This window comes from Nannobrachium achirus, assembly GCF_963921795.1.
Source record: "Nannobrachium achirus genome assembly, chromosome: 4".
Taxonomy (NCBI): domain Eukaryota; kingdom Metazoa; phylum Chordata; class Actinopteri; order Myctophiformes; family Myctophidae; genus Nannobrachium; species Nannobrachium achirus.
In genome coordinates this window covers 27,259,716-27,331,804 of record NC_137813.1, presented here as the reverse complement: position 1 = coordinate 27,331,804, position 72,089 = coordinate 27,259,716, and the positions used below count along the sequence as shown (strand labels likewise).

Genomic DNA, 72,089 nt, shown 5'->3' with positions numbered 1-72,089 from the left:
GGCGGCTGCCTGCCATGCAGAGTGTGCTGTACAGTAGGTCTGTTGATGAGAGATCCTGGTCATCCTCCACAAACTGGGTTACTGCCTGTCCCGCTGGGCCTCATTACAACCTGGCTCTCCTGTGTGTGTGTGTGTGTGTGTGTGTGTGTGTGTGTGTGTGTGTGTGTGTGTGTGTGTGTGTGCGTGTGCGTGTGCGTGTGTGTGTGTATGTGTGCGTGCGTGCGTGTGTGTGTGTGTGATCGGTGTCAGTGTGTCCTGTGTCGAGGGGACACGACACACTCTGCCAACGGTGACAACAAGACAAGATGCACAGTCATGCTCTCCTTGTGCAAGAAAGCATGCAAACTCGGACACACAAACGCACGCAAATACACGTACACGTGTGTGTATGTGTTTGTGTGACACGCACACACACACACACACACACACACACACACACACACACACACACACACACACACACACACACACACACACACACACACACACACACACACGTCACAAGGCTGTTATTGGCTGACAGTGAGCTGACTCATTATGAGCTCATTAGCAAGTAACTAAGACAGCAGAACACTTCCAATTGAATCAGTAATCTCTCTCTCTCTCTCTCTCTCTCTCTCTCTCTCTCTCTCTCTCTCTCTCTCTCTCTCTCGCTGTGTGTGTGTGTGTCTATCTGGCTCCCTCTATCACTCTGTCTTTATTGGCATGAACAATAACATGTTGTTGCCAAAGCAGTTTATTATATTGTTGCTGTCAGGTTTGTCCCCAACTGTTACTTTTCAGAAAAAAAGAAGAAAAAAAAGACCAATATAGTTATCATTTATTTTAGTCACAAGCTCTTGTTACAGTAATACTAGGTTAAATGTTTTCATTTTACAGTGGAACATTAATAAGAATAGTTTTTGTTTGGTAATTGCACCAAATTAGCACCTTTTGATAGTTGTTTGTGATCAATAATGAGACACAGTTTATTCCAATACAGTATATAGCTGTACAGAGTTAACAGTGACATCCCTGTATGATTTCAAGGCAATACAAAATTATACCTCTACTTTTTGTATCAAGTAAACTAATAATCACATTCTGATATCCCAGTTCAGTGTAAAAGGTCTGTTAACCCCTGTCCATACTTCCGAAACCGAAGATTTCGGTCAAAAGCTCCTTTTCGACCATAAAATTGTGTCTGAAAAGCATTAGACCGAATGAGAGTTCGGAAATTTGCACGTCGGAAAACACAACTCACCAAACATTTCGGTCGAAGTATAGACAGGCCTTTAGTTGGTATTTACCGAGATGTTTTCTAAATAAAGGCCTGTCTATACTTCGACCGAAATGTTCGGTGAGTTGTGTTTTCCAATGTGCAAATTTCCGAACTCTCATTCGGTCTAAAGCTTTTCAGAAGTCGCGAGGGACATAATTTTATGGTCGAAAAGGAGCTTTTGACCGAAATCTTCGGTTTCGGTCGAAGTATGGAAAGCAACACACAATAATAAACACTAAAGTGTCCATGGCAGGGACAATACTATAGGATCTGTACAGTGACGGCTCTTGGTGATTTTGGGTGGTAGGGCTAATGTAACGCCCGGGATTCGAACTCGGGTATTCCCATGTGGAAGTCCAATATCTTAACCATTGATCCAAAGGGATATCTCTATGTACTGAGGGAAATACTAGACTTTTGAGGCCATCAGGCTGAGGCAGTGAGCCACTCTGCTACATCAAGAAATCCATCATACTATATACTATTACTAGCCATAGTTCACTCTGCAGCAGCAGCATCATATTATACTATATGCTAGCCATATTTCACCCTGCAGCAACATCACATTCCAGATACCAAGTTACAGCAATGACACTACTGTAGGCCTACTGTATCTATACTTTGTTATAGCAAGAGATGCACATGAACAGAAATGCCCACAACAAACAGGGGTTCCACTGCTCCAGTGAACATTATGTTTGTATGTGCAGATAACTATCATCATTATTGGTGGAGTTGACAATACTCATCATTTTAAGCATGGGATTAATACAATCCTAAATTAAAGTTGTACTATGTAACTTTTTTTATAAAACAAATCTTAAAATTCTCCTAACTATTAAATCACAAAAGTTTTAGAAGATCCGCGCCGTGAATTTCAGCCTGTAAAGCCTTCTCTATATGTAAACTGAGATCCTTGCCGTGGACCGGATCTCGCGCCAAAATTGCGTCATCACACTACCGGCCAATCACAGCGAGGGTTATACAACTGCCGGCCAATCACAGCGCATCTTGAAGTGGGGCCGCTATGGCAGCCATATTTGTTGTCGCCCGTTTGTACCATCCCTTCTCTAGGTAATTTCGCCTACCAGGCAGGGTGAAGGAGTCCGTATCTCTGGAATTACTGAACGCACAGGAACAAGGGACCCCTTAAAAGATAGATCTCAGCGAGGTGGAGGCAGACGCGGGGGTCTGAAGGTACGAAAAACGGACGAAAGACGCGGACGCGACCGCGGTTTGCTATAGGGCTAATGACCACTAGTTGGGCAACTTACACAGTATGGCTTTAAGGGTCACACAAGAATATCATGTACTTTTTAAACAAAATATAAGACCAGAACCAGACAACTAATGAAAAGGTTTGATTATTACAGCTTGAGGTGGACCTTATATTGCCAAAGCATTACATCATGATACAAAATAATCTCTGTCTCCCTTTCCATATAACTGCTTTTAAAGTGCCACACACACACACACACACACACACACACACACACACGCTGTCTCCCTCTTCACCGTGCCACGCCACTGACACAAACCGAAGCACCAAAACACAAATACAGAGGCGTCAATTGGGTATAGCAAGCTATGGCAGCTCCCATACCTTGGCTACAGGGGGAAATAATAAAATGTACTTTTCATCATGCCTGTTGCTAAGGTATGGCAACATGACTGATGTCTTGCACGCGCGCCCCAAGACACCAGTCATGTTGCCATACCTTAGCTTTTGCTGAACTGACGCCACTGGCGCAATACCAACGCGAACCCACGCGGTACAGACACAAATCAAAACAAACAGACACACACACACGCGTGCGAGCAGTACCGACGCAAACGCGGTACAGACACGAATCAAAACAAAAAGACACATGCGCGCGCACACACACACACACACACACACGCACACAGGCACACAGGCACGCAGTCACGTTGACAACTTGACAACAACATCAGAGACAGGCAGCTTAGTCCACAGCACATTTCCAATGTTATTAAAGCAACTTTGTCAGCTAAATGAAATTCACGATACCTTTAGAATGACTGGGCCCACTGTCTCCTCCAAAAAGCAAGCATTTCACACCAAATGTACGATTTTGTGGTCTTTCCTTTTGTATTTGCACCACCAGTCTCTTACCAGTCTCTTGACTGGTGGAACATGACAGAAAATCTAATAAAAAGTAGATAATATGTCCATTTGAATTGTCCCGCGACCCTCTTCCTCAAACACAGACATCAAACAAGACAAACTTGTCATTGGTTAAAAGACAGTCACATGGTGGAACTGCAGTGGGCATGTCCTGCGGGCTAAATGAAATTAGCCCATATGGAGACTAAATGAAGCAGGCGTGGCATGCCAGCTGTCAATCACCCAGCTCAACGATAATCACACAGTGATGTCACAGAACTGGGCGTGTTCTTTGGGCTGACAAAAATCAGCCCCACAATGTTAAGAATATGAAGCAGGCGTGGCATGTAAGCTCACTAAGCTGTCAATCATTCCTCAGTGATAGTCAATGGAAGCTGGCTTGGGCTAAAGGAACTCAGCCCATTTGGACATATATGGTGTTCTTTTTGTAACGTTTTGATGCTGTTACTGCTTTAGGTTCCACCAGCATATAAAAATATCTCTTCTCAAAAAAAAAAGAAAAAAGAAAAAACATTTTTTTTTTTAAATATTTTTTTCCCCCATAATATAGGAGGGGCTAAGCCCCACTAGCCCATATAAAGGAGCCGCCCCTGGATCTGTATGATACAGATGCAGTTCCATTTAACCAAAACCTTAGCTGTCTGTGAAAATAGCAGATATATATTTTTTAATATTTTCGAAACATTTTACCCACACGAATCTCGTATGGGGGTCCCTGGCACAAAAATATTTTCAAATGGGGTTCCGGGTCTGGCATGAGAAACGTTGAATCACTGCTATGGTGACTGCATGTGACTCCCTGAGGCAGCTGTTGCAGGCAGACACACACACAGGGGTGTCCCACCAAATTCTGGGCCCTGGGTACAAGGATTCACTGTGGGCCCCCCGTGAATGTTCCTCAGGGGGAGGGTTTTAATCCATTTAGACTGGGAACGCATTATTACGCGTTATTTTGTGCTTTAACTATTGAAAAATAGCAGATATACAAGCTCACAGCACGCCACCGAGTACCGTGCTTCGATCTTGTAGATCTGCTATTTTTTTTAAATCGTGAAAAAGTCTTGGGGGAGAATATTTCAAATCCTTCTAAGGTTTTTTGAAAAACCTATGTTTCTATGTCAGTGGTGCTCAAACTCTTCCATGTCAAGGAGCCCCAAAATGATATGTATTTGGCCACGGACCCCCATCTCAAAATATTTAGTTCCATGGCCACCCCAGAAGCAAAATTTGAGTTACAGATGCTTGCTTAAAAAATACATATACCGTAAATCACCAATTAGTAGCCCGGGCGTTTATTTCGCAAAATGGGGTCAGACCCCGGGCGGATATATGGGACCCGGCAGCAGTTTGCCACCGGGCGATTAATTGGTGATTTACGGTATTCAAAGATTTGCACATTTTCACGACTTTAAAAAAATAGCAGATCTACAAGCTCGCAGTGTATATCTGCTAATAGAGGGTATGCACGTGACATCATCATCATACCAGGAGGTTATGCGGGAACGCCTACTGAGTGGTAAAAAAATGACTTTCTGGACTTGACAGCCCATACACCAAACAGAAAAGTCCTATCTGATTGCATTAAACACCGTTAAACGACATTAAACTCACTTTGCCACTCACTTTGCCACTCGATGTGCCACTCGATGTGCCACTCGATTTGCCATTCACTTTATGCATGCGCATACCCTCTATAGCTAAAGTATCAAATAATGAAGGCCCGGCCTCCACCTTGGGCCCTATAGTAACTCAGTCCCACTTTTTTCTCCCCCTTGTGACGCCCCTGGATCCACATTCATCTGCCATGAGGAGCTGTGTTGTCCCTTCACCCAGGAGGAGAACTGTCACTCTCTGCTCTCATTAGGAAGTTCACTGTTTTGTGTTTTCTCTACTAGTTCCTCATAGTGGAAGTCTCTATCAGGGACGTGCTGGCCATTGGGAAAAGCGGGACAACTCCCGAACGGCCGGTTCATTCCCAGCCGGTCCAGGCCGGCCATTAGGAAAGAATTAAACTGTTTGCACAAAAGTAAAAATTAAACTGTTTGCACAAAAGTAGTGAAAACAGCAGATCTACAAGCACACAACGCCTCGCGGTGCGAGGCGTTGTGTGCTTGTAGATCGGCTGTTTTCACAAGTTTAAATCATTTTTAAAATGATAAATACAAAACAAACGGTTTTGGACATAAGGTTTCCACCCGACAACGACGAAATATAACTCATGTAATGGGCCCACTGGCTTGTCACTTGTCATGATCTGAAATGGCAAATCTTTGAGTAGCAGCAGCGCTATAGAGAGAGATCTCTCTCTATAGCGCGCAATGAGGGCCTCTACAACTCTTTTTCCCGGGCTGAATCAGGGGCCCAGCATGTCCCTGGTCTCTATAATGGCAATCTGGCTTACCAGCGTCAAAGAAAAGTTTGTCTTCTCGCGTAGCATGGAGTCTGTTCTTGAGAGACTACTATGATGGCATTTTTCCACTGCAAGAACCGAGTGCACCGTGCCGTGCCGTCTGACACACTGCAAGTCGACTCGACTCGGTAAAAAGTTGAATTGATGTCGACTTTATTGTTTGATGATGTCATCACATTGACGGGGGGGGGGGGGGGGGGGGGGGAGTGTGTGAACGGGGGACAAGAAACGGAAATTACTTTACCTCTGGACTTCATAGAATTGAGGGCAAGTAATAAAAAAGTAAAAATAAAAAATGTCACGCTTGTGTCCCCCCACAGGGTAGAATCGGATTTGCGCCTCTGCTCTCTGTCATTTGCTCTTTAGCTCTCCCTCCCTTTATTTCTCTCTCTCTCTCTCTCTCTCTCTCTCTCTCTCTCTCTCTTTCTTTCTCTCTCTCTCTCCAGTCCCAGAGCTCTATGTCCGATCTGGCTCTGTGGCTGCTCTGCTTGGAGACACAGCATGATAGACATCTCTCTCTCTCTCTCTCTCTCTCTCTCTCTCTCTCTCTCTCTCTCTCTCTCTCTGTCTCTCTCCCTCCCATCTATACTATAATTTTGCGAATGTCTGACTGAGTGAGTGAGTGAGTGAGTGTCTGTCTGTCCCAGCGTTTCTCCTCGGTGGCTGGAGCAATTGACCTGAAATCGCATCACTATCAGCATATGAACACACCTGACAGAACTGTGAAGGCTGTTTGTCACTTACACAAATCGTATGCTGTATATTTGCATTTTAATGGTGTATCTACTATCTATTCTGCATCTAGCATGAGGCGCATCTATTCTGCATCTAGCTTGAGGCAAAATGTTTAACCAGCTCTGTGTGTGTGTGTGTGTGTGTGTGTGTGTGTGTGCAGGCAGGCGGGTGTGTGTGCAGGCGGGTGGGCGGGCGGGCGGGCTGGGGGGGGGGGGGGGGGTAGCCATTAAACGAAACGGGTATTTCTTACATTGATGCTCCTACATATTATCATGCAAGCACCAGTTAAAGTTACTTTCCATCCCTCATATACTGTATGCACAGTGCACATCCCATAACCCACACACTGCACCTCATTTTGGAGCTCATATCTTTGAACGGGTAAGGGCTAGTAAGACAAACAATGTGAAATCCCCATAGAAAAGCTCTGTGGCAGGCTGTTCTCAGATTAGGACATTTTGTCCTAACACACCCCTTTCTCTCTCTCTCTCTCTCTCTCTCTCTCTCTCTCTCTCTCTCTCTCTCTCTCTCTCTCTTGTTGTGATATTGAAGTTTTCTTGAGTGCAATACAAATTAAATCCGATGCTCTCATGCCTTTTTTTCCCCCCATTTGTTGTTGTCCATGAGTGTTTATTTATGGTCCGGGTCATGGTGTGCACTGTGCACACGCACACACACACACACACACACACACACACACACACACACACACACACACACACACACACACACACACACACACACACCTCCCTGTCTCCCAGTGTGCTGCCTGCTTGGCCTGAACAGAAGGTAGGAATGCCATCCAAATCACATGAGGACACAATTCTGGAGTGTGCGTGCGTGCGTGCGTGCGTGCGTGCGTGTGTTGTGTGTGTGTGTGTGTGTGTGTGTGTGTGTGTGTGTGTGTGTGTGCGTGCGTGCGTGCGTGCGTGCGTGCGTTTGTTTGTGTGTGTGTGTGTGTGTGTGTGTGTGTGTGTGTGTGTGCGCGCGCAGTACATCAATGTCGGATGGTTTTGGTGACATCTCATTAAATAATAAATTCTCCCTGTGCATCCATTGGCACCACGTCTCTGCACACACTGACAGCCTGGTCTGCATGGAGAAAATAAGTCATTTCAATGCATTGCTGTGTGTGTGTGTGTGTGTGTGTGTGTGTGTGTGTGTGTGTGTGTGTGTGTGTGTGTGTGTGTGTGTGTGTGCGCGCGCGTGCGTGCGTGCGTGCGTGCGTGCGTGCGTGCGTGCGTGCGTGCGTGCGTGCGTGCGCAGTGTACAATGTGTGTGTGTGTGTGTGTGTGTGTGTGTGTGTGTGTGTGTGTGTGTGTGTGTGTGTGTGTGTGTGTATGGGGTGGTGGGGGGGTGTATTGACTCAATATTGTCATACTGTACTTTCCCTATACCCGGCCGTTAGAGTGCTATTTGAGAAAATATGGGGAAGTTTTATTCAGTATGTTAAGCGAAACGACCTTTCCTATCTGATGGAGGAACCAGGAGTGGGGTAGTTGTTTCTTTGTTTTGTTTTTTCTCTCTACGGTCATTTGTCTGGCCTTGTGGCTTATGAATCGGGATGTTGATGTGATGTGCGTGCTCTTTGTGTCTTGATTATTTTGTATTATTTGGGTTGTTTTTTTTGTGGGGTTTTCTGTTTGGTTATTTTGTCTGCGCTTTGCTTTTGTTGTGTTGTGTGTGTTGTTCTGTATGTATGTAAAAAAAAAAAAAGAATTGTTTAAAAAAAAATTATATTGATGCAATCAAGTATGTATTTTCTCTACATGTCTGTCTGTCTGTCTGTCTGTCTGTCTGTCTGTCTGTCTGTCTGTCTGTCTGTGAGAGAGACAGAGAGGTATGATGGAAAGGAGAACGCAGTAAGGATGTCCTAGTTGCTTCTTCTCTGTTCTATTTTTAGACGACAGGAAGAAGGGGAAAAAATGGGGGAGAAGAGAAGGAAAGAGAGAACCCCATGAGTCGACAGCAGCACTTTGATATTCACCCTCTCCTTCTGATAGACTGACCTCTGCAGGGACGTGCAGAGAATGTTAGAGGGGCAGGGGCTGACATTTCTAAAAGGGCCTTTTGGTGAAAATACTGAATATAGCAGGTTGGCTATTTTCGGTACTCGATACCACACTAAGCTAAGCATAACCAAGTGAGTACTGGAGATGTGACGCACAGCATATATTTCTACACAGAGAGGGCAATTATCTCAACATAAGATGCTGCATTCAAGTTCAGGAGAGTTTGGACAACACAATTATCTTGAATGCTTTCTTTCTTTCGTGTATCTTCGTCATATGTCCAGCTCAGTGTTCGAAAGCCACGCCCTCGTCTCTGGTCCCACTTGGAAGAGGCCGGCCTCTGAAGGAGGTCTGTACAGAGGACAGGTGGTGATTATGTGCTCTGCAGTCTGCTCGGGCATCTTGAATGCTGCCTTCAGGTATGGCATGGAAAGAGGGCATTTGCATTTCTTTCACCATAGTAAAAACTGCATTCATGGTCGGGAAAGTGCACTTTTTACAGGTGGGCAGGGGCTCAAGCCCCCTTTGATGTCTATGTGTGCACGTGCCTGTACCTCTGTCTCCATATCCCTCCTCCTATGTCTCCTCTGTCTCCTCTGCTCACATTGAGAGCTTGTAGATCGACTACTTTTTGAAAAAAAATTGAAACCTGTCGCCTATAATGACATGCCCAAACTAAGGTTCGATTGCTAATCAATACATTGTTATTTTATCATTGATTATTTTATATGAACGATGGAGTTGATTACTTTTTCTCCCATGCATCTGCAGCGTCGAACATCACCCTCCCCGCCCGGTATTCCCTCCCCTGAACACGGGCCAATTGTGTTGGCAAAGCCGGGCGTACCCCGGGGGATTCGAACCCACAGCCTCGACATGCAGTGACGGACGGGCACCCGAGAGCCCCGGGTCCATCCATCCTGGTTGTGTTCTCCTCTTTTCCTCCTGTCTTTCCTCCATCGTTCCATAGCTTCTCCCCTGCTGCTGTCTATCCTCCATACCTCCACGCACAGAACACATTGTTATGCTGTCAGCCTGTCACACTCAAGCAAACATGGACACGCGGTGAAAGATAAAGGCAAGGCACGTGTGAAAGGCACGCACGCACGCACGCACTCACACACACACACACACACACACACACACACACACACACACACACACACACACACACACACACACACACACACACACACACACACACATACACGCACACACTTTCTGTTCTTCATAAACCTCTCTGTTTTACTGCCTCTTAAATCACAAAACTGCCAGCAGGCTGCATTACTGGAATTGCATTATGTAAGAGAGAGGGGGGGAAGAATTAGGCTTCCAGTGAGTGTGTGTGCGTGTGCGTGTGTGTGTGTGTGTGTGTGTGTGTGTGTGTGTGTGTGTGTGTGTGTGTGTGCGTGCGTGCGTGCGTGCGTGCGTGCGTGCGTGCGTGCGTGTGTGTATGTGTGTGTATGTGTGTGTGTACATGCATATAGTATGTGTGTGTTTCTATAGTACATTAACCTTGTATGTGGTGCATGTGTGGCGCAGTGGTAAAGTGCCTGCCCACCAGAGGGCATGGCTGTTGGCATGTCGAGCATCAATACGAATATTGTCACTGCAGGTACGACCAGGTAGGGATGGAGCTCATTATGATTTAATTTAATAGTGCCACGCTGAGAGCTTGTAGATCTGCTAGTCGTGAAAATGTGTGCAAATCTTTGAATATATATTATGTATTCTTTCAGCGAACATTTGTAACTCAAATGTTGCTTCTTGGGGGTCCCTGGAACAAAATATTTTGAGATGGGGGTCCTTGGCAAAATACATATCATTTTGGGGGTCCTTCACAGGTATGTCATCACCACTGACATAGAAACAGAAGGATTTGAAATATTCAAAGACTTGCACACATTTTCAAAACTTTTCAAAAATAGCAGATCTACACTACAAGCTCGTATTGTATATCGCTTGTATATCTGCTATTTTTCAATAGTTAAAACCCCTCCCCCTATGAAGAACATTGGGGGGGGGGGGGGGCCCACAGTGAATCCTTGTACCCAGGGCCCAGAATTTGGTGCGACACCCCTGCGAGTGGAGGTGTGTCTTCATGGGCAGATTAGTATAGTAATACAACGTGCGTACGTGTGTGTCTATGGGATTTCTTCTTTTTCCCCCCGCTCATCTGTTATTAGTAATCTGCTGGATAAGAGCTCTCTCTCTCTTCTCTCTCTCTCTTTCTCTCACAGGGACGTGCTGGCCATTGGGAAAAGCGGGACAACTCCCGAACGGCCGCTTCATTCCCGGCCATTAGGAAAAAAATAACTGTTTGCACAAAAGTAAAAATTCAACTGTTTGCACAAAAGTAGTGAAAACAGCAGATCTACAAGCACACAACGCCTCGCACTGCGAGGCGTTGTGTGCTTGTAGATCGGCTGTTTTCACTAGTTTAAATCATTTTTAAAATGATAAATACAAAACAAACGGTTTTGGACATACAAGTTTTCCACCCGACAACGACAAAATATAACTCATGTAATTGGCCCACTGGCTTGTCACTTGTCACAAATCTTTGAGTAGCAGCAGCACTATAGAGAGAGATCTCTCTCTATAGCGCGCAATGAGGGCCTCTACAACTCTTTTTCCCGGGCTGAATCAGGGGCCCAGCACGTCCCTGCTCTCTCACTCTCTCTCTCTCTCTCACTCGATCGTTCTGTCCATCTGGCTATCATCACATTCTAACCCAACACATGGACCAGCTGTGCCCTGGAGAGCTACTATTGACAGTTTGACTCTCAAACTGAGCATGTGTGTCTGTGTGTGTCTGTGTGTGTGTGTGTCAGTGGCTCAGTGCAAGTCCGTGCGTGTTTCCATGTGTGCGTGTACACACTGTGTGTACTTCTTGAGCATTGGCACATTGAGAATGATTTACCAGACCATCTGGTTCACTGCTTGCTACTCATACACTTCCATACAGGATGGAGTTTGGATGAAATTAGGATGCAGCCCCTCACCACACACACACACACACACACGCACACGCGCGCGCACACACACACACACACACACACACACACACACACACACACACACACACTAGGGGCCAGCCTACCTGGCACAGCAATAGGAAAATTCTTCAAAGCGGGGGGAAAACAAATGTCCAGGGTCTCCTGCTATAATTGTCATTATAGCAGTTTCCAGAAAAATCCATCAATGCCTCACATTAAAATCCAGAGTGTTCATTTAGCTCTGAGTGTAGGATAGAGATGGACTCAAGGGTAAATAAATGGCCTTCAATGAATTCAATGATTGAGGGTTTTAGTGTGTAGTAGTGAAATACCTCAACTGCCTGTGGTTCCCAGATGCAGGCAGAGTCATAAATATGTATTTATCACACTGATATTATAGATATATTTCATTTGTATGTGCTTGTACATATTAGGTATTCAGTCTTTCTCTTGTGAGTCAGCATTGTTGACGTTTCTGTGCCTCTCAGGCAGCCTCCAACGTTGTTTGTTTGATTGATTGATTTGATTGAAGAATTTATTAGAAGTTTGCAATAGAAAAAAGTACAGTTTCATGACAGTACAAATCACTGGTACAAGGTCAACTAAAAGGAGATCTTAGAAAGCCGAGGCTTATTTCCACAGGAACCACACTTTAAGTATCTCATATAACATTGAAAGACAGACGGATAGAACATAGTACTTTATCTAGGATAATATCAGTTTCAAAAGCATAACATCAAAATACAAAGGCAGAAAAAAGAATAATAAAAAAGCCCATTCATATTTACAAGTCACGGGTAGCAGCTGTCTGAAGGTGACTTTTCATACCAATTTTGAAGGAGGCTAGGGATTTGCTCTCCTTTAGGGCTTGAGGAAGGGCGTTCCACATGTTGATGGTGTAGCAGGAGAACGAGTTAGAGCCTTGTTTAGTGTTAAATCTACGTTGATGATGATTAGTGGAGCTGCCTCTGGTGTTGTGGTCGTGAACATCCTTGACCTTTAAGAAGTAGTTTGTCAGGTACATGGGAATCTTGGAGGTGTAGTGTATCTTGTACACCAGGCCCATTGCAAGATGCTGTACTCTGTCAGCTACTTTGAGCCATCCCACGCTTTCGTGGTGATGATCGGTAAGGTGGGTCAGAGGAGGGAGACCAAGCACAACCCTAATTAGTTTGTTTTGGGCTGTTTGAAGCTTTAACTTTAAGGCGGCTGGGGCGTCGCGATACCAGACAAGGACTCCGTAATCAATGAGGGGCCCAATAAGAGCTCCTCCTTGTGTTTTGGTTTAATGGCTCCTGTATTGTAAGTCAAGAGCATCGCAGTTGAAGCCCCACCCCGTCCCGTCCTCTCTCTGGTGTCGGAAGCGTTTTCCCCATTCATTTCTTCCATAGACATTTCATAATGTATTTATTTAAACGTTTTTAATCCTCGGACAAAGCCACCTCGGCTGGTGAGGAATCATGACAATATTCACATTTGTTTTTAATGCAATGATGAATTGGAAAGCTGAAAAAAGGGCAGGGTACAAGACTGTGTACATCATTATTTTAAAAATTGCGGAAACTACACTCCCAGAATGCATTGCGAATGACACTTGTTTCCTGAATATCCCTTAAATCACGCTCAGTTTAGTTATCCAGGCCAGCATATGGCCTGACATGTAGTGATTTTCACCTCTGTGGACGCTCTTATCATCATCTTTAACATAGTGCATCATATTTGTAAAAGAAAGACACTCGCTCACGGATTTCTGCTGAAGTGCAATAATCCGCCGGGAAGACAGGGGGCAGTAAGCTACTTCCGCGGTAACCGCAAGATATGTGAAAGAAGAAGAAGCTAGACCAATCACAGACGTCGATTTCACGGGATGTACATGTTTAGCAGTATGGGTAATGCAGTTCTTCTCCGTGCGGTCTTGATTAAAACGTGTTTTTACTAAAACTAGAGTGATTGCATACATACTCAGGGGTTCTACAGGAGCATATAGAACCATTTTACAACCACCAGCCTAGTGGTAAGTGTACATTGAATTGCTACGACTTTGTGGCTGATAATGAAAAACCCCTAATGAATGGGCTTTTTTACTTCCGACCAGGGCTGGATTAACCATTGGGCCAGTGGGGCTGTTGCCAGGGGCCCTTGGCTCTCAGGGGCCCTTGGGGGAACTTAGCCGCGCGGTCATTGACAATTTCAAAATCAAAAGTGTGGGCCCCTCTTCTGTTGCCTATAGTGTTTTCTTGGCTCACAAATGATCATCATGGTAAAATCCGAGCTGGGTAGTGCGCGTTGGGAGGGAGGGGGGGGGGGGGGGGGTTATGGTGGAGGGTGGGGGGCCCTAAAAAAATATAGGCCAGGGGCCCTCACAGGGGTTAATCCGTCCATGCTTCCGACACCTCACTGCGATGCTCTATATGAAGATAGTAGGTTAACCTCGGAATTGTTTACAGTTTTGATGTCACAACACGTCACTGGCGGCTTGACATGATGACGCCAGTCGCAACCCCATAATATAAAAACTTTGTATCTCTGTGTTAACATCAGAAAATGTATCTGGAACCATGCTTTTCCGACACTTGTTAGATATCTTCTCAGGATGTAAGTTATTCATTCACTGTCAGATACTGTAGATATGGGCCGGGGTATACATGGGGTATACCCCATATCTATATACCTACTGTAAGTATAGTACTTTAATTTTGTAAATTTTTCAATACCTCTTTTTTATACTTTGTACTTCTACTTCATACATCTCTTAGGCATACTTTTTACTCTGAGACAATTATTTGAAAGCTTACATTACTTTGCAGATGTGATTGATTGATTAATTAATTTATTGATTGATTGATTGATTGATTGGTTGTTTGTTTGTTTGTTTGATTGATTGATTGATTGATTGATTGACATGGCACGCACGCACGCACGCACGCACACACACACACACACACACACACACACACACACACACACACACACACACACACACACACACACACACACACACACACACACACACACACACACACACACAGGAATAGGGATGGCAAATCTCCAAGCAAAGTGCCATGTGCTGTTGTTGTTACCATATTACATTACTACACTGCCACCCAGTGGAAAGGATGAGCTAATGCTTGAGGACACCAGTGAACTTGTCTTATTTGGAATCAGTTATCTACCGGTATGTTCCCTATACCATTGCATGCAAATTATAGTTAAATACATTACAAAACATAACATTTAACCTGTTATCAGTTTATCAAGATATGTTTACAAATTAGATATGTTATCAGCACACAGTAGGTTTGACCTATATCTTTAGGTGAGTGAATCACCAAAAACAAAAAGTATGCCTACATGGGGATAGCGCAAGTGGCAAACCAGACTCACCATGAGTCTGGTTTGTTATTTTTGTTGTGGTACCTTTGTATTTTATTTATCTAATGTAATGAATAAATCCTGTATTTTTCAACGTTGGCCCTATATATTCATAAGCGTGTTATCTTTCAAAGTGTAATGCCTGAATCACTGTACAGCTGTCACTACAATCCAATGGGGCCCAAAAACAAAATCAGTATGGGTCATGAGGTTCAAAACCTTTATTCCCTGAGGTCTGAATGGAGAATGGATTAGATTTGGATATGGTTTTGGTTGCTACATATATTGTTTGATTAATAAAACTTATCTTATCTTATTGACATGATTGATATTTGCAGAGATAATTGATCACAGATAGATTGGATATCAAAGTGATCCCAATCCTGTTATTTGCTTTTGATTAAAAATCCAAATCTGACCCATGCAATCAGATAGGAATTAAAAGTTGCAAGCTCTTGGACCTGGGGATAATGAAGGTGCACAACAATCCAGCAAGTCTACAAATAGTCTTACTGTAAAGATATCTCATTTGAGACCAAAGTGGTGGACAGAGAAAATTGAAGCGCGTTTGGCTTTGGGCTGGAGGGGGACCCTGCCTGCTGTGAGGGTTAATGTGCACACCATGATTGACCCTAAGGACCCTCAGGTTCCTAGTCAGGACCCCATCGGTTCTGAGACTCTTGACTGGGCTTAGCTAAAATGTTGAATTTGAGCCAGATGAGCGCCCATGTGTTTATACTACCCCCTGCTGTTTGCATGCAGCAACAGCCAAGATGAACCACCTGCATGTAAAGTAGGTCATGATCTCTCCCTCTTTCCTTTTAGGATGTGCCCTAGCTCTCTCTCTCTCTCTCTCTCTCTCTCTCTCTCTCTCTCTCTCTCTCTCTCTCTCTCTCGCACGCACGCACACACACACACACACACACACACACACACACACACACACACACACACACACACACACACACACACACACAGAAAATGGAAATAATAATAATAAGCCCTGGGCTTTTTGGGTTATCCTTTTAGCATTCTTTTATATATATCCGTACCAGTACCACAGTAACTTTTTGAGTGTTGCTAACCGCTCCTACACCTGGCTTAGTCTGTGTGTACGTATGTGCTGCCCCATACCACATTAGCCAAGCTTTGCGGGAAGCTTAATGAAATGAACTCATAAATAGAACCGCTCGCTTCACACTGTGTGTGATTTTTTTTTTAACTTTTAATAAAGCTTTCAATCAATCAATCAATCAATCAATCAATCAATCAATCAATCAATCAATCAACCAAAACATTCTCTAAAGGGAATCATGCATTGGATGTGTCTGTCTGTTCCCCTAAAAGCTTGACGTACAGGTACACCCTCTGGAAAAGGGTTGGATACCCCCAACCCAACACTTGATGCTGTATGCCAAGCAGGGAGCCATTGAAAACCATTTCCATAGTCTTTTGGGGCTTGAACCCAGACCCAGCCCCGACCCCGGCCCCGCCCCCGGCCTCCCAGTATCAGGGTGAGTAGCCTATAACCACAAAGACTAGGCTACTGAACAGGACAATGAGCTGCTTCTACACAGCATCATGTCTTTGGATGTAGTGTTGATTTTTGACTTTAATTCTTACACTTGGTTGCATGCTGAAAATAGCTGATCAACAAGTACATCTGCTGACTTGTCTTTTAGTTCAGCTGGGTCTCTTCTCCACTTATCCCGCCCTAGTTTTTATTACCCTAGGGCAAACACACTACTTTCTTTCTTTCCATCTTTCCGGATAAACGTTAATGTGCCACGCTACTCCTACCACAGTTTTGGTGGCACCCACTTGGGCCTTATGTCAAATCGACCGGCTTCATCAGGACTCGTCTGCTTGCATTTGATATACATTATATAGTTTAATTAAAATTAATTTGTGTATACATTTTCTCCATTGACTGGGAAAATGCAAAAATTTAACTTTTCCCAAAATATGGAGATGACTGACATCAAAGATGTCTGATGTCATAGACCACATGAGACTGACACAGTATGTCCATATATGTGCAAAGATATGGGTGAGCGGCCGCACACACTATAGCCAAAGTGCCAATATTTATTTTAGGACGCAGAGGGAAAGTTGATCCCATGCCAAAGCGCCAGTGCTTTGCCATGCTAACCGTTCATCGGTTAGTATTTGGGGCCTTGCAGCACATCCGGAAGGCGAAAAAATCTGGTGCACGGCCGATGCCCGCCCGTGCGCAAAGAGGGCCTCTCCAACTCCTTTTCCCAGGCTGAATCAGGGGCCCTGTACGTCCCTGGTCTGGTCAAATTAATATCAAATCTAAATACTGAATCGAGCAAACTTAAAAACTGTCTGGGGGCTCACAAAAGTAGATGATAAAATTAGCCTACCCCAAAATACATTGAATACCTTGACATGAAGCAGTTTGAGAGCGACTGTACAAAGGGACAGAAATCAGCAGATTCTTGAAATCTCAAAAGTTATATAACCCTCTCTGTCCGGACCAGCCAGTACGTCACAAATCCGCCCGGCCAAACCCTCTGCGGAGACGGTAGAAATAGACCCATAAATGAACCGCGCTGCAGGGCAGGGTGACTGAGGGCATTGCGCCGGCGTCACACCAAATTCTGGGCCCTGGGTACAAGGATTCACTGCGGGCCCCCCATGAATGTTAACTATTGAAAAATAGCAGATATACAAGCTCACAGCGCGGCACCGAGTGCCGCGCTGCGAGCTTTTAGATCTGCTATCTTTGAAAGATCGTGAAAATGTGTGCAAGAAACCTATGTCAAGGACCCCCAAGATGATATGTATTTGGCCACGGACCCCGATCTCAAAATATCTAGTTCCAGGGACCCCCAGAAGCAAAATTTTAGTTAGAAATGTTCGCTTAAAAAATACATATATTCAAAGATTTTCACACATTTTCACAACTTTTCAAAAATAGCGGATCTACAAGCTCGCAGCGCGGCACTCGGTGCCGCGCTGTGAGCTTGTAGATCTGCTATTTTTCAATAGATAAAGTTATTAGGGCCCCTCCACCTTGGGCCCCAGTAACTCAGTCCCACTTTCCTACCCCTTGTGACGCCCCTGGCCCCACCTTCCTACCTGTTGCGGTCTGGCTTATTAACATGGCCGTCTGGGTCCCAGTGAACTTGATCTTGACATTTGCAGCTGCATGGCTGTCAGCCGCCAGCGAGGGAGGGCGGCATGTGGAGCTTGTCTGGAGCTGGGCCACTTACATGCTTAACACTCCATGTCAACAACCCCTTTAATGAAGGTGGCCTTTTCCCCCATGGCCCCCTTTTTCATTTAGTGAGATCAAGGGGGTCACCACCCAGAACTGTCTGTCTGTTGGCCTGAGTGGGCAGAAAGGCTGAGAAAGAAAGGAGAGAGGGCTTTTGGAGTTGGGAGTTAACGTTTAATTCAGGGGTCTTCAACATTTTCAGGTCAAGTTGAGAGAGAGATGAAGCAGGGACCTCCAAAACCTTCTCATAGATTCCATATAGTTTCATTGTTTGACAGCACGATCATCAGTGTATTTTGGTTTCATGTCAATTTGTGTTTTCAGATATCTAACCACTTGAACTGTCAATAGTTAATAATAGTTAATGACCTTTTACTCTGTACTTAGTCTGCTCTTTTTCCCCCTCTACACACCAAACCTCTTTGCCAACATTTTTTGGCTAAAGTTCTCAGAATAAGGACACTAGGGTTCATGTGGTTAATATAAAAAAGGAGAACGTTTTGGAGGACCCCCTGTAGTAACTCTGAGGAGACCCCTTGTTGAATATCTTGGTATAATTTATATGTCAGCGTTGCTTGCAAAAAATAGCCAATCTACAAGCTCACAAGATGTGGCATCGTGGCACGTTGTGAGCGTGCAGATTGTCTAATGGCTTTATACTTCGTACGACGACAAAGCATAAAGCTTGAGAGGTAAACAAGGTCAGACCTGGCCGGCTGGCTACAACCTCTCTAAGTAGTTTATCCTATACAGTGTCTATGTATAGTCATTTGGTTCAGCATGTACAGTATAGACTAGAGAGTGGTATTACATCATTATCTGTCACTAAATGTCTCTCCTGTTCAGCCAAAGAGCGAGTAAGATCACAAGGATCTGTCCTTTGCCAAACACACATTTCACCCGTTTCTTTACACCTGTAAACCTGTGACGATTTTATGACCACATGAAAATATAACTCATACCTCTTTTGTATCTCGCAAACCTGAGAAAAACTCAATTACTAATAACTATCTTCTGACTGTAACGGGACTAACAGTACACGCCATCTCTCCTTAACCTCATCTTCAGCCCCATGTTGTCAGCCCTCCACCCGCCCACTCCCTCATGCTCTTACTCCCACCACACCTCCAGCACCAACGGGCCACAAGTTCAAAGGAGAGCCGGCTCGCTTATCTGACAAGGAGGTTGGCTGCAGAGTCAGAAATTAGGGAGACACTGGCCTGCTAGATGATTGTGTGTGTGTGTGTGTGTGTGTGTGTGTGTGTGTGTGTGTGTGTGTGTGTGTGTGTGTGTGTGTGTGTGTGTGTGTGTGTGTGTGTGTGTGCGTGCCCGTGTGTGGGTGCGTGTCTCTTCCACAAAAGTCTAATCGACATCCCTCTATTCCCCCCTCCTAAACACTTCTCCCTCCCATCTTCTGGTTTCCTTCAATGCTTTTCCATTCCTATTTTCCTCACTATGCCCTTTGATGCAGCTGTGGCGAGAGAGAGAGAGAGAGAGAGAGAGAGTCAGCCAACATGTCTTTCTTCAGTGGTTAGGGTTAATTGTGACCCAAAATGTTTGCCCAGGACTCAAACTAGTGGAAATAACAGATCTACAAGCTTCGCACCTCATTGTGAGCTTGTCTATTTTCACTTCTTAAACATTTGTTTTCTAATTCATGTAATTTCTTTGATTTGTCTCTGATTTCTTCATGAAGTTACTGAAAAAGAATCATTGAATTTATTTTTCATTCATGAAAATGTTTGCTTTTTTTGGGAATGTTTTTTGAAAATGTTTTGAAATAATCATTAAAACATGTAGTAAACCAAAAATTAAGGGACCCATAAAAACGTGTCCGTAACCCACAATTGGGTCCTGACCCACTGTTTGGGAAACAGTGTCTTTCTTGGTCCTCTTTCCCTTCACGCTGGCCTCTTGAACATGAAAGGCTGCGATGGAGGGTGGGTGGGGTGTGTGCTATGCGAGGGCCCCAGACCCAGACACAACACAACACATAGGCTCTGCAGGCCTCCACAGCTGGGCTGGAATGTGACCTGCTCCACATTTTAATGCCAAACTGGTCTCACTGTGTGAGGAAGAAGTACAGGGGGGATGGAGGAGGGACATCGCCTACAACAGTGTTTCTCAAACTTTCAAATTTCAAGGTCTCCCCTTAACTCTCTGGCAGTGTACAAATGGAACATTTGGTTCCATTTGTACACTGTCAGAGTTAGAGACTTGTATGGGTCCATTTAGACCCCGCTAAAGGAACCCACAGAATCCCTGGAATCCACTTTGAGAACCACTGGCCCACAAAACACAGATAAACCAAGCACGGTGAATAGTGAAAATGGCTGACATTTTTACTTTTTACATTTTGAAGAATGTGAGATATGCCCAAATTATGGATGTCCTATTGAAGTGTGCTTTGAATTTGTGTGAAGTTGTATAGGGTATAGCATTGACAATTACAAACACAAGAGTTTCTTTATACGTTATCTTTATTTACCATCATGTTTCATTAAGTTAGAATGAACACTATTAAGTTATGTGTGAGATAAGAGTATCTCTACTCTGCTCCTAATTAGATTAACAGAGGTATATATTGACTATGTTTGGTCACCACCGTAAAAGTCCAAAAGATCAAAAAAATAAATATGAAGTTAAGTACATAAATCCAGTGGATCCAAGGAGCTTATTTGATTCTGGTAGATAAAACGAGGTTTTACATTGCATTATTGTGAGCTCAAGTGCTCAGAACATATATTACAAAATATTATATATTTTGGGAACACCCACACAGCTTAAATGCAAAAGTAGCAATCATACAAGGCATTCAGATACATGAATGTCATTAGTGAATTAAAGATAGTTACAATTGAAATGTAGTGCATAAGGCAATTTCTTGTTTAACTTAAAGCTACAATCCGTATGTTATTTTCTTTATGTCCGTCTGCAACAATGTCCGAACTACAATAAAGATGGCAGCACAACTAGTGTCCAATCAGGCGTGCTGTCTGCTTCACATAACTTTGTTGACATTGTCAACCAGTAGGCGTCTGACCCAGGGTCAAACTTTCTCAATGGAAGAGCAGGCAGACCACCTCCAACCACTGCAGATGTTCAAGCTATATTATACACACTCTGCAATGCAGATTTGTTAACATAATGTTTTATTCGTTAAAATAAGTCCCGGATTATAGCTTTAAAACAGTTATGAAGATTACATATTTTGTACCTATACAGGTTAAGTGCTTTTCACTATTACTAGGCTATTTCTTCAGTGAATAAACCCTGATTGCGATCTATATTTTACACTAAATTAAACGTATCTCCAGTTTGACACTGCCACTGTCCACAAATAATGTGCAAAGTAGTACTTTAGAATATAAAATAAAAAATAAAAATGCATTATGAAGGTCACAAACGTACTTCTTGGTACAGTATCTACACGGCAATAAGGACTAAAGGAAAACAGAAACAGATAGGCACCAACAACCTACAGATAACAGACTAGAATAGTTGCACGGATACTGACAGTCAGTCAGACTGGTGAGGTCAATGGAACTTCAAACCCAGAATTATTTTGAAAAGAGTCCATCTGTCCTGGTAGGAAACCTTGAAATACTTTACTGGATGGTGGAGAAGTCTTTGAGAAAGTCACAGGTCTTCTTGTGGATGACCTCTCGAAGCTTCCTCACCCTCCTTGAGCTTGAGGAGCCTACGAAGCTGTCAGGCTGCAGGATTGCCATGCCATTCTGAACGTCTCCCATGATGATCAGCTGCCCGTTGGCTGTGGTGATGTTGGGGCAGGGGCAGGTCCAGTCCATGTTCAGGAGTGTCACCTCCAACGGTTCCTGGCCAAAGAACTTGAGACCCATCTTCTCGTCCTTCAAGATCTCCTCCACTGTCACCAGAGCATGGCCCGACTCTTGCTCCTCGGTCAGCTCGGTGACACGGCCCAAGATCACAAAGTCACTCTTGCAGAAGCTGGCCACCATCTTCCCTCGTGGCTTGCACATCTTGCAGTTGTGGTTCTTTGGAAAGGGGCACATCTCCTCGCAGGCTTCTTTGGACTCAAAGTTGTTCTCGTTGCCTCCACAGCCGCCGTAGACAAAGGATTGACACTGCTTGAGGCTGCTGCTGTATGCCCAGCGAGGCTCGTAGGCCTTACAGGGACCTTGAAGGCTGGGCAGGCTGCAGGGGGCTGCTAGTTCCGCACCACATGACAGCATGCAGGCCTGGTAGGTGTCAAAGTGGTTGCGGTTTTTATTGCACTGGCTGTATGTGAAGGTGAAGCAATTGTTCCTCTTTGACTCATAGTACCAACTCATGCTCTCCTCGCCACAGTCTCCTGTGTCTGGAGCTTTCAGGCACTCCTCAGCTGGAAATGGCAAGTTAGTACCATTGCCCTCAGCACTCTTACCCCTCGGTTCCCTCCTGATGACCACCAAGGGGAAGTGCGATGAGACGGTGCCGCCAACGTTTTTGGCCGTGCACGTATAAATGCCAGAATCCTGAGGTTGGGTATTGTATATGACCAGCTGGCCGATGTTGGTGACCACAACATTCCCTCGGACGTGATTGGGCCTCATTATGACGTTCTCCCTGCCCTCCAGCTGTTTCTCCCAGGTGATCTCTGGCCGTGGCTTCCCAGAAACCTCACACAGGAAGCTGGCTGTCTCGCCAGCAAATACCGCTTGTTGTGTGGGGCCACTGAGCATAGTTGGGGCGTGGATGTCAGCGGGTAGGGTGGTCTGGAGTGCAGTAGTGGGTCGTAGGGTGGTCTCCACAGGGATGGGGCTGGTGTTTGGCCACATCAAGTGGAACCTGTGGGTAAGTCAGGTAAGTAGAGACTCAATGTCCTGCTAGATTGAAATAGCCACTAAAGAAGCTAGGGTTTGTGAATGTCTATGTAGGCTTATCAAAAGGTTATAATCTGTCACCATCAAATAGTTTCTGTAAACATGGTTGTAATTAAATCGAGGAATATATTTTGGATAAAGAACTAACTGTCCCATGACCACACACCCTCTACATTCACCTCACTTAGCTTTCTGTTCCCCCAAATCCCAATCAAGCTGAGAGGAAGGAAAGCAGATAGTTCCATAATAATGTAAAAAGATCAGCAACGTCTTAGTGTCAGGAAAGCAGAGGCAACTGCATGATCACATTGCATTCATCACCTGGTGTAGATTATTTAGAAGGAACCAGCTCATAACGATGCTGTAGTCTTAGCTTTTAAACCTTTTGATCAGCCCTGGCATTTGTCGGCTACTGTGACACCAGACCAATCAATCCATACTGTACACCATTCAAACATCATTCAAACCCAGCACACAGTGTGCTCATTCATAGCATGAAATAACTTTACCTCAGCAGAGCAGCAAACAGATGATAAAGATGTAAAAAGTACTTAACATTTTACCTGCAGGTGACCACAGAGATGGAGATACCCTTAGAGCACGCCTCTGCATCCATGTAGCACTTGTTATAGTACGTCATGCCATCGGAAGCACAGGTAAAGTGGGGCTCCCTCTCACAGCGGTCGCGGCACTTACACACGGGCTGGCCATCCCAGATGTCACACTCTGACCCTTGCTGGCTGCACATGAACTTGTCACAGGTGGCGCCCTTGGGCATTCCAATGGGCCCCCTGTTGCCCTTGATGTCCATGTAGCGTGCTGCCACACAGCTCTTGTTGCCACACACGTTGTTGCAGCACTTCTCGAATGTCTCACAGTCCTGATGTTGGGAGATTGAAAACAAAACAGTTTTAGCACACAGCTGAGCCGGCATGTTTGCAGTCTCGATGCATGATTCAATGATACAGAGACATTATACAAGGAGGAAGAGGCTTAATGGTAGACAGCTTGTCAAATACTGGATTGAATACTTGTTACATTTAATTGCTAGAATGTGGAAGATATTTGCATTAAAACATTAGATGTGGTTTTTACACACTTGTTGGCAGCTGTCAGTTGAAGCTCTTGAATATTAATAAAATCACACCCGTGTGAACTGAGCGGTGGTTTACCCACCAACCCTCCCCCCCTCCCCCCCTGTACTGTACTGTACATATTCTGTGTTCTATATCTATGAATTCGATGTGTTCTAGATCTATGAATTCTGTCACCTCCCCCCCCCCCCCCCAGGCTAGTCTCAACAGCACCCTCTTACCCACCAACCCCTCCCCCCCTGTGTGTGTGTGTGTGTGTGTGTGTGTGTGTGTGTGTGTGTGTGTGTGTGTGTGTGTGTGTGTGTGTGTGTGTGTGTGTGTGCGTGTGTGTGTGTGTGCCTGGCCTGGCCTGGCCTGGCCTGAAAACAGCGCCCCTCCCTTAACATGTGTGGTCATAAAAGGTACTACACCACATTCTTCAGGCTACATACAGACCCACCCACCCACCCACATACAAACATACCTACACACACGGCCACGCTATGGAGACGGTGTGACCACCGCTCAAAAAGTAAGGGAGGGGGGCAGGTTCATATTGCAAACACAGAAACCACAGTGGGCTATCTATTATCTTAGTGGACAAAGAATTGTCAATATTTTTGGATTTTTACCTAAAACGTAATCGTATCTTAAATTAATAGATGCATTATGATATTTACATAACATATTATGGTTACTGTTATGTAAAATATTGTACAACATTGTTGTTTCATCTTTAGAGTGTCAATGATTCTGGGGCAGCCATATGGAGATAGCCAACATTACAATATTCGTGAGCAAATTAGATTATTTTCCCAAGGTTGTTTAATCCAATAGATAGATAGATAGATAACTTTATTATCCCACAGGGGAAATTCAGTTGCCCAGAGGCAATAACGGGGAGGAATGCTATAGCTAAGGCGTTTAATTAATATACCTTTCCTTATATTAAATCATATAGGTCTATTATAGCCTACAACAATTTTGCGCAGCATTTGAGAGCTCTCCAAATGGCACAGTGGTCCACTAAACCACTGCTTCCCAAACACTGGGTCAGGACCCATTGTGGTCCAGACACATTTGTATGGGTCCCTTCATTTTTTATTTCCAAAATGTTGTTTTTAATTAGGCCTATTATTATTTATAAACATGTGCAAAAAAATTATAATAATAATAATAATTAAGATGATGTAATGTCATTAATTAATAAAAGAAAAACCTATGAAATTCTATAAATTAGTTTAAGAAGTAGGCTAGTGAAAATAGCCGATCTACAAGCTCACGTTGTGTTGTTGCTAATTTGGGTCCCGGGCAAACAAACGTCTGATTTCTTTTTTAGGTCACGAGCTCAAAATCTTTGGGGACAACGGCTGACTAAACTGTAGAATTATGCGCAGACATATCTGTATGGTTCATGGTGAAAAACTCACCTGGTCAGATTCACACTCGCGCATGCAGGTGCTCATGGCGTCCACCCACAGGTTGGGGTTCATCTCGTTGGGGCACATGCCCGCGTGGGAGTACACCACCTTTGCCACGGAGGACATTGGCATCGGCATGGCCCGCGCGCGGCTGCGGCTGTCCGTGTGCAGCAGCAGAACACAGCACTGTCCAAGCACGAACCAAATCCATCGGGGAAACAGCATCCACCACATGTCCTGCGCGTAACGGGGCGATAATAACCGCCCTGAGAACAAGCGATTCACTGTTGTTGTGGGTCGGTAAAGGTCCCTTCAGAATGTCTGTGAACTTATTCTATGACTGAGATATGAAACCAGAGGACATCAACAAAATATAGCCGAGAGACGCATAGCGTCTGCCTGGAGTGGAGAGCTCCCCAAGTCCCGTTGCTCCGCGTTTAATAGTCCTGAGAGATTATAGGCTTGAGGTATGCAAACCTTATTACTTAAGATACATGAATTACAGTGGCGCGTCTGTCCCACAGCAAATCCCAGCTGAGTTACAGTTATGATGAATTTAATTAAAGAAGAAGAAAAAAAAAAACAGGGGGGGAAGTTCTCCAGTGGACTGCAAGCTGCGGTATTCGCTCATGGGACTGGCGAGACACCTGTGCTGCGCGTAAGGACTCAGCCATTTAACCCTTAGCTAGCATAGTCGGAGTGAGAGCAAGCCGTCTGATACAGAAACTTGTATGGATAATATGAAGCCAAACCATAGTTATTTTAATGCCACCAATGATTTTAAAGTGTTTTGACAAAATGTGCATATAGGCCTACTGATTGATTGATTGAAGACTTTATTAGAAGTTTGCATAGGAAAAGGTACAGTTTCATGACGGTACAGTTCACTGGTACAAGGTCTACTAAAAGGAGATCCATGAAAAGACTAAGCTTATTTCCACAGGAAACCATTTAAGTATCTCATATAACATTGAATGACAGACGAATAGAACACAGTACTATGCAGTAGATATGTAAAGAAAAGAAAAATGAGAGAACAAAAAAAGAGTCTAAACAAGTAAGTAAGTATATACAAAGAAGGGGCAGGGGAGGGTAGGGTTGAGCTACTCTCCGGAGAAAAAACCCTTAAAGGAGTAGTTCACCCCCAAAAAAAATTATTTTCCATCGATTACTCACCCCATGGAGACTTGAATTCAATAATTGCGACCGTCAGGTAGCAGTTACTATGAAAAGCTCCACCGGCTGTCAGTCACGTCACGTCACGTCACACTTTTGCCCTAGTCATATCTCTGCCACCGTTGGCCCTATCAATGCCAAACTTATTTCTCACATGGCCCTCTTCTTGCCACCGTTGGCCCTATCAATGCCAAACTTATTTCTCACATGGCCCTCTTCTAGCGCCACCATCAGGCTGATTTTTGCAAAACACATTTTTTAACACTGCTCCTACAGATTTTGGCCTAAAATCACACAAAGTGGTACACAGTAGGCCTATCTCTAAAGGCATGTCATCAACATGGATCTGTCCCATTTCCCATATTCCCTCCTGATTGGCTACCATTACCTTCCAAAGTTTGTGTTTGCGACCTGACGGTCGCTTATGTCCCGATTAGGGAGTTTTGGTATTTTTTAGTTTTTGTCGCATTCCTAAGCCAATAATTTGATTATAATAAATGTACCCCCATTCCGGAATCAATGGGCCTACTCACATGTCTCCTCGCATTGGTTCAGGAATGCAATAAAAACAAAACAATATTATTGAACTAAAGTCTCCATGAAGTGAGTAATCGATAGGAAAAAAAAAAGTCATTTCGGAAGGTGAACTAATCCTTTAAGCTCCAAGTCTTTATTCACATACTTCAGGGTTGCAACTGTAGGCCTATGCCATTTCAACTTGCGACATGGAATATGAGATGGGATTAATAGTAAGGCCTATATAGCCTACTATTTCCTTTTAGGGACTGCCTAGGCCGGGGTTTTCAAAGTGGGTGCTGGTGCACCATGAACCACTTAAATATAATGTAAGGGTGCCTCGGATGAAAAAAATATTTATAATATTTATGAGCCAAAAAAGTTTGATCTAAACTATAGGTCACGCTGTCAGTATTTTAGGCTGCATTTCTTTTGTTCATCTGAAGTGTCCTCCATAAGATGGCACCAAACCCAGTGTGTGTTGATGTTGTCATTGTCTTTTGTGTTCTTCATGATAACCTGCAAGACAATGAATTCTCCCTAAAGTGTGATAGCCACATAAAGATAAGCTGGTGCCTTATAAGCACTGTCAATGTGTGTACTTGATTCTAGATGTCTGCGCTCATCTTTCCTCCATTCTTTTCTGTATTTTCATTTCAGAGTCAAAGACAAGACAGTCCTGGACAACTATGGACAAAGTATCAACTCCAGTAGAGTCAAATAGGTACTCATTATTACAGCAAGCTCACACTGTTCTGTGACAAAGTATGAAATAGCCAAATTTAAGAAATCAGCTAATTGATTATTCAATGAATTAGATAGATAGATGATAGATAGATTAGATAGATGCTTTATTTGTCCTTGCGGAAATTCTTTTTGCACCAAGCAGTCATCAGGACACAAAATCACAACACATAATACACGATACATGAATGACAAGACAAAACTCATAATTCACTGACAACATGGTACACACCACAATACATGAATAACAAGACAAACTCACAGTTCACTAACAACATGATACAAAACAGGCTACCAGTCATAACACCCTATGCACGGAACTGAGCTGGGGCTTGTTTGTTCAGAAGCCCTATACTAGTGGGGACAAATGTCCTCGAGGCCCTCGCCTTCAATGCAGGTACTGTGTACCGTCGTCCTGAGTGCATAAGGTCGTATTGACTGTATAATGGGTGTGTTCTATCCCTAGAAATGGCTTTGCCCTTCCTGAGCACACGGGTCTCATACATAGAGGTCATACTCTCCAGCCGTACCCCAGCTATCTTGCTGGATACATTTATGATTTTATGGAGCCTGTTCTTGTTGACCAACGATAAGGAGCCATACCAGGCAATAAAACAAAAAGTTAATGCACTTTCCACAAAGGAGCGATGGAAAAGTAACATTAAACTTTTATCCACATTATACTTTCTCAGTCTGCGCATAAAATGCAGCCTCTGCTGGCCTTTCTTATAGATGGCATCGGTGTTCGAATTCCATGTCAGCTTTGAATCAATCGTTGTACCCAAGTACTTGTATTCATCAACAGTCTCGACCTCATCCCCATCAATGACTATTTTCTGGTGTGCAGCATCACAACTGGTCCGGAAATCAAATATAACCTCCTTAGTTTTTTTAATATTCAACTGAAGGAAATTATTCTTACACCAACCAGAAAACTCGTCCACTGTTCTTCGATAGCCTATCTCGTCATCCTCGATCAAACCAACAATGGCTGTGTCGTCGGCAAATTTAACAATACAGGTGTTATCAGAGTCGCTCCTACAGTCGCTTGTGTACAGAGTGAACAATACTGGTGAAATCACGCTCCCTTGCGGGGCCCCCGTGTTGGTCGTAATAGGGAGAGATATTGCTTTATTCACCCTGACATGTTGTACCCGATCAGTCAGGAAGGACTCCACCCATCTGATGATATTGGTGTTAACACCCATATCATACAGTTTTCTCATCAGTATGTGAGGTCTCATAGTGTTAAATGCCGACGAGAAGTCTACAAAGAGTACACGAGCATATCGTTTCTTTTCAGGTTTATCTAGGTGACAGTAGATCTTATTAAGCATCACAAGAAGAGCGTCATCAGTACCCCTCCCCTTTCTATATGCAAACTGTAACGGGTCCATTTCATGTTGCACATTACTAAGAAGGTTATTTAAAACAATGCGCTCCAAAGATTTCATAATTAGTGATGTCAAGGCAACAGGCCGATAGTCATTAAGGACTTTGGGATTGGACATTTTCGGCACTGGGACTATGAGCGAGGTCTTCCATGCTTTTGGAATATAATGTGTATCTATAGATAACTGGAACATGTGTCTCAGTACAGGGCTGAGCTGTTCCCTACACTCCTTGAGCACATAACCCCTTATCCCATCGGGACCCGGTGCTTTGCGTGGGTTAATTCTTTTGAGTGTTCTACACACCTCCTCCTCTGTTATAATAAGTAAATGACCACTGCCAAATTGGTCCTTTAACAAATTACGTTCGGTTGAAAAATCAGAGGTATCAAATCTGCCATAAAAGGTATTTAATTCATTGGCAAAAGACTGATCATCACTAGTGTTAATGACATCTTTCTTTTCCTTTATTCCAACCATTGTGTACAGCCCCTTCCATGCTTGTCTTACATTGGAATCCTTCATTTGTTTTTCAATCCTAAGTTTGTAGTTGTGTTTACATTCAGTGGCTATGCGTTTTATCTCTTTCTGCATAGCTTGCACTTTAATCAGGTCACCCTGTTCAAAAGCACGTTTTTTTCTAAACAATGCTTCTTTCATTTCCTTATTCATCCATGGTTTATCATTTGGAAACACTTTGATCCGTTTGGATGGAATAACACTATCTACACAGAACTGTATGTAGTGTGTTTGAACAGAGTTAAGCTCTTCAAGATCAGCACATGTCTCATTAAACATGTCCCACAAAGTACAATCAAAACACCCCTTAAGACAGTCCAGTGACTCCTCACTCCACTTTAGAATGTTTTTTACTTCGGGTTTGCTTGATTTGAGTGTCTGTTTGTAATGTGGGATCAGATGGACCGCATTATGATCAGAAGTCCCAAGCTTCATTTTCTTGTGACTCCTATATGCGTCCTTTATGTTTCCAAAGCACAAGTCCAGAGTATTTTCCTTACGTGTGGGGCAAGTGACATATTGGTAGAAATTAGGCAGTGTCTGTTTAAGTGAACAACCGTTGAAGTCACCCAGGATAAACTTGGGCGAGTCAGGAGAAATATTCTCCTGCTTGGCTATTGATTCATATATTACCCCCGCGGCTGCATTCATATTCGCCCGGGGATGAATATAGACAACAGTGACAAATAGCTGACCAAATTCCCTTGGCAAGTAAAAGGGTCTTAGTGAGACAGAAAGGAGTTCAATGTCTTCCGAGCAATAGGAGTCTCTGAGTGTGTAGTCTTTGCACCACCGTTCATTCACAAATATACACACTCCCCCGCCCGTATCTTTATCCGTCACCTCACGGTCTCGGTCAAGTCTAATGGGCTCACTGAACCCTGGAACACGGATGGAATCATTGACAATCGTGTCGTCAAGCCAAGTTTCACTGAAACAAAGCATGCAGCTTTCCCTGTACTCAGAGAAGTACCTCACCGCGTTTTGTAGTTTGTTGTACTGCCGCGGGAGAGAGCGGACGTTTGCGAGGAGTATTGTCGGCAGTGGTGGCCTCGATCCGCGGCTGCGGATTCTCCGCCGTACCCCTCCTCGTCGGCCCCTCTTCCGCGTTGATCGCTGGTCTCTTCTCACGCATTCCTCCGGTACATTAAGTGGAACGTTGCCACGATCGCTGTATTCCCTCAGCTGGTATAGCTGATCATGGCCGTAGCGGAGGACCAAGTGGCCCCCCGTGGAGGTGCGATCAGCGGTGTTGAGCGTCAGCGTCGCCGGCAACAGCAGGTAGATGACATAAGCAGTAATATACAAAACAATGGCTATATGCATTGTAGCCAACTTCGGTTGTTCCAACTACCAGTACTTAATGATAGTATAACTGGTGTCTGTCTTGGGCCAGGTGCCCAGTGAACGTACAAAAAAAACACAAAACAAACAAACAGTCCTGACGAGCTACAGGTACCCGTCGCCACAGTGCAGCGCCAGTATGGCGCTGCATAGTATATAATAGTTATCACTAGAATATAATATACCTAATCACTAAGAAAAGAATCGATAGTTGCAGCCCTAGTGTGAACATTGGGCATTTTGAAGGTTACTCAAAATGTCCTGACAAGGCTGTCAGGACTTATAAGTGGATATAAGACAAAATGCTGTCACAACTCTCACATGCAAGAGGCCATGAGTGTTCCATCCGAACAGCTTGATGTCTTGTTGTGAGAAGCTGCTCTAATTCCACAAAAAGCCAATTCCAGGAAGTGTGGAAAGAAAGGTCCCAAAACTAAACAAATGCCACGTGGTTCACTGACACTTTCAAATAAAGCAGGTCTGTACATCAACAAGGTCTTTGCAAAACAAAACACCAGTCAGCACCAGTCTTTTAACGATACAACAGATACACAATACAATATGCAACTAATGTAACACTAGTTGAAAATAATGTATAAGAACCTGGTGATTTTGTTTAGCAACCATTAAAGGGGCACTCCACCACTTTTCAACCCATGTTCATATAATTGGTCCTCACTCAAAAATAGCTTTTTTTTCCTTTTTTTTCTCAGAGGAGGGCTGTGGGCAGGTCAGAAACCCATCGTCTTGTGACATCATCGATTGCCAATCCAGTTTATAGAAACTGCAGGCTTTCTATTCCTGAAAAGTTGCAATTTTAAAGTGGAAGCCATTGTTCTCGCGATAATAAAAATCTAAATATCTTTTTCAAAAATATTGATTAAAATTCTTTTTTGGAAAATGATGATGTCACAAGACGATGGATTCTGAACTTCCCACAGCTCTCCTAGGAGACTTGGACTGAGTAGAAAAAAAATTGTGATATTTTATCATGAACATTAGTGAGGACCTATTATATGAAGACAATTTGAAAAGTGGTAAACTACTCCTTTAAGTATAAATTATAAGTTGGGTTTTGGTAAAAAGCTTTGTGTGTAATGGCGATATAAATAACGACGTTACGTAGCGCTGTTAGGTTTTACTGTAACGGATTAACTTAACGAGTTACTTCTGCAATTTAGTAGGATTGTTACATTTCTCCAAAAAATAATGGCGTTAATTAAGTATTTAAGACCTATAATTCCCTGTTCTTTCTGTTGCCACAAAGGCGGCCCCCCCCCCCCCCCCCCCCCCCCTGATGCAACGTAATTCTCCCGTCACTTCATTCACAAAACGTATACTCCCATTCACAAGTTACTCCAGTCAGGCAATCGCTCCGCAACGCGCGTCATCTTGAAACCGGGAAATCACTCGCTGTTCTGGACTTCTGGTGCTCCGTGTGTCCCACGAAACAAGCTGTTACTTTTGTCATTGGGTAGCGGATTAGTTTTTCAAATCAGTAACGAACCTAACGAGTTTCTTCAAAATGTAACGATACCCAACACTGGTCATGAGGAAGTGGGCCCCCAAATAATTGGTAAAACACTAAGATTTTATTGATAATATAACTTAATGAATTCAATTGGTCAGATGGGTGGGTCGAGAACGCTTTTCAAGAGAATATTTTTTTTTTCTCTTGAACTTGCAACTAGCAGTGTGTGGGCCTATATTTCCAGATTCATCCTACACAATGGTTTACCGGTATGTGTGTTTATGTACATGACACTGCATGTGTGTGTGTGTGTGTGTGTGTGTGTGTGTGTGTGTGTGTGTGTGTGTGTGTGTGTGTGTGAGAGAGAGAGAGAGAGAGAGAGAGAGGGAGAGGGAGAGGGAGAGGTAGAGAGAGAGTATAAACAGAAGAGAGTGTCTAGTAAACAATAAACAGCTTTGGAATAAAAGCTAAGAAGGGGGATTGTATTTGCAGCCTAGTGTCAACTCAGACATGATCTGTGCGTGCACGTGTGCGTGAGTGAGAATTGAACATGTAATTGTGTGTGTGTGTGTGTGTGTGTGTGTGTGTGTGTGTGTGTGTGTGTGTGTGTGTGTGTGTGTGTGTGTGTGTGTGTGTGTGTGTGTGTGTGTGTGTGTGGGGTGGGGGGGGTGATAGAGAGATGATAGAGAGTGGTTGGAAATGGGAGTGTGGGGATGGGAGAGGAATACAGACACCTTAAGAACTACAAATCACGTGTGTATCCCTGCACTACACCAAATTACCTCTATACATAGAAATACTGTGCATACTGTATGAACAGAGCAACTACCTTTAATTGCTGCTATTTGTGTCAAAGGTTTAAGTGAATGCAAAACATATGTTTTCTCATGCCAATAAAGCTCCTTTGAATTGAAAATTGAATCGAGAGAGAGAGAGAGAGATAGAGAGAGATAGAGAGAGAGAGAGAGAGAGAGAGAGAGAGAGAGAGAGAGAGAGAGTTTTAAATGTGTTCTTCTACAATCTGTGCTTCCCAAGCTGCTCCCCTGCTGTGCCCAAAGAGGCCCAATGCACTCCAGCCCTACCCCCTGCTGCTGCTGTGACACGCACACACGCAGGCACGGCGCGCACACACACACACACACACACACACACACACACACACACACACACACACACACACACACACACACACAGAGATAAGTAGGTTTCATACTTGTTGACATGAACATGCACATCACATGCATGCACACACACGCTTTTAAACAAAATGTTTAAATCAATCTATCAATCAATCTATCAATCTATCTATCAATCTATCAATCTATCTATCAATCTATCAATCTATCAATCTATCAATCTATCTATCTATCTATCTATCTATCTATCTATCTATCTATCTATCAACAGCCAATGAGGGACTAGCATTCTTGGTGACTTCACCATCAACAATTAGCCAGTAGCTATGCCCCTCCCCTAAAAGCTTTTGTCCAATGCTAGCTTAGCAACCGGCAGCTTGCCAAGGCTGTTGCCAAGGCAAACCTTGGCAAGCAGGAAGTTATTCTAAGCTAGCATTGGACAAAAGCTTTTTGGGAGGGGCATAGCTACTGGCTAATTGCGGCCTGATATAAATTACAAGGCACGATCTGCTGGCACACACTGTAAGTAGGCCATCCCGGCCATACATAAACTAGTCAAATCTATGTATGTCTGTGTGTGTGTCTGTGTGTCTGTGTTTAAGCCCATAGCCAATCACAGGCTACGGGCCATGGGCCACTTGAGGGGCCGTCTATGCCTGCAGCCAATCAGATGGGCATATACAGGCATATGTCCGAAAATCTTGAGGATTGGTGAGCTTCACATGACATTTCAGCCAACCAGACAACCAATGGGCCAATCTCCATGATTGGTCAAGTTTCACGTGACATCATAATATCTTACTCTAAAACATATCATCCCAGCTCAGCAGAAGAAGGATATAGCTGACCTGTTCTGACATCACAATGATGTTGCAAATGAATTCGGTCCTTGTCCCTTTTATGCACATATATGGAGATACTGTACCTGATGTCATCAATATTAAGACCATGTGCGCGTCACAGTGCGTGACACCTCATCCCAGCTCATCCATATTTGGGAACAGAATTGACACATTCACAGTCCAACTTAAACAACCAACTGCCACACTAACTTGTGTTGCAGTTGGTTGTTTAAATTAATTAATTTAATTTGTCCCTTTTATGCCCATATATGGAGATCCCTGATGTCATCAATATTAATTAAGCCCATATCAAGGAATTCTCATATATGGATATATTATGTCAGTCTCATGTGGTCTATGACATCAAACATCTATGATCTCAGATAACAGTCATCTCCATTTTTGGGGAAATATGTCCACATTTTGTCCAACTTAAACAATCAACCAGGTCTGTGCATTTTGATCCCATTAATAGTCTTTAAAAGACAAAGAAGCGGCCACACACACTGTAGCCAAAGTGCCAATATTTTTTTTAGGATGCAGATGGAAAGTTCATCCCATGCAAAAGAGGCAGTGCTTTTTAATGTTTAATTATATCAATGTAGAAAATGAATTCACCCCTATGTGTCCCGATGAAGCTGGTCGATTTGACATATGGCCCATAATTAGTCCTTAGTATGAGTGCCGTATTCAAAATGCTTCAGTTAATGTGTGTTTTGTATCTAAAATGTTTTGAATCTAAATGGAAGTAACTCGCAACTCAAGTTTGCCTCTCTGAGATGGTAAAAGTATAAAGCACTGAAAAATGGACGTACTCAAGTGACATAAAAGCACCTAAAATTGTAGTTGAATACAGTACTTGAGTAAATGTACTTTCTTACTTTCCACCACTGAATCACGGTGTGTCCTGGCCCGCTACCTCCCAGGGTGTCAATTGGGTATGGCAGGGGTATGCAGCTGCCATACCCTGGGTCCAGGGGGGAGAATACAAGTTACTTTAAAATATAAATCCATGAATGTCACTTTGTCTATCTGTGCTGGTTATGTTGTTAAATTACATTAAAATAACTACAAATGCAAAATTTAACAAGGTATTATAATTAATACCTCCACACTTGTATTCTCCCCATCTTGACAGAATAGTATATTCCCAGGTTCCGCAGGTCAGCTGCACAGGTGCAATTCATTATTGTTAATTGTGGCACGTTTACTAACATGCCAAGTTTAGCTGCACTTGAACAACCGTTCCAGACTGCCATATCCAGCCCAAGAAACCATAGAAATTTTGAGGGGGAAAAAAATAGAATGTACTTCTTAAAATAAATGTATCATGCCTGTTGCTAAGGTATCGCGCGTGCAAGACACCAGTCATGATGCCATACCTTACCTTTTTCTGAACTGACGCCACTGCTGCCTCCCTCAAGCCCCTCCACCCTCTAACCTTCAACCTTCAGGACCTTGCATTCCCAGCATAGCCGACAGACACTGGAGGGGCTGCAGGGCATGTCACATATTGAATAAAGCCACAAGGACGACCCCCTGCGGTGCCCTTGCATGGCCTATCTGCTCTTAGCACATGTATTGTGTCTGCAGACCGACCTTGACTTTGACCTTCGTTGTGCGCCCCTTGGCATCTTTCGGAGTCTGGTCTCAAAACAAGCATGATGTCTCACTTATTGTTGTTCGCTTTCCCTTGCGGCGCAGTGTGGCAGTATGCTGTTAAAAAAATGTCAATAATACGCGGTTCAATGTCTCCCAGTATTTATTTTGGAACAGGACTAGGCATTCTTACTGTCTGCAGTTTGTATCATGAGAGACACAATAAAAAGTTGAGTAAAAAGTGCGGAACTTTGACTATCTTAGACCTCTGTGTCAATTCCAAACCATGAGTCTATGTCTTTATGTTTTACGTAAAAGTATCAATAGTGCAATGTAGAAGTAAAAGTCTGGAATTCTACATTTACTTGATTAAAAGTACAAAAGTATTGTTATCAAAATGTACTTAAAGTACTAAAAGTAGAAAGTACTCATTATGCAGAATTTCCCATTTCATTTTTTCAAATGTAAAGAAATCTTTAGAAAATAGCAGAACGCCTCACGCTGTGAGGCGTTGTGAGCTTGTAGATCGGTTATTTTCGGCAAAGAGGTTTGGTGTAGAGGGGAAAAAAGAGCACACTAAGTACAGAGTGAAAGGTCAAGTGTATTAAGTATTGACGGTTCAAGTGGTTAAAATATCTGAAAACACAAATTGACATGACTCCAAAATAAACTGATGATTGTGCTGTCAAACGATTAAACTAAATGAAATCTATGAAAAGGTTGTGGGGGGTCCCTGCTTCATCTGTCTCTCAACTAAGGGGTCCTTGGCCTGACAACATTGAAGACCCCATATAATATAAATTCAAGGAAATATTTGGATAAACATAAAAATGGACAAAGACTTGTCCAGGAGTAAGCTTAGTTGGCTTACATTTGTTGGGCCTTCCTCTGGCTGTCGACCGCAAAGGAAATGCTTCATAGGCTTAGAGAGAGGACTGGATGGCGCTGACACGAAGGGGCCACAACCCTAATCTGTCTCACAGGTCCTAATCAATGTCACAAGGTTTATTTAATGTGGTACACCCAAAAGGAACCGTGTTACTTTGCCCACAAACGTAATCACCTCCAGAAAGTCTGCCGAGCGTAGCTCTGCGTGGTCATCTCATTCTGTCTTTCACTTCATAGAAACAGAAACGGATGTCACTGATGTGGGAAATGGCGTTCTCTGGTGATGACTGGGGGATTTTCTTTTGCAAGGATTTGATGAGATGGTGTTAACGTGCTACAATGTGGGCAAACATCCATTTATGTGAAAGTAAATCATCCACAAAGCCAAAGAATCTTTGAATGACATTTTGCAAAGGCTTTTCGCACACACCATGCCTTAGTCCTGTAGCAGCTTTTAAAAGAAAACACTCGTGGTGCCCGCTGGTCTACTGGTCCAGGCACTACCACTGTGGCATTGCCACATAGGCATTGATGCCTGGCGGTGTCGCCGGTTCAATTCCGAAACCGGACGACCTTTGCCGCATGTCACTCCCCATCTCTCCCCCCTTTTCCTGTCAGTCTACTGTCCTATCCAACCAGTAAGGCTCCCTAATCGGGAGATAATAGTGACCGTCAGGTCACATCCACAAACTTTAGAATGCAATCGTAGCCATTCAGGAGGGAATATGGAAAATGGGACAGATCCATGTTGATGACTTACTGTGTACCGCTTTGTGTGATTTTAGGCCAAAATCAAAAATCGGCCTCATGGTGGCGCTAGAAGAGGGAAATCTGGTGGTCTGGAGGTTGTGAGTGTGTGTGCGCAAAGTTTGGCATCGATAGGGGCAGCGGTTCCGGAGATAAGAGTAGGGCCAAAAGTGTGACGTGACGGACTGACAGAGGGAAGGTCGCATGTATGATGTATACACAAATTGGCCTGTAAGTGGCATTGATTTCTGGGTGTAGACTAGAGGGATGTGCGTGGCAAATGTATTGCATAGTTAGGGCCAGAGAATGCGGGTTTAGTTGTAATGGGGTGTTGTAGAAGTAAATGGTGCATTTATATAGCGCTTTTATCCAAAGTGCTTTACAGAGATTGTGCATTACATTCACGCACACATTCATACACTGGTGGCGGAGGAAACCATGGAAGGCACCAACCTGCACACCGGGAGCAATGTGGGGTTCAGAGTCTTGCCCAAGGACCCTTCGACATTAACTCAGGGGGAGCCCGGATTCGAACTGGGAACCCTTCGTGCTCTAATAATGATTTCTCTACCCCTGAGCTATGCCGCCCCAACATTAGTAATAGGAGATATGTTGGTATGTAGGTGGAGCAAATTTGTAACATGTTGTGTGGAATTATGTGTCTCACAGATTCTGTTGTGCTGTGCACTGTGGTTCCGCAACCTACCGGTAGGTGTTGTGTTGAATTATGCCTGACACAGATTGTGTTGTGGTGAGCACAGTGGGTCATTGATAAGAATGCAGAGAGGCATATTCCTTTAGAAACGGTTTATTGTAAGAAGAGTGAGCTTGACAGAAGCGTGGTAATGCGCAGTCCCATGTAGCAAAGAAGGGAGTAAACACGTGAGCTCAAAGCATGCAAGGCGTGACACGGTGTCTCACACACACATAGGGTTAGCACTTGGGCAAGTTTGTGGCTCAGTCCAAGTGCCCCACAGAAAGAACATCTTCACACAGGCATATAAACAGAAGGGCATTCACGAATAGTGATTTTTAGTATTCGAATCATTCGACCTCAAAGTATTCGAATAGTCGAATATTCGACAGGACTGGCGAAACTGCCAAATATTAAGTAAGCAAGAGGCGAACATTGTGAAAATAGCTGATCTACATGCTCACAACGCCTCGCTTTGCGAGAATGTAGATCAGCTATTTTCACAATATTTATCTGTGGAACCGAGTCACATTAAATGTAATACCTACAATTCCAAGTGCTTGTCAGGGTGGGGATCCCCAGTTCAAATGTGTTTATTTTGGGGGTCACAGCCTAAAAAGGTTTGAGAAACCCTGGTATAGAGCATTAAAAAATTCATCCACCAGGGGCACTGACAACTCATTCTTATGACTAGCCAATTAAACTATATATATTTTTAAAGAGGAAAAAAAAAGCGAATATTCGACTTCGGTGAACAACGTCGAATAGTGACTTTGATATTCGAATATTAGAATATTTGGTGAATGCCCTCGGGTTTACAGTGACGTACAGTAAGTAGCTCTGTTATATTGGCTTTGTGCATGCGTGATCCCTCAGAGACGTGCACGAATCGCACCAGAAGGCCAGTGCGTACCTTTGAGTAATGTCGCCCTGTGCCTCCATTTCTAAAATGCTCTTAGGGGTCCTTGACCGTGCAGGTTCCACGTTCTCGCTCACCTCATGTTCCCGAGGCTCGCGGGAGCCGGTGCGGCTGGTTCCCAACAATGAAGGTGTTATGACTGTTCATACTAAGCTTATTATGAGCGTCTGACACCATAACAAAGGGGAGAGACGCGTCCAGCCACAGTAGGGCACTAAGCTGATTCTTAGACCCTGGCCAGAAAGAGAGAGGGGCTAGACACATGGCGAGACATGCTGGACGAGACATGCACCTTCACACACACGTGCGCGCGCACACGCACGCACGCACGCACGCACGCACACACACACACACACACACACACACACACACACACACACTCCATATTCAACCCTAAATCTTAATGCCTGACCACATTTTGGACACATTTTGTTCAACTTAAACAACCAACAGAAGGTCTATCAAAGTATTATCAAAGTTGATAATTGTGTCACAATGCAACACGTTGTGAGTTTGTAGATCAGCTATTTTGCGTGTGTGACAGTGGCATACAAGCACCGCACCTGTAAATATAAATGAAGTGGATGGATACAAGTCAACTGTTTTAAAGGAAAAAATATACGTATATATTGCTATTACATTACTTATTCCCTTAAATTGGCCCTTGGAAGAATAGTAATACAAAACACACACAAACATGCGCACGCACACACACACACACACACAATCAAACACAGACAAGCAGACACGCATATACTGTCCTACATAATCACTCCCCTTGGTTGGTATTATGTAATATTTGTTACCTCTAGTGACGTAGGACAGCTCTTTCAGAACATCTGCTCACCACATGCACAATATTGTCTTCACTTCACAGAAGAGTCAAAGTGTCACACATTTGTGTCTCACCATAACATAACGCTGTGTTTATGTTCTTTAGATCAGAAAGTGAACAAAAGTCCTTGTACTCTCTTGACTTACACATGCCTCAGTAATACATTTCAAAACAGCGCGTACGGGAAACTCCGGCATGCTGTGCAGATACAGGTCAATGAACGAGTGAATGGATGGGACTCGAGTCACAACAATCACAGCTGGCTCGCTATAAAACAGTGTTTCTCAACCTTTTTTTGGGCCAGTGCCCCCATCCAACATCCAGGTACCGTGCAGCCTCCACATACAACTAAAATGTAAGCTTCGTTTTGATTGTGTATTGTGTTAGAAAACATCTCATTCTAACAGTCCAGTTAAATTATATGAATGAATCATAAAATATGATAATTGGAAATCGATGAGATGTTTTCTAACACAATACACAATCAAAATGAAGCTTACATTTTAATTTCAAAATTAAGCTTACATTTTAATTGCATGTGGAGGCCATAAGGAACCTGGATTTTGGATAAAGGTTGAGAAACACTGTTTTATAGTGGTTACACGTTGCCACTCCGACACGTCGGCATTCCGACCACCTAAACCTAACCTTAACCCTAACCTCAGTAAAACTAACGCTGGTGAATGCTAACCGGTGAGTCGCTAACCTGCCGACGCTGGTGAATGCTAACCTGGTGATCGGAATGGGGATGTGTCGGAATGGAGACCTGTCCCCGTTCTAATGTGATTATTATGTCATGTAAATAAAACGTCTACTGATGCACAAACTTGGACACATCATCAGTGTAGTTTCCTGGAGGCCCTGGGTGTTTCGGGCTCCTCCAGGCGATCCGACCGAGGCTGTGGCCTCTGCCCAAGTGGCATGCTACTGCCCCCACTGTCTCTTGGGGGCTTAGAGACAGTCAGTGGGGAAGATGCCTGATGGCTGGTGAGATGTTAGCAGCAGGTTGTTGTTGGCGACACTGTAGGAGGCTCTAGGCACTGTGAGGTTTGCCTTGAGCCTGGCTCCTCCTGTGTCTACAGTCTGTAGCTTTTGGGTTCCTCCTCGTGGAAGAAGTGGTTTGGGTCAGGGTCACCAATCCTCTCCACCCTGGGTCGCCGTCTCTCCGGCCATCTTCTGTCTCTCCAGATGTCACTATGACCATACTCTTCATGGTCACTCGTCACCCAGTCTGTTCCTGGTTGTCACTGGTACCCCCACTCAAAGGCTTTTCAGTAAATAAAACTCTACTGATGTAAAAACTTGGACACATCATCAGTGTTGTTTTATTATCATTATTAGCCTACTTCGAGGGAGAAAAAAAGAAAGCATGTTAAGTATTTGTAAATGGAAGTCAGGCCAGGGCGGCATAGCTCAGGAGTAGAGAAACCGTCATTAGAGCACGAAGGGTTCCCAGTTCGAATCCGGGCTCCCCCTGAGTTAATGTCAAAGAGTCCTTGAGCAAGACTCTGAACGCCTAGTTGCTCCAAGTGAGCAGGTTGGTGCCTTGCATGGTTTCCCCCGCCACCGGTGCATGAATGTGTGTGTGAATACCAATGGGTGAATGTAATGCACAATCTATGTAAAGCGCCTTGGATAAAAGCGCTTTATAATATAAATGCACCATTTACCCTGTGACAGGGCCTGACATCCCTGCCTGTCACATGCTGTGACAGGGGCCTGATGTTACATAGTAGCTCTAGCATTATAGGAATTAACCTCAAACAAATTGCAACAGAAACTCTTTCAACTTTTTTCGTTTCATAAATATGTTAAGATCCCAGTGGTGAATCATATTGAAAATGGTGAAGTCACAATTTCCCATTGATGTAAAAAAATGATTTTAACATGTTTTCTTGTCTAATTTCCACACAGAAGGTTCAGTATGTTCACAATCAATGAGAAACTATGTTGGGTGCAGTACAGTGCTTGAGCAAAAAAATAAGAAAAAAATATTTTATTTTAACATTTTATGCAATACACTTACCACCTAACTGAAAACTGAATTTCTCCCATGGGATCTTACAAGTCTAATTATTATTGAAGGTGATGGAAGTCTCAACCAAGACGCGGGCACTCTGGTAGCCTGCCTCAGCATTGGCAAAATCAAGCACCTAGAATTTGAGAAAGCCCCACCTCAGCGTACATCTACAGTAGATAGGACACTGTCCTTCAAGCAACACTTGTAGATTAAGTTAAAACCAAGGTGTCATCAGGGTCTCACCACCAAAACACTACAAATATACACGCACGGTTGAATGCTTCAAATCATGATGAAGGGCAGAATGCAAGTGTGGCGAGGATGAGCAGACTGCTAAACATATAATTACTTGCACCAGCAGAGATTGCAAGTACTGCGTTCGGCTGCGTATGTATGTAGGTAGATAGGCAGGTAGCTGTGTGTTTAAGCCCGTAGCCCATGCAGGGACCAGCATTTCTGGCAACGTCATCATAACAGTCAATGAGGGACCAGCATTCCTGGTGATGCCAGCGGTGAGCGCACAAATATGCCATGTTGGCACCTCGACAGAGTGCAGTTCTAGTTACCACCTGTTTCCAACGCGGACCACCAGCAATAAGCCTGCCTCTTCAATGTATGACCAGAGACAAGGGCATGGCTACGTGATGTTAAGCTGGACACCTGACAATACATCAGATCCCCTTGAGTAGCTTGAGTGATGGTGCCACTATTGGACACATTGGATGTGGTCCACAGTATATTTATACCACACAGTTACAGTTAGAATCAAAGGTTCCTATTTTGGCGGTTAGTTAATACAAAAACTAAATGGTCTGATGATATTATTATTAGCATTAGAAAATGCATTCCATCAACAAAATCACATGAATATAATACACATAATAATGTATATGAAATGAACTTGAAACTAGTGCATAAACAAGCATAATATACAAAAATGGGGTTAAGATTTTCTCTTCTTTTTTTTTTGCACAAGCACTGTACTGCATCCTTTTGGGTGGGAATTAGACTGGAAAACATGATAAAAATCATATTTTAGCATGGGTGTCAATGGAAAATCACCTATTTATGCATTTTTCAATATGTTCCACCACTGGGATTTCTTCGGACTTTTGACATGTTATTATTACTAATATATTTATTAAACAAAAGTTTCAAAAGAGTTAAGAGTTTCTATTTCAATTTGTTTGAGGTTAACCCTTTATCCATAGAATGCCTATCCATGACATCTCTGTGTGACAGGGATGGCTTGATAAGTGGCTTCCCCCCAGAAGTCAAATTGCTGACATCAATGTGTGTTAGTGTCATGGTCAGTCATTTATCATGGTCAGTGTCATGTCAATCTGGTCATGGAGTACAAATTAGGCTTTAGTAGCCTTTCCAGACATGCTTCCACCCGTACAAACCCCATTCAACACTTACAAATTGGCTAGATTTAATCTAGCCAACCTTCCATCATAATCATCATCCCAATAAAAAAAACACACTTGTACACACTATTCAGGTTTTGGGTGAAACCTATATAAATGTTCTGGAAATGTTTTGTATAAATAAGAGTTCATGTATTATATATTTAATGAGTAGAGGAAATGTAATCATCGCTATGGGTATTTTGTTTTGCTTTGCTTTCAATGTAGGACAGAAGTTATCAATCCATTAGTCTCTGAGAATCGTTTGTATCGAAGACACAAACACACACACACACACACACACACACACACACACACACACACACAAAATGTGTGAGAGACTTCCCCCCTTCACCTTGTAATCAAATTAACTAACCCATTAGTTCTAACGTTTTAATTTCCCATAACTCTGAGTTGCAAAGGTGTAAGGATCCATTTGGAACCCCCTCATGGAACCCTGAGGGTTCTTGGGACCCCAATTTGAGAACCACTGAATGAACCTCATCTACTTTCTACCCCCCTCTAGTGGCCACAGCTGATTTCCATTTTACACAAGATATTTGCTCTCCTTTCCCGGTGTGGTCCAGATCTGTTGATGAGACCAGTTCCTGCAACTCTGATATCTGCAGTATGACCCTTCATAAGACACGAGGCTAATGTTAGGAAAAAACAGGGGATTGATCCAGTAATTCACCATGCTTTATCAAAGAGCAAATACAGGTGTGCAGAACCAAAAACCCACATGGTTTAACAGTGCCTAAGGCACACAGGACAAATATAAAAATATCAGACTCTGAATGCATAGGTTAAAGTCAAACTGTATTCTTCTTCTTCTAAAACAATTAACAACCCAACAAATGCAGTTAGTCATCGCCTTTCCACAGATTCTATAAAACCCCAAATCAAACCGTGGCGTTTCCCAGTTGGCAAGGGCACAAAATGACCAGATGCAACATTGTCATTCGTCATCCATGCACCTCTTCCACCTGTGGCACAACTTCAAGCATTGAACATGTTTGTGAACACAACATAAACATTCTTGGATCGTTCCGCTCAGACATGTTTCAGCTGCTCTCATCACAGCACACTTTCTGTTGACACCTTCTTTTGAACCCTCAAGCCAGATTCATACTTAGATGACCGCCGGTGTTGCCCACCGAAAATAGCTGCCACTCCCAAGCACTGTGAGCTTGTAGATCTGCTATTTTCTGTGCGCTCACATCGCGCACACAACAAAGTATATCAAGCCCTTCACTGGTATGGTAGTTATTTTTTGACACAAACTCAATAGGCCTAGCTTGTTAAAAAAATACAAATGAATAAAAAATATATCAGAAAACATACGAATACAGTAATAGCTTAAGGTATACATCTGAATAGTAAACAATTACCCCACAGGTTAGTAACTGATTGTAAAACGTGTAGTGGCCACGTACTGAACCGCTCAACCTAAACGAGGCAGCGCTGCGAATTAAACGAACGTATTAAAAAGGTCCTCCTCGTCGGTCAACCGCGTTGACACGAAAGCAGCATAAAAAGCTCTCCCTTCCTTACAGTGTGACTGCTCTCTGACCCGATATGCACCAGGTACAGTTGGAGGTGTGAATCCTTAAGGTGTACAGTTGTCTGTGCATTCTCCGTCCCCAAAGTCTGTCACTAATGATTCCAATAAAATAAAGCTCCTGTCTCAATTAGCGAATAGAATAAACAGTGAACAAACATTAAGCAAATTACAAGTTGCACTTAAAGAAATTAACCATCATTACTAGATTAGATTTCACAACCAAAATTAAGGATCATATAATATATATTAACAATTTCTGTTGCTTTGAGGAGAAAATAAAATCTATATGAACTATTCTCATCACAATGTAGATTAAATTTAGACAGACATGACATACAAAGAGCCAGGAACGTCCCAAACACGTAGTATTAGTCCTTTCTGCTACAGGTTTCAATTTAGATGAGAACAAAGTAACCCCCCCCCCCCCCTCCCCCCATTCGAAACCACTGATAGTCTATTCAGAACAATCTATTCTTTGATGACTAGATTAGTATTTGGTTTGAATTCTAATCACAGTTAAATGATAGTAACAGACAATTTTCAGATGGAAGGCTAAACTTAAAAACTCCGGCTTTACCTGGAGCCCTGTGTGCCTTAATATGCTGAGAATCGAGCCTAGTCACCCTAAAGTGCACTGAAGGGTCTTACGGTTAATTAGCACTAAATGTGTAACATTTTCACATGAACAAAAAACTAAAAATATATATTCACAGTTGAGAGTCGTATCATTAGTGTCACGCAGAGAGATCGCTTGTGCGTGTGGGCTAAGCAGGAACTGTGACAAGCTGTAAAGACGTGAGGATCGATCCTTGCATGTTCATCGCCACTAGAAAAAGATATTCTCTTCCATTTTGCCAATTAAACCTTGGCCAGTAAGAGGCAACAAAATAAGAGCAAAGAACTGTGCCCACAGAGCCATCTTAAATATTCCTCATCTTGAATCAATTGTATCAGTAGACACCAAAATATCTATATGAAGTTGTCCATCTTAACGTGGATACATGTATATATATATATATTAATATATATATAAGCGTAAATGTGTTCTCTGCAAACAGGACAAACATAGGTCCTAAGAGTCTTCTTCCTAAACCCCTTTTGTCCTATTAGTTATAATGGACAGATAATGAAGAACCGTTGCAGAAAATACTTATGCCTACTATGGCTTGTGCCTACAGCAAGTATGTGTGTGGGAGACAAAACACCTGATAAAGTCCTCACTCAGTGCAAGTCCACTGTGCTGCAACGTACAGTAGTACTATGCTCTGGACTCATAATGATCTTATCAGGCAGCAGAATAATGCAAGGTCCTCCTGTCATCCACTTATCTGACGTCGCTGTCCATGATCATAGTCCATGGATAACACAGGGTTGAGTCCACATAGGGCAACTGCCGAGGCCAATTCTGGTCCAGAAGTCAAGGAAGACAAGCATCTGATGTTCCGCGGCAGACTCGGCACAAAGTGCATCGATAGGAGCGTATGGAGGGAGGGAGGGAGGGCGAGAGAGAGGCCCAAATATTTCAGCACATAACTGAGGTCACCATGCATGAGTAAGCACTTAGCGCTGGTTGGGTACACAGGAGCAGCATGGTGGGCCAGAGGAGGACAATAGCTACACAACCTGGAAAAGCAAGTCCAGAATGAACTAACTGGCGTGGCGCAACAACCAAAACAGAACGCAAGTGAATTGTGATAACATTTGACGACAAAGGGGAAGCACCGGTACTGGTGCGAGCTAAGGACGTCTGTTTTCATGAGGGAAACTGGGGGGCTCCATGGCGGCTCTACTAGTAGGTGAGGCGGGAGGCCTTCATGTTGAAGCACGGTCTGTCGGTGAGGCCCCCACCAGCGGAGAAGAGGGACAGGCCCTCTGCCTTCTCCAGCACCACCTCCAGCTCCTGGAAGTCTTGCAGTCGTGCCACGTCCTTGTCCTAGGAAAGAAGAACAATTTCAAATCAACAATGCTCGTGTATGCTTTGCCATGAAAATTACATAGGGCAATAATAGTAAAGCTGCAAGATGCGTAGCATCTAGTATTGCGTCTTGTAGCTGGTATCCAGTTATCCAGCACAGTGAAAAGGTTATACGTTTAGATTAGCTCCTCCATACCTCCAAAAGCTGATCAACCCCTACACCCCCACTCGTTCACTTAGATCAGCCAACACAGGGATGCTGACCGAACCCTCGCTAAAAACTCCAGGGCAAAAATCCACTCGTCCGAGACAGTTTGCCCTCTTGGCTCCCAAGTTGTGGAATAAACTCCCTGTCGCACTTAGAACAACGGACTCACTCGCTACCTTTCGCCGTGGACTGAAGACTCACCTTTTCAGACTCCACCTAAACCCTTAGCACTACAGTAAAATCAATGACCATACATGAAGCTAGTTAACTTTGTTTGTTAGGTTTCTTTAGAACTTGATTATATTGTGTTTTTCTATAGATAGATATCCATTTACATTGTTATATTGCTGTTAATGTACTGACCTATTATCTTGTTTATTATTGCGATGTTGTATCTGCTTATTGTAAGTCGCTTTGGATTAAAAGCGTCTGCTAAATGCCTAAACTGTAAACTGTAAACTAGGTAACATTAATGCAAATATGTTATTTACTGTCTGAATACAGATACGAGATACTAGAGTGTTCAATGAGACATGAATCAGAGACGGAAAGAGAGGGTGGGTGGGGGCGTTGTATGTGTGCTTGAGCTTCGCCTATGGTTATACCACAATGAGGCCCTTTTCCTTTACCTTTCTTAGCATGGTATTGGGCAATTTGCGGATCTTTTCCACATGCTCAGCACTGATGTCCAACTCGCGGCAGCAGACCCTGAGCAAGGAGCGGTAGGTCAGCTCCTGGCGATCCAGTTCTACCTCGATGAAGTCATTCTCCCGCCCATGGGGATTCTGTATGCGCACCTTCAGTACCAGCTCTAGAACAGGAAGGGGAGAGAGTGGGAGCCAACTTTTAATGGTGGCATGAAGGAAATGGCCAACAGTCAAATACTTACATTATTCTTTATCAGTGAACCGATAAAGAATAATAACACAGGCTTGGACGAGATAATCATCTGGGATTTGGGTTATTATAATATCATAATATGTTAAGTTAAATTAAATGTCAACAGATTCTGATTAAAGGTAGTCTTTTCCTGTTCATAAAGTCTAAATTATATTAAAGAGACCGCTGGTTAATCAATGGATGGAATAACATCAGATTACCCTAAGAAAAGCACTCCTTCGAAATTCTCCTTTGACTGTTCTCACTGAGTGAAATAAACAAATGCAAATGCCTCCACCTGTCATACCCACCCACATTCCTAATGATCTTTTCTCAAACGTTCCTTGCATGTGAATTAGCTTCTGAAAGCACCGTCATCTCCAAAATACTGTCACATTATCGATATTGAGGTATTAAGTACAAAATGCAGTGATATGTGATTTTATCAATATCGCCCAGCCCCATCTTGAACCCTGACCTTGTACGTTGACGGGGAAAGTGCTGGTGGTGAAGAAGAAAGGCTGGAAAGCTGGCATAGGGCCTGACTGTCCGGCCTGACAGCTCAGTGGCTGAGGGATGGACGGCTGTCTGCTCATAGCGGAATTAGCGCTGGCCACCGGGGCTGGAGCCTGGCTCCCACTGCTGCTAGCTGTGCTGGGACTGGGGGAGGCCAGCGGAGGGGAGCACACGGCTCCGTTGTGGGCCACGGCATGAGGGTAGTCGCCGTGGTTCACCAGATGGGGCTCTACGGACAGGTCCATGGGAAGGACGCCGTTGAGAGCAGAGTGGTGGAGGTTGGAGGCAGGACTGGGTACCACGCCGTTCTGCTCGGCCACTGGAATGAAAGCCCCCGTCTGGGAGACAGGGCCGGGGTTAGTGACTGGGATGGGGTTGTCGGGGACCAGACTCTGTAGTAGCTGGGGCTCATGGGTCGGGGAGAGGGAGGCTGGGTCGCTGTGCTGGTCCTCGGTGTGATCCCCGGAGCCGTTCTGAACCACGAGGTGCTCATGGATGATATCTGACCTGTTGCTGTCCATCTTGCTGTACAAGAAAGGTGGGTTGGACAGGTAGTTGGGTATGATCGGCAACTCGGGCTCCTTGACTTCAGGCGAATCTTCCACCTCAACTGTGACAAATAGGAGTATAAAATGCAGTGTTTATTTATTTGTAGAGGTTTGCTTAATGCAAAAAAGAAAGAAAACTAAAGAAAAACAGTTTAGTTCTCTATCCCAGTCAAAATTAACATTTAGATCTAGAATTTATATTTGACAGAGAATGATACTGTTCATCACACTTACATGTATCCAATGTGCCATGAATGCATATCACATCTGATCAACAAGGCATGTACACTGAAGTCTTAATAAAAAAGATGAAGAAATATCCGTAAACATTTATAATGTAAAAATAGAAATATCCAGTGTACCTCCTAAAAGTCGCTTGATCTCTGGTTTAGAGGTGAGCTGTGCAGCCAGCTCATCTTTAGCTGTGAGGATCTCTTTGTCAGCTCCGGAGTTGAGCAGGTACGACACTATGTGCTTATGGTTTCTCTTGCATGCCCAGTGCAAGCATGTCCTGCGATGGCAACGATGGTGGTGGTAGGGTTTATAGAAAGAGAAGATGATTTCAATACAGGTAATGGAGAAAATGCAGATAGACTATGATAGGTTGGCCTTATTTATAAGTTGCTGCGTGCCAGTGTCACGCAACAGAACTAGCAAATCAACAAGATAACAACAGGTTTTGCGTGACACCCTCGAATACCAGAAGGCTCGCCCCAAAACATGTCCGCCGTAGGACTACATTTGAAACCCATAAATACAAGAACCGCCCCACCGAGCAGCCAGTGTGAGGTTGGCAGGGAAAGAAATGAAGGCGAGCGCGTTTCAGGGCGTGCCTTCTGGTTACCACACCCGCATGCAACAAAATACCTCAGTCCTCAGACTGTCAACTCTCGACAGCAGTGGTTACTGTGTGTAATTTAACTTACATTTCATGCTCAGTACCTCTGTTGTAGTCACTTAAATGCAAGAACAGGTTTTGGACTAAGTCTCCTCCAGTCCCATGTCCAAATCACCTTACTACCCCAAGTCAAACTTTAAGTGTCCAGCACTAAAGTCAGAGTGAATATCCAAGTCACCCAATCATAAGTCCAGAGTTCATGGTTGAGACATACTAGGACCACACAATAAATTGTGCCCCAATCCAAACTCGTAGCATCTGTGTAGAGGTAAATGACAGTCATTGTACTATAAGTATTGTGTAATCTACACATACAATACTTTTACAATAGTTGATGTTTTGGTACTTTGATCATTTTATTAAATAGAGCTCTGTCCAAGTTGAAGGAAAAACAAACTCAGTCAAGTCCAAAGTCATAAATAATTAGTTATTATGACATACGTTCTGTCCAGTCAACGGTCTCAAAATCCTCCAAAAAGGGATTTATGCATTTCTTACACAAGCTGGACACAGACACAAAAGTGGCAGAGTCAAGCTGCTAAACAAATAAGCTTGCTGTTGAGTAAAGGGATAAAATAAGTCTGTTAAATCCCTGCAGAAACACAAGCAGTGACTTGAAATCTCAGCAAACGTCACTGAAAAGCTGCAGATTATTCACCACGGTTGTACATGGTCCGGATGAAATCCAGTGTTCATTAATCCTTTTGTAACTCCTCGCAGTTACTTATTTAATGCATTGGTTCTCAAAGTGGGGTCCTTGAGGGAGTTCCAGGGGGTCCCCAGCAAAATGATATTTAGGGACCAAATAGATCCTTGTGGTTATGTAACTCAGAGAGTAAATGGATTTGGTTCCATTTGTACACTCTCAGTCAGAGTTAAATTAACATTGATTTTACAGAATTAATTGGGGTATCAGAGATAGTAATGCCATTAAATGGGGTCCGTAGCCTAATGCATGTCAAAATGGGGATCCTTGAATCTTCTCTAATGGGGGTCCCTGGCATCTCTTTTCAAATGGGGGTCCGCGGGATAATAAGTGTCAATTTGAGGGTCCTTGACATGAAAAAGTTTGCAATATTTAACGTCAGACTGTAGTACTACTTACCACCCATTGATTTCGTTCTGTGAGTTGACATTTACTCCACTTTCCACCAATGTCCGAACTTCATCAATGTCCCCGATGGCTGACGCCTCTCTCAGCCGCTCCTGCAGCTCCTTGTCCAACGAAGTGGTTGACATTTTTAAGGGCAGATTGTTAACTTACACAGACCATAGGAAAGGCCAACGTCTCTCCACCTTAATAAGTGGTTAATCCTACAGCTAGTCCACTCGCCGTTTCTTTCCCCTGCCGATTGCAGTGCACTAAAAAAACTACTGTTAGCAAGGTGGCTAGTACTTATGTTGTTGACGTATTGGGTTTGGCGATGCTAGCTTGTGTAAGCTAATGCCAGCCCAAGACGCTTCTTCGGCCAGTCAGTGCAACTTGTGGATGGTCGGAGGCTTCGGCGTTATGGAGGGAGACAGGGAGACAGTTATTTATTTCTCCCAGGCAGTTCAAAAATATTATTATGTCTTACTACACTGACAATCATCATCCACCTACGCAAAGTGGATTGAAACCGCCCGGAATCAATCAGTGCTGTCAGTGCCCTGTCGGTGGACGACCAAAAACACCAGCACCACACCGGGGGACATCTTTGGATGTAACACAACGTGTCTTCTTCTTCTTCTTTTTGGTTTCCGGCAGTGTGGACGCCGCAAGGCGTATTACTGCCCTCCACAGGTCGGGAGTTTTCACAATTTTCTCGTGTCCCATTTCAAGTTTAAAATAATGTCCACCCGTGTTCCCATTCCCCACAGCTTCTCTTAAGTCATTCACCCTGAACCACTCGTCTGAATAGACGAGAATCCTTCCCTCAATGTGTAGTCTAAATCCTCCCCCGTCACGTCCACCACATTGAGGAATCTCTTGGCTGCATCAAGCACCATTTTAATTCTCTCCGATTTAGTTTTTATCTCTGCAGCGCAGTTGATTACCATGGCAATAAATGCTAGGAACTGCCTCTTCTCCATGGTTACGTTCATAATCTTTTCATCTGTCTTTCCTTCTGTTTTCTCCTTTTCTGCTGGTACTGTTGTTGCCCTCGTGCTCTCCTCCACTCTCCTTACCGCTTCTGAATAAGACATTTGTCCCCTCGCTTCCTCTCTTACTTGATTTACCTTGATCTCCTGCATTTTCCTTGTGCATTCTGCTGCCCCAGCATGATGCTCGCCGCTACAGTGTAAACACCTAGCTTGTTCTTGTCCTTTACACTTCTCCTCCTCACAACTGTCTTTCCCGCACCTCCCACATCTCCTGTCTCTCCCACATACGGCTGCAACATGTCCATATTCCTGACACCTGTAGCACCTTAGCGGTGCTCTCACGAACGGCCTGACCCTGTAACATACATACTCATGGTATACTCTTTCTGGTAACACACTCCCTTTAAAGGTCAGGCGTACAGACTTTGTTTTTTCTCGCTCTCCGTTTCTGTAGCATGTTAGCCTTCTCGCTTCAGTAACTCCGCACACGTCAAGGAATTGGTCTTCCCTCGTTGTCAGAGGCACTCCACTTATAACTCCCCTTCTCTTTTCTCTTCCCTCAAGTTGGAAACAGGTTACTGGGCACTCTCCAAATAGTCTTATTCGCACTGCTTTCTTCTCCTGCTCCTCGTCTTTACACTGAATAATAACCATTCCAGTCCTTGTGATCCTCACCAGTTCTACCTTCCCAAGCTCTCCTTCCACGAATTTCCCTACTTGGCGTGGGTCCCTGAATACTCCATCTCTCTGCTCATCAGCTGTCATCCCCACCACATATTTCGCTCTGGCATCCACTGATCCACTGGAGTCTCCCCTCCTTCTCTTCTCTGCTCGGCCCGACATGGTTACAGAACCACCTGTGTTCTCCTCCACCGCTCTCACTCCTACTGTTTGACTTTGAACTTCGCGCTCTGTCTCCGACTCCATTTCCTCCTCCGAGTCCGCCTCTGATGGCGTCCGCCACCGCGCCGCCATCACTCCCGTGACCATAACACAACGTGGATCCCTGCTGTTGGTTCCCGTCTGAAGAAAGTGCAATTCAAATTCATAAAATGTGGTTATCTGTCAATAGTCACCACAGAAGTTTGTTACAATCCGTTCAAAGGAATCACATCACAGTTGCAATATGTTATGTCTTTCTGCTTAAATAAATACAATACATATTTTTTGTTGTGTGACTTGTGTCACTTTCATCATTTTTGAACAGATTATTATGGCTGGTCAGTTGGCAATACATTGACATAGGCCTATATGCCTGGCTATAATATTGTGCTATGAGACTAGATGGCTATCATGGGACTGGATATTGCAATATGATATGGTGAGTGTAGAGGTCACCATTTTATTATCATAAAATGTAAAATGCCCTATACTTTTTTTAAATGAATCACGCTTAATATGCAAGACTCTGACTATTGGACTCATTGTTGCTTTTATAGCCGTGTGTGTGTGTGTGTGTGTGTGTGTGTGTGTGTGTGTGTGTGTGTGTGTGTGTGTGTGTGTGTGTGTGTGTGTGTGTCTGTGTGTGTGTGTGTGTGTGTGTGTGTGTGCAGATGTGATATAGGCCTAAATGGCAAAAGCCCCGAAAAATCATCATTAAAAAAGAAAAGAAGAGGGAAACTGCATCTGCCATTGTCGATTGAATTTCCACTGGAATGGAGAGTTCGACCATCATATTCAACACATTCCTGGCCAGTGGCCAGGCCTGGAATCGGACCTGGGGCAATTGGCGACTCCTGCTCCTGCTCTAACCATTTGATATGTCACCTAAAGCTGGTGGAAACCAAGCCGGTTCCCTGAAAAGGAGAATCTAGAATGGAACCAGTTCTGGAATTTGGTGGAAAAGGAGCTCTGTCCCTCCAGCTCTTTAGTGTAGAGAAACAACATTTCCTGCAGGATACTAGTAGTATTCAATAAGGAGAGAGAACGCACACAGCACATAGATACAAGTGAAATAGGAAATTATGGCACAAAGGAATGAGCAGACAAAATTGGAACTGGAACACATTTGCTACGCACATGAAAATGTATTTCCTGTTTATTAAAGACTTGGAGAAACAGAGAGACCCCTGTCAACAATCTTTCTACTATAATAGACAGGCCAGCTCCTGGTGTTGTTTAAGCATGTCATTGATAGACTCTCACACCACTCCTTCTACAGATTCCTCCTTTCACACATACATCGCTGCATTTCCCCCCTACATTCCTAGCTGCTTTCCCTGAACATATTGTACTTGCACAATGTACAATTAAACAAAACAATAATTTAATGCTATGACGCGAATTACATCATAGTACGTCCATTATAAACCTTCCGGCCGAAACACAGACTTACAAATTGTTCCACGCTGCAGTGTACTGATGAGTGTAGTAGGCCTACTGTGTCCCCTGGTGGCAGGACAGTGTAGTGCAGACATTATGATCTTTCCCAGTAGATTATACACTGCTACTTTAAAACAGTTCTGTGTCTTCAATGACTATGATCAAATGTGAGCGCCCGTCAGGGCGCGATTTCTAGATATGAGCGGCCGCGTTAGCGGCTGCGAATTTCTAGTGTATATAAAGTATACAACTACAACCATGCAACCAGTAAACAATGTAATCTATCTATAAATGCGACAAATCTCTGTCTGTTTGTTTGTTTGTAATCCGCGTATCTCGAGAACCGTTCGTCCCACCGGCTTCAGATTCGGCACGCGCGTTCCCCGCCGCCGCGCGGAGTGCAGTGCCGGGCCTTGACATCAGGCTGTTCCGGAGGAAGCGCTGACTCATTGTGACATCACTTCATAAAAGGCTCTGACATCACGTACGCCACATGAGTCAACAAAAAATCTCTGTGAATGTGTATGTATGTATGTAATCCGAGTATCTCTAAACCATTCTTCCCACGTTCTCCATATATGGGCATAAAATGAATGCCCGTATGCGGAACTGATGTCTCCGCAACCGGTACAGTGTGTGCAGAGATCTCCATATATGGGCATAAGGGGACAATGGCAAACAGATGGTCAAAACGGGTCCTATGACAACAGGTATATTGGGGTTTGCATTAAAGGGTGGGGACAAAGGCTAACAGAAGGCAAACAGATGGTCCAAACGGGTCCTATGGCAACAGGTATATTGGGGTTTGCATTAAAGGGTGGGGACAAAGGCTAACAGATGGTCAAAACGGGTCCTATGACAACAGGTATATTGGGGTTTGCATTAAAGGGTGGGGCAGGCATAAAATGGACGCAAATAGACAGATATCTCCATATATGGGCATATGGGCATAAAATGGACCCAGAACTATATCTGCAGTGATCTCCATATATGGACATAAAATGGACGCCGACAGACAGACAGATACAGATATCTCCATATATGGGGAACTGATGTCTGACATCAGAGTTTTCCGCAACCAGTACTGTGTGTGCAGAGATCTCCATATATGGGCATAAGGGGTATGGGCATAAAATGAATCCCCGAATGCGGAGCTGATGTCTGACATCAGAGTTTTCCGCAACCGGTACTGTGTGTGCAGAGATCTCCATATATGGGCATAAGGGGACAATGGCAAACAGATGGTCAAAACGGGTCCTATGACAACGGGTATATTGGGGTTTGCATTAAAGGGTGGGGACAAAGGCTAACAGAAGGCAAACAGAGGGTCCAAACGGGTCCTATGACAACAGGTATATTGGGGTTTGCATTAAAGGGTGGGGACAAAGGCTAACATATGGTCAAAACGGGTCCTACGACAACAGGTATATTGGGGTTTGCATTAAAGGGTGGGGCAGGCATAAAATGGACGCAAATAGACAGATATCTCCATATATGGGCATATGGGCATAAAATGGACCCAGAACTATATCTGCAGTGATCTCCATATATGGACATAAAATGGACGCCGACAGACAGACAGATACAGATATCTCCATATATGGGCATAAATGGACACAGGCAAACAGATGGTCAAAACGGGTCCTATGACAACAGGTATAATGTGGTTTGCATTAAAGGGCGGGGCATTCATTCTCTATTTACATCGTTCCCGAGTTGGCCAGGTCGCCGACTAGACGCTGCTTCTAGTGTAAAGAAATTTGCAATCTTTACATAACTATCTGACTAAGTGTTAGATTAGGTCAGAGTCCTTGGTGTGTCTTTTATTCCAAGTTATATGAATTAGTTGACCAGGCAGAGTAACCAAAGTGTGTCTCGTTGTAAATCCTCATAGCTAAGGACTATACTTATGGCTATACTTATGCCAAGTTTCATACAGGTCCACCCAGCCTGGGTGGACCAGGAGAGAAAACAATAGATTCACTTGCCCTGTGTGACCCAGGGTAAGTGAATCTATCGTTTTCTCTCCTGCTCAGATGCCCCACTAAGTGCAGGTAGAGGGGGTGGGAGCTTCAATGATGGTGTCCAACTTCTGAGCTTCTGAGCTGTATGCACCGTCCTTAGAAAACCTCCTCCAGGGTGTCTGCTGGCCTACTGGTCCAGGTGCATACCACTTAGGCATTGCCATCCCCAATTCCTGTCGGTCTGCTGTCCTATCAATAAAGGCATAAAAGCCCAAAAACAAATCTCCTCCACCCCCCCCGCCCCCAGTCAGGTCCCTGCCTCACCAGCCTTTTAGGTTGCTAGTGTCACTGTGACAGAGCACGTAATGTAAAAGAAGAGAACACTGGCCAAAACAGACAAAAAGTGGAACAGCTGTAACATCCTGTTTCACACACCAAAAGAGAAGGAAGAGCAGCCTGCTCCTCCCCTTGCTGTAGAGTGCGTCGCAGTTGTCAGACCAGTCCAACGACCTGTTCAGGTGCACTCCCAGAAACCTGCTTGGCCGTACGGTGGTCCACCACCATCTCCTTGGTCTTGCTAGCATTGAGAATGAGCTGATTTGCCTCACAATTTTTGCCTGCACAAAATCCTTCACACATGCGCAACCGTGTTGACACCTGAGATACAGCTGACCACTCGCGTCATCTGAGAACTTCTGTCTTGGAGTAGAAGCGGAAGTCAGATGACTGTGTATACTGTAGTAGGGTGAACTGGAGACAGCACACCATGCTGCTCACCAGCACCAACGACCGATAACCCTACAGTCTCACATGCTTCCCAAGAGGTAGTCTGTGATCCAATCCAATTCAATTCAATTCAATGGAGCTTTATTGGCATGAGAAAACATAAATTTACATTGCCAAAGCAAGTGTCAAAATAAACCTGTTGAAAAAGGGGAACATAATACAGTTGGAGGGGGTACAGCATGTGTAAACAGAGCTATACCATTTTGGTGTTATGTACAAACATGTTATATCAGGGTATACAGTTTTTTGGAACAAATAGCAGCAATCATTTGCAGTCGCTTTGGGACAAAAAAGCAGCAAAAGCCTCAGATTTAAAATGCATTTAGGTAGCAGCTCTGTTTATAGGCCTATATGCAGTAGGTCTAGAGGTCACTCAATGGTCTGTACTCTGTAGTCTAGGGTGGTTGTATTTCATTCTCTAGCCTTCTCTTATCACAACAGTTCACATCCATGCCACCAAAGCCGTTGTCCACTCCCATCGCCGCAAGCGAGTAGTTGTAATTTTTGCTTTTCGATCTGACTTTGTACAGAAAAACAGATGTCTTGTCTTAATGTATGAGAGTTATAGGGGAGAAGAGTAAAAGCTATTTACATTTTAGGGATTTGGGTCAGGGAGGAATAAGCATCAAACGATGAAACTATATGGAATCCATGATAAGGTTGTGGGGGTCCCCGCTTCATCTCTCTCTCAACTAAGAGGTCCTTGGCCTGACAACATGTAAATGTCACTTTGGTCACAGGCGAGTTACCCCTTTGAACCAGAGAGAGGCAGCAATGCGCCATTGTAGTCTTGCCTGCCGGAAGTCCAATAGCTGCAGAAGAAGATGCTGTTTTGTGAGACGGTCGGAAGCTGCCATTTTGTCCAGAGTTAATGTTGCGCGCAATAAATGGTGTGAGTTAGATAAAATACAAGAGGGGGATTTTAATCCGCACCGACTGAAATAAACGGCAAAATGCTTTCTGCCGCCCAGCTACTGGACGAGTTGATGGGCCGAGACAGAAACCTGGCCCCCGACGAGAAACGATGCAACGTGAGATGGGACCACGAGACGGTGAGTTAGCATCGGCTAATTATAAGCTAAGCTAAGCTAAGAAGGCTGGTCTGCTTCTGTTAATTCATTTCCCGGACAAACAATGAATACGGTATTCTTAAGATTCCGATCATAATTACGCAGACATTGACACGTGGATTGATAGTACAGTTCGCAAACCCATATGTGGTTCTTCTGTGAAAGTGTGGAAATGGCGTTGAAGGTGATGTTGGTGTGTTAGCAATATAACTAGTTAAATGGTGTTGGTGTTAGCAACGATAAGGCCAGCGCTGCGTTGTGCTGCTCTTGTTTTGTCTGTTAGTTGGGTCGTTGTTCTCGCAATAACGTCTCACTTCAATTCTGTAGATCACTGGGTCCCAAACAGTGGGATATATGTGGTTCACGGACCAATGTTTATGGGTCACGACGAAGTAAAAATCTAATTTTACTTAACTACATTTAAAAAAAAAATATATATATTTGTCTATGTCAATAACTCTGTCTGCTAGTGTACACATGTAATCAAAAGGAACCACGGCCCATTTGGTTGCATTTGTACGCTCGTGAGTTACAAAATGAATAAAACAACTCAGGATTGTATTGTGTACAAGCTGGGCCAACAAATAATTTGCACTTTGGATCCTAAAGTTAACATGATACGTCAGATAATCCGCTGAGTAGCCTACAGTCACACTATCTAGACGCAGTGGCGTCAGTTCAGAAAAAGCTAAGGTATGGCAACTGCCAACTGGTGTCTTGCGCGCGCGTGCAAGACACCAGTCATGTTGCCATACCGTAGCAACAGGCATGATATATCTATTTTAAGAAGTGCATATAATATATAAATATATAGGCCTATACCTATAATATAATTATACTACCTTGTTAAAGTGACCATTTAGTTAAATTTAGCATTTGTAGTTATTTTACTGTAATTTACCAACATAATAACCCGCACAGATAGACAAAGAGACGTTCATGGATTCATGTTTAGAACTAACTTTTATCTTCCCCCCCTGGACCCAGGGTATGGCAGCTGCATACCCCTGCCATACCCAATTTACGCCCCTGTCTAGACGTCACGTTTAGTTAAGCCAACCAGATGGTGCCACTCGCCAAAGTTGGGTGGCACTTCCTTTCCAACATGGGCATCACCATGTTGTTTCACGCAGTGACGTAATCCTACTGACACACGGCAGGCCTTTAATACTTACATTCAGTAGGTCTACATGAACACAATGCAACGAGTCATGTCACAGACTGTGAAGTTGTACACCCCTAAATGGGTTAAGGTTCCAGCAAAAAGGCAACCGTGCCTTCTTGGCCGCAACACCAAACTTGCGAAACACCCTGCCTATGGGTGTCATTTTTAAAAACCAGATTAAAGACATATTTTTTCTCCCTGGCCTTTAAAAAAACTACTGCTCCAATGCCTCCACAGATTATGTGTGTTGTGTACGGGGCTAGTGTGCAACCATGGTGGCACACAGTAACATGCCATGAGATTGTTGTGCTGATAATCCATAGTAGATCCTGAGTCATAGACATAATACTCAAGGCTGATTAGTATGATTTGTAATACTTAATGCAAGTACCAGCACAAATAATTGATTAATAGTGTCTTATATAATGCCTGCTTAATCTGATTTGACAAAGGTGTCATTTGACGAGAAACTTGCGATAAACTTGAGCTCAAACAAACCTTACCTTGCACATACCGGTAACTATAAAATGTTTATTTTCTTCTATAGGTGTGCCGATACTACTTGTGTGGCTTCTGCCCAGCAGAGCTATTCACAAACACCCGCTCTGACTTGGGTAAGTTCAAGAACTTGTATTGAGTCTTCGTAGTTTTCAAACTACCAGTTATTATCTGGATGCATGCGCAGTATTTCTGTGTTGATTGAGTTTTGTATTTCTTTTCCCCCAGGTCCTTGTGAGAAAATCCATGATGAAAATCTAAGGAAAACGTAAGTACTCAATGCAGTTATAGAAACACTGTATGTGTGTTCAGTTAGCTTTAAGAAAAAACACACACTCATTGGCACATCCCTCTGTCCAGGTACGAGAAGAGCTCTAGATTTATGAAGGAGGGTTATGAGCGGGACTTCCTACGCTACCTCCAGTCTCTCTTGGCCGAGGTGGAGAGGAGGATTCGTAGAGGGCATGCTCGCCTAGCACTCTCACAAGCTCAGCAGCAAGCAGGGGTAGGTTTGCATTAACATGGTTCCCAGTTTTATATCCATCTCACAGGGAGATAATGTCTGGCAAAGAACTGCTGCTTAAATTGTCACCTTTACCGTGACGGAGGCGTTGTCCATCGGTGATCGTCTCAATAGTTTGTCGTTGGGTTGGGCGATATGGAAAAATACAATGCCACAATATGTTTCCAAGCTGTATCACAATACGCAGTCTTATCACATTTCTTTTTCATGTTTTTTTACGGTTATTTTTCAAGTTACCTAACAGTACAACCACCTACAAACTAAAAGAAAAAGGAGTAACAGACCATTCAGATCAGTGGTCCTCAAAGTGGGGTCCAGGGACTCCCTGGGAGGTCTAAATTGACCCTTACAAGTATGTAACTATGACGGTATACAAGTAAGGGTCCATTTGGTTTCATTTGTATAAAGTTAAGGGGAGACCTTGACTTTTTAAAGTTTGAGAACTACTGATTTAGACAAATGTAGGTTTAAATGCATTCTGCAATGAGTCTCTGTATTAACAATTCAACAGGATTTTTATAAGGCTCCCTCATATTTTTATCACGATATATACAATATCTCTGAAAAGGAATATCGTGGAGACATTGTATCGTCTTAACGATATTTATCACCATATTGCCCACCCCTAGTTTGTCGTTACATAATTTCATTGGCAATGGCAACTGCCGCTATCCTCTAGGAATAATGTAATTTATGTTTAAAACTTTAGTACTGGATTTTATGTGTTAATGCATGTTTTTATGTTTGCACTATTCATTCTAATGTGGCTGACCGCAAATGAACATCTCTCCCTCCTTCAAAACATTCTGTAAATGTTGTCCATGCCTTCTGCAGGGCCCTGGTCCATCAGGGAAGACTGAGGAGAAAGTCCAAGTTTTGACTGAGAAGATTGAGGACCTGGTTATACAGGTTTGTGACCATATACACAGTTTGACTTTGCATTCATGCCAGTAGAGTACCCAGTAGGTATCCAGACAGTTTTAAGTAAATTGTGCCCTTTGGTAGGTAGCACACAAACCCTCGTACAGCCTTAGGTTGAATGGAATAGAATAGAAGATGAGGGTCTTGGTAAACTGTCCAGTGATGAAAACCTTTGTGTCCCAGATTGAGGAGCTGGGTTCGGAGGGTCGTGTTGAGGAGGCCCAGGGCATGATGAAGCTGGTGGAGCAGCTAAAGGAGGACAGGGAGCTGCTAAGCTCCACCCCCTCGGTGAGTAAGCTAGCTTTGTATAATGTCTGATATCCTCGGTTGCCATGGTGCTTGTCAACATGACAGTTGCTGCCTAGTTAGAATAATTGTTGTTTCTGTTGATTTACTAGTTGTTCTCCCCCCCCCCCCCTGAACAAGCTAAAATTAAAATTAATTTTGTGGTTAGACGTTTTGAGCATCAACAAAATGTAGCACCTGTTTTAAAAGCGTAACCAAACACGGTTGTGTAAATCCACCTGTTGTCTATTGTTTATGTCAGGTGATGTCTCATCTGCTTATAGCGTGACATCAATTTTCAACACCACCAACCAATAGCAGATTACCTTTTCATTACACTGGTTCACCAGAGGTATCAGCTTTCACATTTTTTGTGTGGGCGTTAGTTTTTATTTAAAGTAATACGTTTTTTTTTTTTTTTTCCAACCTGTAGGAAAAAAAACACCTGCCACCCCCTTTATGTCAGTGACAGTGAGATGTTTTCCCAATTATGAATTTTGTCCATTTGCCTTTCCTAGACCATCGAGAGCTTCGCCCAACAGGAGAAGGCCATGGAGGTGTGCGAGGTGTGCGGGGCCTTCCTCATCGTGGGCGACGCCCAGTCTCGGGTGGATGACCATCTGATGGGCAAGCAGCACATGGGATACGCCAAGATCAAATCCACTGTGGAGGAGCTCAAGGTAATGTGCAGTGGTGGAAAAAAGTACTCAAATGTTTTACTGAAGTGAAAGTATGTACTTGAGTAAAAGTATGAAAGTGTGTAAAAATTTACTTAAAGTACCAAAAGTAAAAGTGCAAAATGTTTGAAAATAGCAGATCTACAAGCTCACAACACCTCTATTTGCAAATGGCTAAGGTATAAAATTGGGCTAAAGTGTATGTTTTATATTATTTATATCTGCAAAGTAACTAAAGTTTTCAAATAAATATAGTGGAGTAAAAGTGCAATATTTGTTATCGCCCACGACTAGCTGCAGGTATGATGAAAATGAGGCCTGTTGGATGCTGTGCTCTTGTCATGTTGACCATACATGAAGCTAGATAGCATTTTTTAGGTTTTAGAAGTTTTTTAATGATTAGGTGCATGGTCTACCTATGTTATTGTTTTTTTCTAGATTGATATTCCTGTTCTATTGTTATATTGTTGTTAATGTACTGAAATATTATGTTGCTTATTATAGTGATGTGTATTACCTGCTTATTGTAAATTGCTTTGGATTAAAAGCGTCTGCTAAATGCTTTAACTGTAATCTGTAATGGTCACTGCGTTTTGAAAAGAACTTTCCTAACCCTGCTATCACCTTTCTGTAGGAGAAACTGCGCCGACGGTCAGAAGAACCAGTCGGCGAGAACCCAGTGGTCCGTAAAGACCGCGAAGACCGAGAACGTGAGCGAGAGGAGAGGGAGAAGAAGCGCAAGGAGGAGGAGGAGAAGGAAAAGGAGAAGGAGCGTGAGAAGGAGAAAGAGAAGGAAAAAGAGCGGGAGCGAGAAAGGGAGAGAGACCGGGACAGAGAGAAGGAGCGTGAGAGAGAGCGAGACAAGAGATCGCGTAGGAGCCACTCCAACAGCCGCCACTCCAGCCGGGCGTCGGACAGGAAGAGGAGCCGGTCCCGTGACCGTCGGAGGTCCAGGAGCAGAGACAGGGAACGCAAACGCAGCAGGTATGACCAATGGACCCTGACTGGGGTTTCTATTTGTCAGAACCCTGGTATAGAGAGACCTTTCAGTGTTGATCCACTAATTGCCATCAGTAATGATGATCTACTTGGTCAAATGCCCTTGCAATGGGGACCATATTCTATACATTTCACAAGTAGTGGGTTCTAGACTAAAGACTACAATGGATTATTCAGTTCATACTTGAGTATATCAGGGTTGTATATATTTATGCTCTGTCATTCTTGTACATTTAGATTATTGGGTTAGTTAATGGGCTAGAAAATAAATCTTGGCAAACTCCCCTTCCTTGCGAAACAATTCCCTAGAAATAATGATGTATTTAAATTTATCATGCAGCATTTAGTCATTCAATTATAATCATTGATCCCCGGTTCACTATATTTAAGTATCTTTCTGCTGCTTCATGCAAATGGTGTTGAGACTTTTGTGATAGACTCTGTCCTCCCATTGTTTGCCAGATAATAGCCTAGAAACTAAATGCGCAGGCACTCTGAAGTGTAATGGGTTTTTCTTTTGGCAGGCATGAAACTGCTTGACATAGAATAAAGCTTCAGCTTCATTGCATTTTCTTATCATCTTTCTCAAGGAGTCGGGATCGGGAGAGGGAGAGGAGGAGGAGCCGTGACCGGTCTGACAGAAAGCGTCACTCGCGCAGCCGCGAGAGGAAGCGGTCGCGTAGCGCTGAGCGCAAGTCCCACCGCCACCGCAGTCGTAGCAGAGACAGAGACAGAGAGCGGTCATCTAGAGACAGAGGTGAGGCCTAGCAGTCCACAGGGTTCCCACGGTCATGAAATTCCTGGAAATATTTTGAAATTAGAAGAAAAAAAATTCCAGTACTGGAAAAGTTTTGGAATTGATCAAAGGTCCTGGAAGGTCATGGGAAAATATTTAGCTATGCATAGTTTTTCTAAAACATGTATAACATTACACGAAACATGTAACATAAGTAGTTTTTCGCCGAATTCTATATGCTCACACCCTTCGAGTGCTCGCAGCTGTCGCTTGATGCAAACATACACGGCCGTTATAACTGTCTATATGGGTCCATTTGGTTTCATTCTATGCTTTATTTTATCCATAATACCATTAATGCTTTATTTCTGCTACACTAACCGTCTTTGGGCATTACACCCATTATAGGCCTGGAAATTGGTTTAAATATTTTGGAAAAGTTTTTGAAATTCATTGGTAAAAATGTCTCAAGACATTGTACTAAGAATAAATAAGGTAATTTGCCAATATTCAAATTTAGCTCTTAATACTGGCGTTCGAAGTAAGGACAGAATGGCTGCCATGGGAATATGGGCAAGTGCCGTCGGAGCATCAACATCACCAGCCTGCTTTAATGCATTCTCTTCTTTACCTTCCCAGACCGTAAGGACTCAGACGAGAAGAGGAGCAGCGGCAGCAGCTCCAAGAAAGAAAAGCCGTCTGACAACGGCGACGCGGCCAAGGCCTCGACGGACACGGAGCCCATGGAGACGGAGGCGGCCGGCTCCGCGGTGGACACCGCCGCCGCCGCCTCGCTGCTTAACGGCCAGCAAGAGCTCCTCCATTCTGAAGGTGACACTCAGTCCAATTAAAACTGATCTGATAGGACCTCAGATCAGGCTCAGGTAAGTGCGTCCTCCTGCCCCTTCGCAACACCAACCCACCACCCCACAACCCCCACCCCCTACCCGCACACCCCTCCCTCCTCTCCTACCCTCCATTTACGTTAAGTTCAATGCCTATTGTTTTTTTTCTGTCTTATCTACTGTCTGCATATATATATATATATCTTTATCCTGTTTTCAAATAGTGCATCGTAAGTATGCACTGAAGATGGGGGACTAGGCCTGATGAATGAGAAGAAGGTAGAAAACAGTCACACAAAGCCAAGAGGGAAAGGCCAGTGTAGCCCTGAGCAAACATACCCGGAGGTACCCCTCGTTTTGTATCGGTTTTTTACAACACATGTGGTTGTGTATTTAAATTGAAGAAAAACTATATGAAAACCAAATTTACTTCAATCACATTTTCTTCTTGCATTTACCTGTTTTTATTTTTATGAACTTTGATTTATTGACTTATATCCCATTTATGGAGCAAATTAAAACCAAGTGTATCTTTGGGATAGTGGGGCAGGGTTGTAGTCGTACACGGACGCAACCATTTTGTAACGCAGCTGCCCCGTTCAGGTATTTGTGAAAACGATACCGATTTTGTTTTCTTTTTAAGTATTGTCGTAATTTATAACTTAAATATCGATTGCCAATGGATTTGTTGTCCAGGTCAGTGTGCCTGATGATGCCATATGTGTATTTTTTTAATTTTATTTTTGAGGGGGGTGGGTGGGTGGTTGGTGTCATAGCACCGGGACCTAACGTAACTAACTAACTGGACGGTAGGGTTTACCAAATCAATTGCAGCTGACTTCCATACCTCACACAGCGTTGGTGTTGTGAGCAAGACCACATGAGAAAAGGGCAAATTAAAAATCATGGATACTCTGACTCTCAAACTGTGCAGGTACTCACCCCAGGTACTCCTTTCTCTACCCACATCCATTTCTGAATGCTGTTGCCTGTCAAACAAAGTGGTTTTCCAAACCATGAACTTGAAAGCTTGATTTACTTTGTATTTTTTGTGTTAATTTAATTTAAAACGCACACTTCAAATATCTTAATTTAAAACGCAAATATCTTTTGAAAGAGACTGTATACGGGCAGTATGAATGTCCAAGACACTGTGAAATTGTTGAAGTGATGGGACACTTTGGTAGAGAGGTTTTGGTTGTGTACTTGGTTTGTTATGATGTAACTAGTCCAATTGGTGAAAAACATTTCTCTGTTGTGCAGTTGATTAGAAACCCAAAAGTAGTCTCTCATTGACTTCCATTGTATGATGAAACTGCTCTCAAAGGTACTCTTTTAGCACATAAGCGACTGCGAACAAAGCCGATTTAAACACACTGGGTTTTGTGTCATTGCTGTCAGGCAGAAACCATATCCCCATTTTTTAACTTTTTTTGTGTTTTGGGTAAATTAATGCCCTACTTGATCTACAACAGCGTCACTCAAAAGTAGATCTACAAGCTCGAAACACGGCGCAAAGCAACATGTTTTTTTTAGCTTGTCTATTGGCTACTTTTGCTATTTTTGAATTTGAATCTTAAAGTATCTGTTCTTGAGGTTTTAATCAGCTTTGTTCACTTTTGGTTATGTGCTAAAAGAGTGGCTTTGAGAGGTGTTCGCACAATGAAGTCAAGACACTATTTTTGGGTTACTAATTTTCTTGTCAACTAACGGAGCGATGCGTCCCACCAATTGGACTAGTTGGATCATGACAAGGTAAGTACACAACCCAAACCTCTGCCAAAGTATCATATTGCTTTAATGTCACATAACAAGATTAGCCTGCTTGATATACCCTTGCCATCTGCTTAAATTGTCACTAATGTAGCAAATGTCCCATAGTATAACATTTTACTAGGAAGTATACATGAATTCTGGTGTATAGAGTTTATTTAAGTTTGTAAACTTTTGTTTGCATTTTACATGGAAATTATTTAAACTAATGGTTATTGCCTTTTCACAAAACTAACTTATGGCCATGGGAAATATCAAACAGGTTGAGACCAATTAAAATATGTATGTATATGGTGATGAAAAGGATTTCAAAGTCACATCAAACCACTACCACTAATTGTACAGACCACATGGTAAAAAGGAAGTCTTGATAAATCAAAGGTAGAACATTTAAAAAAGCCAGGAATTTCTGGCCCAAATGCATTGCACACTGTCCTTGGTAGTACTAAAAGGCTAGCGGTGTCTCTGTTAATACTCTACACCTTCCTCTGCGACTGATTTGAGGGACCTGTTAAGCTAGGAGGAATGTGTGTGACTTCTACACCAGTAGCAACATAGGCTGCTGTGTGCACTTGTCGAAAAGGCCTTTGCTAATATGCTGTTCTGTTAACGTTTTTGCTCAACAGGGGAAGCTGGGAAATTTGGAGGAAGAATCAGAAGAGTGCACCCCATCCTTACCCTGAACCTGACACTTCGCTGCTTAAAAACAAGGTGAACCACAAAAGTAGTGGCTTTAAGGAGAAAACATAGAAAACAAACCTGTACAAGAGGATAAAAAAGAAAAGAAAAAACATTGGGTTTCATGTTCCTTTTAGATTTGCTGTTTTTCTGGAAGTATTTGTTTCTTGTTTCAGGATGGGGCTAGTTGTGGTTCATCTGACATTGTATCTCTTAGCTTGGTTTCTTTTTTTGGCCATCATTTTAATTACGGAACTTAGTGCAAGTTCAAGATGAGTTGTCTGGCAATCTCTACACGTTCTCCTTGTTTCTTGGCATTTAGAGTAAATTACATTGAAGAAAACAACAAAAGTTGTGGCTTGTTTTGTTTCTGTCAGGTTCCACTTCACTTAGTGATTTTTTATTTTAAATTTTGGAGAAGTCGGTTAAGTAAGCATTACATTATGTACAATGTTAGTCCAGGTTTTTCCCCAGAGCTCTCATTGATCGCTCATCCCCTTACTGTAATATAACAAATTCATTTTGATCAAAAGATTTTGAGGACTGAATGATTATTGTTTTTGCTTATTTTAATGCTCATGTCTGTCTTGATGAATAAAAAGTGAAAACGTATATTTGGTCTCTTTCTTTCATCACTTTTAACATAAATCATGCTATATGGTTGTCGTTAGTCCATAAATGTATGTAACAGTTTTGCCATTTTAATGGTAGATGACACAGGTCAAAGGTATTAGGGTTCAAGCTTAGCACATTGATATATTTTGGAGCACAAAGTGCTCCAAAATGTTCAGATAGATTGCTATGTTGACTCTAAACTTGATAAAACAGTGTGGGCAAAACCAGCATCGCATTGTATTGCTGGTGTTGGTCCACTGTTTTTAATCAAATTCAGGGTCAACACAGCCAGCAGGGATTTTAGAGCACTTTGTGCTTCCTTGGGTTGACGAGCTTTATGGAAAAGATGGTTTCCTTTAGCCATAAACACTTGGCACCTGCCCACAGAGCCAAAACTACTAGTAACTTGTGTACTGACCATGGTATTACTGGGCTTAACTGACCAGCAAACTGGCCTGAACCGAACCCCACAGAGAATCTGTGTTGCGTTTTCAAGAGGAAGATGAGAGACACCAGACTCAACCACACAGATGAGCTTAAGGCATCTATCAAAGCAAATCTGAGCTTCCATAACACCTCAGCAGTACCACAGGCCAACCACCTCCATGCCACACCCCATTGATGAAGACATTTGTTCAAAAGTATTCCATACAAAGTACTGAGTGCATAAATCAACATAACCTTTCAGAAGTTTGACATTTCTGTATTATAAATCCTTCTTTTGAGTGGTCATGTGGTCAATATTTTGAGATGGATTTTTTTTTGGATTTTCTTGTGTTGTATGCCATAAAGATCAAAATTTTTAACAAAAAAGCTTTTGAATATTTCACTGCATGCACAGTGAGCCTAAAATATATGAAAGTTTAAAAATAATTGTATTACAAGAAAATGAACTTTTACACAATATTCTAATTTTATGAGAAGGATCTGTATGGATTGTATGGTATGGTATGGTATCCCTAGAGCAGGGGTTCCCAAACTTTTTTGTCTCGGGGAACCCCATGAATATCCTTTTAATTCGAGGCACCCCTACATTATAATTTTCACTCCCAGCACCTTATATTTATAGCATATCGTCGACGTAGGGTGGAAACCTTTTATGTCCAAAACCGTAGGTTTTGTATTTATCATAAAATGTACTAAACTAGTGAAAACAGCTGATCTACAAGCACACAACGAGGCGTTGTGCGCTTGTAGATCGGCTGTTTTCACTAGTTTTGTGCGACAGTCTTGTATGATGAAGCAGGGTTTGTTTTACCAAAAGATACAAGGTTTCTGCCCGACAGTGACGATATTTTAGTGATTATGTTGTGAGGAAAACGTTAGAACTGACTGAAAATAACTTTGTACTTCAAGTTTAAAATGATACTAAATATATTTTCAAATGTCCAAATAAATTCCAAATATTATCAAATGATCTCGCGGCACCCCGGGACTGCCATCACGGCACCCCAGGGTGCCCCGTCACCCACTTTGAAAACCCCTGCCCTAGAGACACATCATCCTTCCAGCCTGCAAGATTGGAAGGAGTCCAGATAGAACATGACATGAGATACTTTCAGGAGAAATAATTGTTTTCTTTCAAATTGTCCCCCACTGGTGGCGCCTGCTTTGAAAACGTGGACTACAGTAAACCACTGCCAAGTAAAGCTGATCAGTTGGTCTGTATATTTCCTCAAAGCATTTACTGGTGTCTGTTTTTTTGTTTGTTTTTATTTACTTGTTCAGTCAGTGCATGGTTGCACCATATTTGCCCCCTTGTTGAAGGCACAGGTATACAGTATATCGTCACTGTCGGGCAGAAACCTTGTATCTCCAAGTTTCAAATTTAAATGTTTTTTCGTAAAGTAAAGCCCCGCTTCATCACATAAGGGAATACCAGAAAACTCGCCCTAAAACAAACTTGCCCCAGAATTTCCCAACGGGTCTGTGGCCTTAAGATAGATGCAGATTAGACTAAAATCTAATCTTTGCTTCTGGGGGTCCCTGGAACAAAATATTTTGCGATAGGGGTCCATCCGTGGAACAAAATATTTTGAGATGGGGGTCCGTGGCCAAAAACACATTTTGGGGGTCCTTAACCACTGATAGGCACATTCTACAATGTCTTCTAAATCATAACAATTTTCTTAAAAAAAAAAAAAAAAAAAAAAATGATGTTGCCATCAGTGTTTCTCAAACTTTGTCATGTGAAGGACCCCCAGAATGATATGTATTTGGCCACGGACCCCCATCACAAAATATTTTGTTCCAGGGACCCCCAGAAGCAAATAGTAGATTTTAGTCTATTCTGCATCTAGGTTAAGGCCACAGACCCGTTGGGAAACGAGTTAGAGGCGTTGTGTGCTTGTAGATCGGCTGTTTTCACTAGTTTAGATCAATTTTCAAATGATAAACGCAAAACGAACGGTTTTGGACATTTTTTCACCTTTCAACGGTGATATGATACATAGGTCCGTCTTTTCACAATGTGCGTTACATTCACCCAACAACTTCCTTTTTTATTTATTTATTTATTTCAACGGGACGATGCATATTAATGAACACTACATTAAGCAATGTAAATACATCGGATATTGCAAGATGCAGATTTTCATCCGTAGTCCCCAACATCAACATCAACAATACTGACATAACAACGGTGGAAACTGCAAGGCACAAATCTGCTCAAGTTTCTCAAACTTAAAAGACACATTGATATGCAGACAGGAGGAGTCTAGGATCAAACCAATAACCTCTGCTCTGCCGCTCTTGCACTTGTTCCGTGAGCTCTTGAGTCTGAACCACATATCGTTGTCGGGCAGAAACCTCATCTCCATATTCTAACATTGGCAGAAACCTCATCTCCATATTCTAACATTGGCAGAAACCTCATCTCCATATTCTAACATTGCGTTTTTGGTTAATGGCCTACATCATATTTCAGATTTCAGATCAGTCCAAACTACCTAATGGGTCCTGAGGTGGTCAGTAAAGAAAGGTGCCCAGGGGTCTCCGATGCCCACTGTACCCATTTGTAGTTATATTGTCAGATAAAATAAGATTGTGTTGTGTATGTGTTTATATGTGTACTCGGGATAAAGTTATCAGTCCTGGGGACTGATTTCAGTCTTGACAATTCCATAGGGGCTATGTCTGAGATCAGTGTAGATCCACAAAATAAAAAAATAAATACAAAATAAGCGATGTAGATGTTGATCTCCAAACTAAAAATCAGTTATAATTTCAAGATATGAGTATTTGAATTGGCCAGACTAGCATAGAATACAACAGAACTTCAGAAGATACTTCTATAAAATGAAGCATGGATTTATTTGGCACACACATTCAGTGAAGGCAGTTCAGAACTTCAAGGAAACACCCCAAATATTGGTGTGCGCTGCACGCGGCATGTTTAAAAAAAATCACATATTGGGACATGATCTGAAAATAATTTTCAGTCTTGGGATTGTTTTTTGCTTTAACCCCTGTGTACTATTTTGATTATGTGTATAGGCCAATGGTGGGCAGCCCAGTTGACCATGTATGGTATAGGCTATTATGAGAGTATGACGTGTGATGTGTGTATAGTATAAGTATATTTCTATTTCAGCATTATCTTGTTTAACAAAACCCATCTCTGATTAGCCCATTGCTATAAGGTTTTAAAGGGAGTAGGGGTTTAGATATATGCACCATCTAGTTCTCTAAGCCAGTGGTTCCCAAACCTTTTAGCTCGAGGCATTAGACGTTTGCTCAGGACCCAAACTAGTGAAAATAGCAGATCTACAAGCACACAAGCGTTGTGAGCTTGTAGATTGGCTATTTTCACGACTTAATACAAAATAATCTTTTGAAATATATGTATTTTTT

At 43.2% G+C, this 72,089-nt stretch overlaps 3 protein-coding genes across 4 annotated transcripts; 1 reads left to right on the top strand and 2 right to left on the bottom strand.

The window, feature by feature from the left end:
* Positions 1 to 21,787: 21,787 nt before the first annotated feature.
* wfikkn2a (info WAP, follistatin/kazal, immunoglobulin, kunitz and netrin domain containing 2a) lies at positions 21,788 to 25,751 on the bottom strand (the record flags this gene model as incomplete). The annotated part of the gene is made up of 3 exons (XM_080724392.1): positions 21,788 to 22,988; positions 23,587 to 23,903; positions 25,527 to 25,751. 3 exons carry the CDS (start codon positions 25,749 to 25,751, stop codon positions 21,788 to 21,790), a joined length of 1,743 nt encoding a protein of 580 aa, XP_080580518.1.
* A 20,038-nt stretch (positions 25,752 to 45,789) lies between these two features.
* On the bottom strand, positions 45,790 to 51,918 carry ankrd40 (ankyrin repeat domain 40). Its single transcript, XM_080723655.1, has 5 exons — positions 51,401 to 51,918; positions 49,760 to 49,908; positions 48,812 to 49,459; positions 48,084 to 48,265; positions 45,790 to 47,264 (listed from the first exon to the last, which is right to left on the bottom strand). Exons 1-5 carry the CDS (start codon positions 51,532 to 51,534, stop codon positions 47,121 to 47,123), a joined length of 1,257 nt encoding a protein of 418 aa, XP_080579781.1. The 5' UTR covers positions 51,535 to 51,918; the 3' UTR covers positions 45,790 to 47,120.
* Positions 51,919 to 58,296: 6,378 nt separating this feature from the next.
* Positions 58,297 to 68,234, top strand: luc7l3 (LUC7-like 3 pre-mRNA splicing factor). Of its 2 annotated transcripts, XM_080723887.1 has the most exons (11): positions 58,297 to 58,504; positions 60,235 to 60,301; positions 60,414 to 60,453; positions 60,546 to 60,690; positions 61,543 to 61,617; positions 61,813 to 61,917; positions 62,433 to 62,594; positions 63,226 to 63,575; positions 64,181 to 64,347; positions 64,966 to 65,210; positions 67,571 to 67,708. In XM_080723887.1, exons 1-10 carry the CDS (start codon positions 58,406 to 58,408, stop codon positions 65,175 to 65,177), a joined length of 1,422 nt encoding a protein of 473 aa, XP_080580013.1. In that variant the 5' UTR covers positions 58,297 to 58,405; the 3' UTR covers positions 65,178 to 65,210; positions 67,571 to 67,708. The 2 variants fall into 2 exon arrangements, with proteins under 2 accessions (XP_080580013.1, XP_080580012.1); XM_080723886.1 differs by having other exon boundaries at positions 64,966 to 68,234.
* The last annotated feature ends 3,855 nt before the right edge of the window (positions 68,235 to 72,089 follow it).

What these genes read in the sequence shown, in the direction of transcription:
- ankrd40 (XM_080723655.1), bottom strand. Translation starts at nt 51,534, where the DNA reads ATGTCAACCACTTCGTTGGACAAGGAGCTGCAGGAGCGGCTGAGAGAG. An exon ending in GATCAAGCGACTTTTAGGAG is followed by an intron (nt 49,460 to 49,759) that starts GTACACTGGATA and finishes TATTTGTCACAG; the next exon opens with TTGAGGTGGAAGATTCGCCT. An exon ending in TTTCCCCGTCAACGTACAAG is followed by an intron (nt 48,266 to 48,811) that starts GTCAGGGTTCAA and finishes TTCCTGTTCTAG; the next exon opens with AGCTGGTACTGAAGGTGCGC.
- luc7l3 (XM_080723886.1), top strand. Translation starts at nt 58,406, where the DNA reads ATGCTTTCTGCCGCCCAGCTACTGGACGAGTTGATGGGCCGAGACAGA. An exon ending in TTGAGGACCTGGTTATACAG is followed by an intron (nt 61,618 to 61,812) that starts GTTTGTGACCAT and finishes TTTGTGTCCCAG; the next exon opens with ATTGAGGAGCTGGGTTCGGA. An exon ending in GCGGTCATCTAGAGACAGAG is followed by an intron (nt 64,348 to 64,965) that starts GTGAGGCCTAGC and finishes TTACCTTCCCAG; the next exon opens with ACCGTAAGGACTCAGACGAG.